At 32.9% G+C, this 57,438-nt stretch overlaps 4 protein-coding genes and 1 pseudogene across 10 annotated transcripts; 4 read left to right on the forward strand and 1 right to left on the reverse strand.

The window, feature by feature from the left end:
- The first annotated feature begins 3,964 nt into the window (after positions 1-3,964).
- LOC114401809 lies at positions 3,965-4,369 on the forward strand. The gene has a single exon (XM_028364393.1). It carries the CDS (start codon positions 3,965-3,967, stop codon positions 4,367-4,369), a length of 405 nt encoding a protein of 134 aa, XP_028220194.1.
- Positions 4,370-11,161: 6,792 nt separating this feature from the next.
- Positions 11,162-23,153, forward strand: LOC114402545. 7 transcript variants are annotated; one of them, XM_028365165.1, is made up of 13 exons: positions 11,162-11,212; positions 11,407-11,466; positions 13,816-13,901; positions 19,735-19,800; positions 19,915-20,056; positions 20,148-20,222; positions 20,391-20,623; positions 20,735-20,953; positions 21,049-21,141; positions 21,219-21,323; positions 21,495-21,788; positions 21,870-21,928; positions 22,072-22,458. In XM_028365165.1, exons 5-11 carry the CDS (start codon positions 19,921-19,923, stop codon positions 21,735-21,737), a joined length of 1,104 nt encoding a protein of 367 aa, XP_028220966.1. In that variant the 5' UTR covers positions 11,162-11,212; positions 11,407-11,466; positions 13,816-13,901; positions 19,735-19,800; positions 19,915-19,920; the 3' UTR covers positions 21,738-21,788; positions 21,870-21,928; positions 22,072-22,458. The 7 variants fall into 7 exon arrangements, with proteins under 7 accessions (XP_028220966.1, XP_028220968.1, XP_028220965.1 ...); XM_028365164.1 differs by lacking the exon at positions 22,072-22,458 and adding an exon at positions 22,752-23,153 and having other exon boundaries at positions 11,205-11,282; XM_028365162.1 differs by having other exon boundaries at positions 11,205-11,282.
- On the forward strand, positions 15,832-19,681 carry LOC114402544. The gene is made up of 4 exons (XM_028365161.1): positions 15,832-18,093; positions 18,185-18,523; positions 18,622-18,721; positions 18,800-19,681. Exons 1-4 carry the CDS (start codon positions 17,030-17,032, stop codon positions 19,514-19,516), a joined length of 2,220 nt encoding a protein of 739 aa, XP_028220962.1. The 5' UTR covers positions 15,832-17,029; the 3' UTR covers positions 19,517-19,681.
- Positions 23,154-38,605: 15,452 nt separating the features above from the next.
- Positions 38,606-39,190, forward strand: LOC114401810 (AT-hook motif nuclear-localized protein 19-like). Its single transcript, XM_028364394.1, has one exon. The coding sequence runs from the start codon at positions 38,606-38,608 to the stop codon at positions 39,188-39,190; it is 585 nt and encodes a 194-aa protein (XP_028220195.1).
- Positions 39,191-47,560: 8,370 nt separating this feature from the next.
- LOC114403443 lies at positions 47,561-54,410 on the reverse strand (annotated as a pseudogene).
- Between the last annotated feature and the right edge of the window lie 3,028 nt (positions 54,411-57,438).

A 57,438-nucleotide genomic window follows, 5' to 3' on the forward strand; every position in this document is an offset into this window, starting at 1 on the left:
CGATGTTAACCTAGCGATGTTACATGTATAATTTCTAGTAGTCTGTGTTTCTTTGATAAGAATAAAAAAGGTTCTAATCCAAGAGCCAAGAGGGAACTCTCGCACATAGCACAAAGTTTAATCTCAAACTTGATCCAAAATCTCCCTTGCAAAATGTTTAGAGTCCTATTTATACTACTAACTAACAGATCCCATTTGACAGAAAAGCCCAACAAGTTAAACACAAAATTACATAAAAATAAAAAGTCACACAAAGGGTCCACACAAAAATTACATAATTCTATAATCTACTATTTGACTCCAATGTAGCCTCAAGCCTCTTTTATTTAGACCTTTATCATTCCTTCCTTGAAAAAAATTCAACCTCGAATTCAGTGCCTAGATACCTACATCATAAATTAACACAAAAAACATGTACATTTTAAATTTGAGGGAATGAGGAAACCTCCTACTGAGTTACCTTGTACCCATCCTCCCAGGTCAAAGACAAACCTAAAGAAGTCATCACACACACACACACACACACGCACACACACACACACACACACACACACACACACACACACACACACATTATTTGCAATACAATCTATGACTCATGAAACAGTACCCTATTCCTAGCATTTTCAACTTTAATACCCCCACCACACATCTGATGTATATTTAGTTTCATGTTTAACATAACCAACAAAATTTTATCATGAGCTTCTCCATCTAAAGAACCATGTAATAACATCATAGGCAAACAAAATGTCTTATCCTTTAATATATGTGCTTCATGCCTATAGAGTTCATCACTCCCAATCTTGTTACAAACAAAAACACACATGGGAGAAGTCTCATAATGATCATACAAACCCAAATGATGTGCATTAATCTTAAAACTCAAGGACTTGTTACCATCACCTAAAACAATATCATATAAGCAAGCCAAAACTAACATTCAGTTAAACAAGCATTTTGATTTAACACATGGCACAATTGTAACACCTTTCTTCCTTGGAACACATACACTTAATATTTTTAAAATATGTTTACTGTTGAATTTAATTCAAAGGGATGTAATGACATTCCAAAAAAAAATTTCGGTAAAAAAGCATTACATGACTGTCTTCGTAAACTTAAGAAAACAGTTTAGTCGATATATAATTTATAGTTAAAGTAATCTTGGCATTCCAATGGCCATGCAATTCGTACAAAATAAAATATAAAGAAAACTACTAATGAATTCAAAACAAAATAAATTTATAAAATCCATACCTGATGTTACATTATTTTAGAGCACCCATAACCATAAAATTCAAAGATAATAAATTAGAGACCTAAGTCTTTCTTTCAGCACCATCATTTTAACTTTCTATAGAGACACACCTACAAGGGGTCAATTCATCCTAAACACAAACAAGTCAAACAGATGAGGAGTGAGATACATCTCAAATACATTTAAAGATTAAGGAATTCATAAAGAGATAAATGGCATATATTCATATTTACGTCTCATAAACACACCACTACCAAATTAAACGTCACTTACACATAAGCTCATGAAATATGATGCACATTAGACTCAAACTTGTATACATGTTGTACCATTTTTGAAAACATTATGAATGTAGTCTGGGAGGACATTTAGTCGATGAATTGTCACACAATGGGCAATTCGACACTATCACTCTCACTGAGATGACACCGCCGATGATACATTAGGGTGTTCCAACTTTGCAAGGATACTTCAACCCATGTGATCAACATGATCTTAAAAGAGATTCAAAATCATTACACCCCCAAGGTCTGAGTCATATGTCAACTCATTCATTAATTTCCAATTATGATCATAAACATCCTTCACTTTAAAACACATATGCACAACATGATGCATGGTTCACCAACAATATGTACATGGTTTATATCCAAAGTCTCGTGGAGATTCCTATCCCGCGAGGGCTAGGTTTTCCTCATAGACAACATGATGTTGTAAGAGTTGGAAACCTTAGTGATGTAACTAGGGTCCCACTCAGCATGCTAATTTTGTCTTGGTGTTAAATTCCTTTAGTCATTGTGATGACTAAATATCAAACGATGATTCCCTTTAGGCGATTAACTTAGGGAAGGGATTTTGTTCCTTAGTTGGGTTCTTGGTCCACTCCAAAGAGCTTTCCCGCAATTGATCGATAAACTGAAGTTTCTAAATTATGCTACTCCTATGTGGAATTGTAGTAAAGGAAACAATAAACGACTAAATGCAATAAAGAAACTTAAAGAAGCAGGCAAAATAAAGCAAATAAGTGAAATGTAGCAAATAATAATAGGCAGGAAAATGACTAGGTTTTGTGTATTGATGTCTTTGTCCCTTCCTGTGATAGGCCCTATTTATAATTATCTACTAATGGCTACATTAGTTGAAACACTATTAAGAATCCCTAAAATCTAAGAGATCATGGTTATCATCCCTTCAATCGCTTCCTTGTCTGTCATTTGGACTTCCACATTCTCTAAAATGGCCTACACATCATCCAAAGTATTATGTCTAAGTCATTTTACAATTTTACCAAAACTTAGCCACGTCAGCCACCTCAATCATTTTCTTTGTGCTAGTAGTATCCAATGGCTAAATTTTTAGGTGTAAACATTTATAAAATTATTCCCGAGTAGAGAACTTTAGTTATAAATTTTAATTATTAATTTTGTAGATAAATAAGATGAAAATAAATTAAAATTATATAAAAATTCTATTTAACGAGCTCAACTATTTTATCAGTATTTTTCTCACCACACCTTTTTCGTGATGCAATTAGAAAAATTTAATTAATATAATTTCTAACTATTTTTATTTACACATTTTAATTTATTATTGAATTAAATCCAAATAAAATTCGCATAACAACAATATTTCAATGAACTCAATTCTCATGACACATATTTTTAAATCTATTTTTTGTTGAATAAAATTCACATAATAGCATATGTCTCATTGAGCTTTATTTTTGAACTAATGAGTATAACATTTTGGGGCTTAGATATGTTTTTTTAGAGATCGCATGCTATCCTTCAGAGGAGATGCCTTACTTAAGTTATGTAGAATCACTATTAGTAACAAAGCTCTCTCTATGTATTTAACATAGTTGCATTTCCATAAATTGAACTCAAGACCATTGATTAAGATGAAAATATTTGAGACTAACTAATCTACATGCTTAAGTAATAATTAATATGTCTAACATGACTTTGACCTAACTAATATATTTCAATAAATGAATTTAAATCTTTGACTATAATCCTAACTTTAAATTATATTACCTTTTTATAAATAAATTTCTAGAGACTTTAAAAGCTTTTGTTGCATTGTGCATAAAAGAGCCCCTCGATTCTTGTTTATTGAAAAAAATTCATAGAAGTCATTGCCAATACCACACTATAAATTGCTTCACAAACAAAACTTCACACCATTAAAACCAAGGCTTTTGGATCTTGCCCCATCTAACTCTCACTCGCCCAAAACATTTTACCTCTTTTTTTTTCTCACTTCATACCTCTTGAAACATTCCAAACACCCATTACATTTTGTGCCACCTCTCTTTTCATTACCCTCTTTGTCATAATGACCAACAATTCCATGGTAATCTCCATCTTCCATAACTCCCTCTCCTTTGACTTAGACTTGACATCCTCTTGGGACAACAACACTAGCTCTTCCTTCCAACGCTCTCGTTGTCCACCATCACCTGCTACAAACCAACCCCTAGAGAATCTTGCTCTCCCAAACCCATCCACCAAGAAGCCATGTGGTAGGCCTGCGGGCTCCAAGAACAAGCCTAAGACCACCCCCTTCTCAAGGGCCCAACCCATGGAACCCTGCATGAAGGTCATCATTGTCAATGTGACCCCAAGCAGCGACATCATAGAGTCCATTCTTGATGTTGCTCATTGAGGCCACGTTAGCCTCACTATCCCCAATGTCTTTGGAATGATCACTGAAGCAACCCTCAACTCTTTGCATGGTGTTGATGCCCTCACACTTCGCGGGCCCTTCACATTGTTCTCCCTCAATGGCTCATACTTATACAACAACCACTATGCCCTTAACCCTGGAGCCACCCCTGCCCCTCCCTTATCCTTTAGGATCAGCTTTTCCACCTGTCAAGGGCAAGTCTTTGGTGGTGCCATTGGCGGTAGAGTCATTGCCAGCAATGATGCCAGCCAAACAATTTGCACCTTCAAGAACCCGATGATGTACGCTTCAAGAGACAAAGAAATGGATGAGGGTGACGATAATAAAAACAACAATTATAACAATAACTCTAAATATTTTAATGGGAGTGATGAGTTGTCGGGGTTCAACATGATTAGTTGTGGAGCCCGTGGGTGGTGAATGATATGAAAGTGACAACACGGGAGCAAGAAGGCAACAATTAAATGAAGTTGTATCTCTCAAAATGTGTCAATTTTTTTGTGTTTTTTTTTGTTTGTTTATGTTTTGGGTCTTGTTGGAAGTGCATGTGTTAGTTGTTACATTGTGTCATGGGGTAAAATAAGAGGATGGCTCTCTACAAAACTCTATCTGCTGACGCTTTTTGTTGGGTGAAAAAATATGTCCAACATATATACTTGATTCAACTTATCTATTTTAAATGAAACTCTTCAATCAATCAATGCCTCTTTCTTTTTTTCAAATCAATTTTATTTTTCCGTTCATGCGATTTGTTCAAGAGAATTGCAAGTTCATGAAAAACCAAATATCTTTTGTGGCAGTGCATGATGGTTTTTGGAATTCTTGTAGATGGAATAGATAGATTTAGTTGTGGAAATGAATATTGTATTGTTGATAATAAATTCTAATCAACACAATGAGAGATAAAAAAACAGAAGAGTGAGATATGATAATATGATAAGTCATATAATGTAACAAGAAGGATAGACAAAATGAGTTATTTATATTAAATGAGTTATTGTATTGTTGAGGTGTCTATTATCATGTGAAGTGGAAATTGTAGTTTCATTGTGTGTGTCTAATGTAGCCAATGATAATGTGTGTTAGTGGGTGGTTACGGAATTCCATAGCATATCAGGGTGCGTTACTCTCTTTTACTTCTTCATCTAGAGATGTTTTATTTTTGATCTCCAATGTTGAGCATGAAGACAAGGAAAGAGAAATTAAGAAGCTAAGTTAATGGTGCATGGTGCTTTGAAGGAACAGGCCACAAATGGCTCATTGGACTACACCATGTTCAATTCAAGTTGCTTTAATAATTCCATTATGAATAATGCACGAAAATTCTCCTTCTCTTTTTAGTTATTAAAGACCCTTACATCATTTCTGTTATAAATTGTCATGCATTTCATAAATCTCTAATTCTTTGTTACTTTTATGAATTCTTTAACTACATCCTTATTTATTACACATTCAATCTTTTTAAATAAAATAAATAAGACATTTATTACAGTCAATGACACCATTAAAATATATAAATATAAATTGTTTTATACTGTAAAATTTGATGTTTTGTTTGACCGTTTCGGCTTTGGACACACATCTTGCATTTGATATATATCTAGTATCTTCCAACTCATGGTCTAATTAGATATTCCATCTATCATAATGATTATCATGTAAAAAAAAATAAGTCTATAAATAATTATTATTTTTTATGTAACAAAAAAAATGTCGCTTATAATATTAATACTATAAACAAAAAAATCTATATATAAATTAAGGATAATAAGCTTAATTTTATAAAATTCTTACTCTCTTTTGTTTATGTATTAATTTTTTTTATCTTTCTAAAAAAACTTAAAATGACAAATATTATGTAAAAAATGGAGTACCTAAGATATTATCAAAGTTAATCAAAAAGTGTATATTAACAAAGTTTTGGAAACCCTTTACGACGCCATTTTGTATTCTTAGAGTACGCACTCAACTATAATGTTTATGTTTTGGCAACCAGGATGAGTGACTTAAACGTGTCTATTCTGACGCAGCAATTGTAAACCAGATGCTATTGCACCATTTGATTATAATACATTTAATTTTTATTTATTTTTAGTATGAAATATTTTTATTATTTATCAATGATATATTTATATAATGTGGGAGTTTGACTATAATAATATTTTTTTATATAAATTTGACCTGCAACAACTGAAATATTAAATTTGTATGAGATAGCTCTTAATGAAACTCTCTAAATATTTTCTATTATTTAATTACAAATATGGTCAACAGATTACTCATTTCTGATGTGGCATTGACAATATTTCTTTGCCTAGCGTTTTCAACCGTGTGTTGGCCACCATTAAAGTATGTCTCAAAACTGTTTGATACATGTTTTTAAAACAACCAGACAGTTTGGACTATGGTCAATCAACCTATAAACATATTTGATTGAAATGACTTTCCACATAGTCAAGCATGTTTTCTTATAAGTTAATTAATTAAATTAGTTTAAAATTTAATAAAACTAATGTTCATAGATTTAACACAAACTCATTCAATGTGATTCAAACTTGCATTTAAATTTATTTTAAATATAAATTTATATTAAATTATGTATTAAATTCAATTTTTCTTGCTCAATCTCATAATAGTCATTTACCCTTGCTGATTCATACGGGATTCTATGTGCCCTATGCTACTCGGGTCAGAGGATCAGCTAGTGATGCTTTTAGCTAGTTATTTCTTTCCATAATAATATAGAATGACTTTTCACTACTAAAAAAAACTTTTTATGACATGTATTTAAAGATGAATGTAAAAAATCCGTCTTAGAAAGAAATGCCTTAACATTTTTGTAAATAAATACAATCATTCTATGACGGTTTATTGAAAACTCTTTTAGAAGACTATCATTCTAAGATAGTTTTGTAAAACCATCTTAAAAGGTTGTCATTCTAAGTCTTAGAAGATTCTTTTTTAAAAAAATATTTGATCTCTCCCTCTAGTCTCTCACATTATTAGTAATCTCACTCTCTCTCTCTCACTCTCTAACTCCCCTTCTAAGGTTATGCAACCGTCACGAGAGGGACCAAGGACACCTCTCCGTCAACGCCTCCAAGACCAGATCTATGTCGTGCTTATCCCTCCCATCGTTGATGCCATGGAGAACACCATGTCCGCGATCATGGTCCCGAAGGAGCTCATCATGCAGCGATTGTTGGCCGGCATGAAGGGCTACTGGTGGCAAGTTTTTGCTGAAATTATTCAAAATGACAACGTGATAGGCCTCTATGCTGGCTACTGCACAACATTGCTTAGAAACTTACCCGCTGGAGTTCTGGGTTACTCTTCTTTCAAGTATTTGAAAGCCGCAAAACTTCAAAAGACAAAGCAAAGTTACCTCGAATGATGTAGAGTGCTTTGTGTGGGGCCCTCGTCGGGGCGATATCAGCATCGTGAGCGACGCTGTTGGATGACGTAGGCTGATGTTGGAGGTTCGGGGCGAGGGGGTAAGCACGGTTTTTGTAGTTATGTACGACGGGATTTCGACCACGGTGAAGTAGATTTTGAAGGAGGAGGGGTGGATAGGGTGATAACGATTGTCGAATCGCTTCAGAACAAATAAAATTTTAAATTAAATTCGGTAGCACAGGATTAACCTAGGTCGACTCAAATATGTTTCAATTTGATTTCTACGTTCATTCACTTAAAAACAGCAAGGGGGGATTTCAATACAAGATATTATTACAAGAAAAAGACTCCCATCCATACCAGAAATAGATGATCCATCATTTACTAAATTAATGAGAAACAGAGACATTCCATATGGGTATGATTTTTTGACTATTATGATCTTTCCTGTATTGTTGAACTACACATTGGTAGGTGGCTTACGTTCTTTTGTCTGAAGCACATGTAATGTTTTTTTTTTTTTTTATGTGATTGCTAATAGATCTAATTATTTAGCTGATTCTGAAAGATGAAAACCCAAGCATTACATTATGCATTGAATTTGCATCCTAGGGGATGAAAACCACATTCCTCATGAGCGTATCTTTGATCTCTTACAAAATGAATATGCAATTTCTGGTATGACTTACTGATAGAAAATCTTATGGACCATGCACATGTTCCGTATGCACACTAAGGACTAATGACTACTCCCAAACCCTTTGTAGGAATATACGGTATATGTATCTTTTTTTCAATTTGATGTGTCTATTGAAAAGTTAGATATCAATGGTTTTTCAGCAAGTCAGGGTGAGGGGAAAAAAAATTTATGGCACCATGCATTTTTTATGCATATGCTCTAAATCAACCTGGTGAAACTCAGGAAACATATTGAGTAAATGCTAATTTTTAGTTATGAAACAATATGCAAGCACATTTTTGTACTGGTGTTGCATAAAGTGTGTTAAACATAATGCAAAAATCATCGGCTCAGAAGAAAATGTGTTTAGTCTTTCTTTGTGTTCCGGCTAGTCCTAGTAAAACCAGATTCACATGGAGCTTCCCAAGAAAATTTGCATTGTGGATGGACAAAATTCTACCATGATGGATATCTCATATGGGAGTAAACCTGATTCTGGATTCAGATTTATATCTCCTCCATATTGAGGTAACTCCTATTATAATTTATAGACTATTTATCCTATCGACTAATTGGTTCCATCACTCTATTTTTTCCTCTTCAAATTATTGCATGTTATGATGAATAAAGCTACCATAAAGAGAAGGAGCACCATTTTTTTCCCACTAAGTGGTATTAGCTACATGAACTAAACGGTGCTATAATGTTTTCTTATAAATCAGGTTTATACACAAACAAACAAGCTATTCACTTTTAAATCCTTCTTGATTGATTTGCTAATAGTTTTTATTGGTCTTCCTCAACCTCTAACTACCCATCTGATTAACTCTCCTTATTGGGCTTCTATGGGTTCTTTCAATGGATGTTGTGACTACCTAAGATAATAAGGGTGCTACCCCAAGCCGCCTTGAGGACAAATAATGTTTTTGTAAGTAAGTATTGAATGTCGTTACGAATTTTTAAGATCATAACTCAATTGTGATTAGCTCCGAGTGTTTGACCTAACAACTCTAACAGTGCATTTTATTAATTGTGGTTTCACTGGTGCTATCCCAGTTATAGTTGGAAATTTAGAATGGCTTGCTTTCCTTTAAGGGTTGTTTGCTTCATTTAGTCTAACCAAGAAATTTTGTACTTCCCATTTGGACTATGTTTTGAGTATCATATGTTCATATCTTTTTGCAGTCACTATATTCTTAATGCTACTGATATCTTGTAAGATAATAAAGTTGGTTTCAATTGCAGATCTTTAAATTCTAATGGCTTCACTGGGCCAATTCCAGCTGCCATTGGTAATCTGTCAAATTCTAATAAACTTCTTAAATTGCAGTATTTTGTTCTTAAACTTGTTTGATAAATAGTACAATGTATTTGGTTAATTTAGTTAATTTTCTTAAAAGGATGCTATATAGTGTTTATTTGTATACTTCTGTTTGAAGTTCTTCATAGCTCAAACACTCGTATTTATACTTTATACTACGAAGTTTATATTATTTTATTCCTTACCTCCAGGAACTTGCAGGACTCATTAAACTGTCAACATACTCCAGCTTTAGTCTATTTGAAAGTCGTAAAGTTGTTACTGGCTCCAAAGCTCCTGATCTTGGGAATGGCATGTCTTTTTTCCTCTCCTAGTTTTTGTTATATTATAATCAACTTGTAGTTAATTGTCTGACAGCTCCTTTTATACATTGGGTTAGATGAAAACAAATATATAGGGGATCTCCTGGTGGAATTCAAAGCCAAAAAGGATTGGAGTAAAGAAGAAATCTTGCACTGTAAACTGATAATCAAGAAAAAGTTATTTCATGAGTCAGATGAAGCTGCAACTGAGCCTATGCTTGTGCAATTATCTTATGCACATGTATGCTTTTTCATTATGAAACCTTACATATGATGACAAGTATATCTAGTTAATGCACAAAGCTGCAATTACCTTCAATTTATAGATTTGTCTTATGAACCTTAGTGTAGGATTAAGTGGCAGGCCTAGACATGCAAGACTTCTTTTGACCTATAATGAAAGCAAGAAGTAGACTTGTCCTTGACAGAGCCCCTCCTAAACTAACAAATGTTTTAATGAGAGTGAGAATCAAACTCATCCTTGACAGAGCCCCTCCTATTAATTACTTCATAATAGTGTATAGTGCTATTTTAAATTTTATCCTAGAGAATGAACTTGTTAATTTCTATTTTCTATATCATTTGGCACTCATGGATATGTTGTATTTCCCAGTGACTGGAATTCACTTCTGGAACGTTTCTTGCCCAGACAAATTTTAATGACACGAGCAAAACAGGAATAGGAGTATGACATACTTTCTCACTATCGTTGATTGATATGAGAAGACTATCTATTTATTTATCTTTGACACTACAAGAAAAATGACCTATGCCTACGGACGCCTTTCCCTACAAACATGAATTAGTGTAGGTAAATCTCAAAAATATCTCTGCCTACACTTGACTGATGTAGGTAAAGCACAACCGTTTCTACCTACCATTATTTGGTGTAGGCAAATTCATTAAAATTAAAAAAAGACTTCTATCTACGACTACATTGTGTAGGTAAAACTCCAACAAAACTTGTGCCTACGATTAATTAGATTAATTAGTGTAGGTAGAACTCAAGGATTACTACCTACAAAATAAAAGTGTAGATAAAACTTCATAAAACTTATGCCTATAATTGATTGGTGTAGGTATAACCTGAAAAAGTCTTATACCTACCATTGATTGGTGTAGGTATAACTTCAAATGATAGTTTAAAAATTATAATAATATAAAAGTTATACATTTGGAACTTTAAACATAAGTTACCTGGAATAAAATTAACTTAAAAGTTAATTAAAACTAAAAAATTAATTTATTAAATTATAAAATCATAATTTATTAAATAAGAATAACTAATAAATTATTTAGAGTAAAAAAACATAAAAAGTTATAAGTTAACATTTTAAAAAATACTATTTCAAGTAATATTTTTAAAACACTCATTACAAAAAAAAAAAAAGTTTTCCTTATAAAAAATTAAGCAAATTTTTTAGTTAATAATTTTTTAAAAAAATTGAAATATTTTAATCAACCTAATCTTATTAAAATTGAAATATTTTTTTAAAAAGAAAAAAGTAAAGGAGCAGGGTTTGGGAGGAGAGGCACGCACATCACCGGCATTAGTATTCAATATCGTAAGTGTACATTTCATCTTAGTTAGGGTTCAATTCTCAATCTTCATTCCCCATTCTTACTACTGTGACCGTGAGTCTCTCTTCCCAATCTCCTGTTCACGAGCATCTTCTTCTACCATTCGTTTTTTTTTGCTTTCAATTTTATTTTGCTCTAACCTAACTGCGCTTTTTTCTTCTTCTTCCCGTTTTCCCAGTTAATTCTCGGGTTTCTTCTAAGCGAGCAGAAAGATTTCAGCATTGGAGACCGAATCGTTGTGAGTTTTAATTTTAATTCTTCAGTTGAAAATCCTGTTGTTAGGAATCACAATCACACTGAGTAGTGTTTGGTTGGAGTGAATTGAGGGAAAACTTGTTTGTGTTAAGCACCTTTATTTTTATGTTGGCTGGCAATTCCTGTTTATATTTATGGCATTGTGCTTTCCGGAAAGGACTGGTGTGGAATAGAACACCACGTGTGAAGCCATGGTTTCGTTTCACTTTTTTCGAAAGGGAGTTTTTGTGATTGTGTATGTATGGTAAACTAGTTTTCCCTTTTCTTGTTATTTCTAGTTTAGGGTTTTGGTATCCACTTTGCAACGCATTATTAAACTATTTCGGGTTAATTGAAGAGGAGAAAAGCATCCCATTGCAGTAGTATTATGCTCTGTTGAGTAAATCGCTCTGTATCTATGTGAGATTCTTAGAAGCGGTGAGGGAGAATGTGTGTAGGAAGGAATTTGACCTTAAGTGAATCAATGCTTAAGTGAATCAAGTTATGGATAGATCTCAATTCAGAGTGATATCTTTTAAATTCCAAGTACTAAACTATCAAGTCCAATGTTTAATTTGATAGTTCCACCTATAAGGGAAAAGAAAAGAATTATTTATGTTTAAGAAAGAAAAACTACAAAAAAATATAGTGGAATATTTAAAATAAAGAATAGTTCAGTGTAAATTAAACGTTTTTTAATTACTTCTCTCGTGTGAGAGATATATACATATCTCTGTGTTGAATATAGTTTCGGGTCAAGATATATTCGTGTGAGGGATATATTCCAAAAGAAAAAGATATAAAGTTTATAACCATTTTTTTTATTAATTTAAAGTTTATAGCCATTGATTGTCAAACAAAGGCATGGTCCGCTTGGATATATTTTTTTTTTAAAAAAAACTTCATATATTGTATACATATCTCCATGTTTAATATAGTTTCGGGTCTTTTTACTTTACCTTTTTTTCTTTTAAAATGGATTTTTAATAGAGTTTAGTTTATATACTCCATCAGCCTAATTTTTTTTTTTCACAAAAACATCCAATAAATTTTTTTTTTTTCACACAAACATCCAATAGAATATGTGAGATTCTATTATGCTCTCCTTAAGGCCAAGTCATGAACTTCCACTCATAGTTCAGCCCCTTTAGAGTTTAGACACTCAACTCAATTTTACAAAGTAGATATATGTAGACTTTCTCTTAGTCAAGCTCGCCCAATCGTAGAATAATTGTAGTTAATTCACAAGAATTGGCATTAATTCCAAAACTGGGCACTTTTGTTGGTTCTTGATGATCCAAACTTGTGGACAATTGATGCCTTTGTTTTGTTGGATTGTACATGATGGAAATATCTTTAATAAGATATATCTATATATATTTGATCCTATGCGCTTGTGATTTGTCTATGTATATCTGTGTATATGAGAACCTAGCCATGATGATAAAATATCGATCCGTACATTTATCAAGCTTTACATGTAAAGGAAAAGGGTACAGGGGAGGGATGAATAAAATAAAGGTGAAACTATATATAATTAAGCACGTGAAATAGTTTCTAATTCTTGCAGTAAGAAAAATGTAAATTATATATCTTACCAGATAAAAACACTTATTTTAAATACTGCGTTTAATGGTAGAACTATATATAATTAAGCACGTGAAATAGTTTCTAATTCTTGCAGTAAGACAAATGGTGGTGAAATGAATTTTCATTTCTGTTTAGTCTGATTAGCCTGTCTCTTTGTCTTGGCTAGTCCATGTGATTGATTAATAAGAATAATTCGGTGTGCCAAGCTGTAAGCCACATTCTACTTTCCCCACCCAGCCCAAATTAGGTGCTAAAACAGTCTACACATTCTACTTCTGAATAAAAAAACTTGTTTAGGTAGTATTTTTTACCTAAATGTATGTGGCAGGCAAGTTAATGCAGTGCAGGGGTATACATTTTCATCAAATCTTCTTGGAGGTTCTGGTAAATCTCTAAAAATTCAAGCACCATTTTGAATTTAATGCAGTGCAGTGATATGAAAATGGTAATATATAGGTAGTGTTTGAGTTAAGCTCATGAAAGCCAAATTAGAAGCCCTGCAACTGCAACTACAAGTCCCAATAATAGACATGGATTTATATACATTTGATGGTGTGGCTTATTCTGTTCATATATACTGAATAGTAGAGCAGAATTTTGATTTTCTCAATGTGTTAGTCTAAAAAGAATAAAATGTTTGTTGGGTTCATTGGCAACATTGTTTTACCTGATATTCCATTGATTGTTTCAGAACTGTCTTATTAGAAGTTTTGCCAACTATAATTAATGATAATATGATACTTAACAAATAACAACACTGCAGGCAGGATAATCCCAGAGAGTGTGATCTACAGTTATGGAACTGTTCTTCTGGATCTTCTAAGTGGCAAGCATATTCCTCCAAGCCATGTATGTTGCGTTCTAACAAAATCCAGTCTCTGCATTCATATAAGAATGTGCTTTATGCTTTATTTTGTTTCATAAGACATTATAAGCATTCTATGTTTTCTGGATTTCATTGGTGTTTGATGTGAATCATATGATTCAATCCAATTCATGTGAGTATTGCCTGGTTATGACTTTCTGGTTATGAGAATTTGCACTGAACATATGCTAGTAAAAAGTTGTTGTCACTCTAGACCCTCTTAATCATAGAATTTATTACCCTGCACAACAACATTAGTCAAATAACAACATATGTTAAAATTAAGTTAAGATATAAAAGTATAAAATTTTAGAACAATTCAACCTAAATATAAAAACGTAATTTTAAATAACTCTGCCCCTAAGTAAGTAAATAGATCCAGTAAACTAAATGATGTGTGTTCATCAAATTAGAAATTATAATTAAAAAACCTACAGGGAACACACTAAAACAGACCAAATCCGTGAATTTAAGTGTGATTGATTTGATAAACTTATTAATAATTATAAAGTTACCAATATTCAATTTATTTTTGTTAAATTTTTGGGTGAATCTGGAGTATTTTAGTTTAAGTTAAATAATAACCTGGTATTTGTTATTACAACTATGAGTTAGTCTCTTATTTATGAACTATAAAAAATTATTACATTAGCAACTTCAAGTTAGATTGTTTAAGAAAAAATATGATTTTACCTTTAAAATATTTATTGAGAAGTGACTTGGCAATAAAGGAATATCATTTGATGCAATATGAGCAATGAACATGATTCTAATCTTAAAAGGTGTTGTGCACGTGTAGATGGTCAAATTAGAGTAGTCCTAACACCTAAGGCGTACTTAGCGAAGAACATTTTCTTTAAACCATTTTAAAAAGAAAAAAAGAAAAAAGGAAGAGGGAAAAGACAGAAGTCTACGTCTCGTCCTGAAAGTGAAATAAATACATCCAAAATTTGTAGAAGAACAGAAAGTGAAAGAGTTATCATGCTATTGACTTAATTTTATATAATGAGTTAGTTTCACCATTTATTATTTTAATTAATAATAATAATAAGAAGAAGAAATACATTACTCTTCATTTTAATTTTCATATGTAAAAAAAAAAAGATGTAGGGGAGCTTTGAAGGACTGCAACAAAGCTTACCATTGAAATTGTAGGTAGTAACGTTCCGACACTGCTCAAGTGTAATGAAGCTTGGGGGGATGTGATTTGAATAACACTAAAATGAGTGGTTTATAATACCATGTCACAATTTGGCCCATTATAAGAATAAGGATAACAAGGATAGGCTCTACCCCACATAATCAGAGAATTTATAATACCATGTCACAACATAGCTCTACAATCGTGTAAGGGCCCATTATGGTTTTTATATCAAACACCCACCATTGGCTTTCCGATCACACTATATACGTTACAGACTTCAAGATTAATGGAAAAGCATCAATTTGACAATCATATTATTCCCTCTTAAGATGACACACGTTTCAGTCAAAATAAATTTTATATGTTAATATAAAACTTTGACTCCTATAATTGACACATTTGTGTTTTACTCTTTTCATTTAAAAAACTTTACATTTTGGTGCCTACATGAAAAATGTTTGCCCTGATAATGAATTTCAGTATTTCTTGATATTAGTTTCTGATTTTTGAGTTTTGATCGAGATATTAAGTTCACCAAAAATATGGAAACTTCAACGATTAAATAAATATATTGAATGAAATATGCAAATTTCAGTCTGCACCCCAACAATATAATTGTGAAATAATTGTGAGTAGTAGTTGATGTAGTTTTGCATAATTGAGTGATAGTAAAAAATGTCATTCTATTTTATAGTTGCTAACACGACTATGATTGACTTATACCTGGATATTTTAGTTATACTAAGCACTAATTTATTATGTCTATTTCATTCTACTTTTTCAGTTTATTTTATCAAATGGATAAGAGTTGGATAGACTACAATTCTCTTAATAAAGAGAAGTATATTAGAGGAGTTTTAAATTTTCTAGATTTTGCATTTGCGAAATCGTCAAAGGATGGAAAAATTTTATGCCCTTGTACCAAATGTGTCAATTGCAAGTGGCGCTCTCGGATGAATGTTTATGAACACATCATTAGTAATGGGTTTCTAAAAGGATATGTTACTTGGATCTTTCATGGTAAACAAGTTGGCCCATCTAGTTCTTTAGATACATCCCAAGTGGAAGGGGAGTTTGATCATGACATGGATACATTGGTTCATGATGCATTCACAATGCATGCAACCAATGAGAGTAATGACACAAATATAAATATGGAGGATGGAGATTCTAGAGAATTCATGAATGGACCTAGTGCTCAACAATCTGAAGACAATAATAATTCAGATAAGTTCTATCAGATGTTGAGGGAGGCAGAGCAAAGTCTTTATAAAGGTTGTAAGAAGTTTACAAAATTGTCATTCCTTGTACATTTGTATCACTTAAAGTGTCTAAATGGGTGGACTGATAAAAGTTTTTCGATGTTGTTAGAGTTGTTAAGTGATGCATTACCAGTGGAAAATACTTTGCCCAAATCATTTTACGATACAAAGAAGATTATTTCAGGGTTGGGTCTATCTTATGAAAAAATTCATGTTTGTCCCAATGAATGCATATTGTATAGGAAGGATTTGGCTGATGCTGAAATTTGCCCTAAATGCAATTTGTCAAGATTGAAATATAACTCTGATGATGTTGAATGTAGAAAAAAGATACCAGCAAAGATTCTTCGTTGGTTCCCTCTTATACCTAGATTGCAAAGACTTTTTGTATCACCAAAAACAGCTTGTTCTATGATATGGCATGAGGTTGGTCAAACTAAAGATGGACTCTTGAGGCATCCAGCTGATTCATTTGCTTGGAAGGATTTTGATTGTCAGTATCCTGGTTCTGCTTGTGACGCTCGTAATGTTCGACTAGGTTTGGCTACTGATGGCTTTAATCCTTTCAAAACTATGGCAATTTCCCATAGCACTTGGCCTGTTATCTTGATTCCGTACAATCTTCCTCCATGGATGTGTATGAAGCAACCTAATTTTATACTTTCATTGCTTATTCCTGGTCCAAAAGGTCCAGGTATATGTTTATATGCAGCCTCTTGTGGAAGAATTAAAGGAATTATGGGAAATTGGGGTAAAAACATTTGATGCATGTAAAAAAGAGTCATTCCAAATGCGTGCTGCAATTATGTGGACTATTAATGATTTTCCTGCTTATGCAAATTTGTCTGGTTGGAGCACTAGAGGCCAATATGCTTGTCCATGTTGTGGTTTTGAGATTGGCTCAAAGTGGTTGCGTTATGGTAGAAAGTTTTGCTATATGTGTCATCGTCGTTGGTTAGAGCCCGATCATAAGTGGAGATACAATAAAAGAGATTTTGATGGAACCCAGGAGTTTAGAGCTCCACCTGATCTACCTAGTGGAGCTTTTTCTTTGAGACAGATGGAATATCATGGAGTTGGGGATTGGTCACCATGGAAAAAGAGAAGTATTTTGTTCACATTGCCTTATTGGCAACATAGTGTGCTCCGTCATAATCTTGATGTTATGCACATAGAAAAGAATGTGTGTGATAACATTATTGGGATGTTGTTACAATTAGAAGGTAAGTCAAAGGACAATGATAAGGCACGCTATGATCTTGTTGATATGAATATTAGAAGCCAATTACATCCAAAGATGCACCCAAGTAAAGGCAAACAATATTTTCCTAGAGCTTGTTACCAAATGACTTCAAAAGAGAAAGAAACATTTTTGGAAGTTCTCAAAACAATAAAAGCTCCTGATGAATATTTGTCTAATATTTCAAGATGTGTGCAAGTGAAGGAACACAAAATATCCGGTCTCAAAAGTTATGATTGTCATCTTTTAATGCAAGAGTTTCTTCCTATAGCTATGAAAGGTTGTTTGCCAGACAAAGTGAGTTTAGCTATATCCGATCTTTGTTGTTTCTTCAAGGAGTTGTGTGGCAAGGTGCTTAATGAGAGTAATTTAGAGCACCTAGAGCATCAAGTAGCTCTAACATTATGCCAATTAGAACAGATTTTTCCTCCATCTTTTTTCACCGTAATGGTACATTTGGTAATCCATTTGGCACATGAAGCAAGAGTTGGAGGTCCTGTACATTACCGATGGATGTATCCTATTGAAAGGTATGAATACTTTTTAATCATTTTAAAACATTCTAGAGTTATAAAGTAAAATGATATTATCTTAATTTGTAACCTAAAATTTTCTTTTTAGGTTCCTTTTGACTCTAAAGTCATTTGTTCGTAATCGAGCACATCCAGAAGGATCTATTGCAGAAGAATATTTAGCTCATGAATGCTTGATATTTTGTTCAAGATATCTATCTAGGGTGGAGACTCATTTTAATCAATTTGCTCGAAATGATGACTCATGTTTTGTGGAAAATGTAAGTGTTTTAAATCCTAGAGGTAGACCATTGGGGAGAAAGAAGCAAGTTGGATTCAATGTGAAGAAGAGAAAAAGAGCTTCTCGGATTTCTCTTGATAAGAAAGCATTGGTTCAAGCACATAGAAATGTGCTTTTCAATAGCAACAATGTTGAGCACTTTCGAAAGTAATACAATTTTTTTCATGTTCATTTAGTTATTGAATATTTGTATAATATCTTTCTATCAATGATAATGCTTACTTTTTCTAACCTTTTTTACATAGAGCCCATACTGATCTTATCAAGAGACAAAATCGTCGATTATCTCCATATGAAGTTGACAAAATTCATAGTAAAGAATTTCCAGATTGGTTCCGTGAAAGAGTAAGTTTAAGAAGCATCAATAATATTAAATTTTGCATTCATTTAAAATTTTAACCATTTGAAATAAAATTGTGGTAGGTTGCTCGATTGGAAGAGCAAGACAGCACTCTAGTGACAAATGATATCAAGTGGTTAGCTCGTGGTCCACTAGAAATAGTGAGAAGATATAGTGGGTACATTGTTAATGGAGTTAGATTTCATACAAAGACACGTGAAAGGTGCTTGAAGACTCAAAACAGTGGCATTGTTGTAACTGTTAAGACATTAAGTTATGCCAGTTCAAGAGATAAAAACCCAAAGGAGGGAGAAATCCACTACTATGGTGCACTAACAGATATAATTCAATTGGATTATTCTGGAAAATATAAGGCTATACTTTTCAAGTGTGATTGGGTTGATATAAACAGGGGTTGCAAAATTGATAACTTCGGTATGACATTAGTGAATTTCAATTATTTGCAACATATAGGGAATGATATATGTGACGATCCATTTGTTTTTGCATCTCAAGCTAAGAAAGTATTTTATGTGGAGAATAAAACACAAAATGGTTGGCTTGTTGTTGTGCATGCTAAAATCAGAGATGTATATGATATGGGTGATGAGCAATCCAATGACACGGATCAAGGGAATGAACAAGTCTTACAAAAGATAAATCATAATGATTTGATCAGACCAAAAGCCGATGATAGTGATGATATCATTGAAGTTACAATACCTATGGAGAACATTTTACCACATAACAAGGATGATAATTATATAGATGATGATGAGAGCGATGCAGACTTCTTTTGATTTGTTTTTATTTGTTCTATTTGAACATTTGGTTATAGTTTGAGTATACATGTATTGAACATTTTGTCACATTTATATACTCTTATTCCTTTCTTTAGTTTTTTGTTCTTATTATTCATTACTCTTGTGTTTATTTTTTGTTATGTATAAAAATCACTCACAATATAATGATGTTATCCGTTTTTTTATCAAAATTTGTTTCGTTGTTTCGTCAATAGTTTGATTCTTTGTGATTGGAGATTGGTGAAAAAATAGCTTACAAGCAATCTAAATTTGCATTTTAGGTAATTACTTTATTCTTCTTTTATTTTTTGGCATGGTGTTTAAAAAAATCATAGTCAATAATGTAGTTATATCTAATTTTTATTTTATTTTATTTTTTGGATTGGTTTATTCAGCATACTATGGGAAAGCGTAGAAAGTTGAATATCATTCAGAATGATGGTCAATCACAAGCAAAAGAGCAATCAATTGAAAGCTCTACTGAAGTGAACCAAAATAACAACTCTATACTTGAAGAAAATGCACAATTTGAAGAAGGTATAAAGATTTTATTAACTTAATTTCTTTATTTTATATTAAATTATTTATAACACAATTGTTTATTAACTAAATCAACAATCACAAACAGAACAACACATACAAGAAGATAGTCATGTTCAGTCTCATACTTCTCTTGAAAGTGCAAGTGAAAGTTCAACTAAAGGTATTTATACACATATGCTTTTTTTGGTTAGAATTATATGTACAATTCTGTTTGAGTTGAATATCTTTTACAATATGATAAGATTAAATTTACTAGTGAGTTTCTTTTTTCCATATAGTTCAAATTTGTGTGTGTGTTTGATAAATGTTATATCCATGAATGATTTAGATAAAAAGAGAACTAGAGGTTATACACATATGCTAGATGTGTGGGACTTGCCAGATGGAGAATTCATACTTGTTGAAGTAGATCATTGGGGCAATCCTATGGGTTGGGAAGGGAAAACTCTACTGAATGCAATTGGGAGCTTGGTAAGGAGACACCAATGTGCTCCTATCAATTTTCTTAGCTGGAAAGACATGCCTAAGGACTATATTACTGACATGGTTAAATTAATTCAGGTCTGGTATAAAACTTTATAAGTGTTGTTTCATCTTGCTTCTTGTAAAATTTTATGTCTTCTAATGTCTAACAAAATGATCTTTTTTGTTTGTTAATGATACTCATAATAGAGTAAGTTTCGATTTGTTCCTGAATTAACTGAACAAACAAAGAAAATATTGATTGATGACATGAGTCTGAAATGGAGGCAATTTAAATATGAACTGAAATCAAAAGGATATGATGAGAGCAAAACTAAGGAGGAAATGATTGCTCACATCCCAGATCCAAGGGTTGATCCTTCTCAATATCGTGATTTAGTACATTATTGGTGTTCTGAGAAAGGACAGGTATACATGACAATGTCACAAACCTTTTGCTAACATAACAATTATATATTATATGTTTATTTTTATTATTGACTTTTTATATTTGTTGGTTATAGAAAATAAGCAACATCAACAAAAGGAGCCGCTCAAAATATGAGGACTTGCATTGCATGGGAACCAATAATCTTCCAAGACGGATTCATGAGATGGTTTGCCTTTTTTATATTTTTTTATTATTAAATTGCTTAATACAAATAGGATGATTGATTTTTTTAACTAATGTTAGACTACAAAGGCTAAGGGAGTGCAACCTTCTAGGGCAGAAATTTATATTGACACTCGAACTCGAAAAGATGGAAGCATTATTACTGAAAAGGCTGCTATTGTAATTGTAAGAATTTTAATTTTTATTTCAATACTTTTTCTTTGTTTTGCTCAATTTTCTAATAGAAGGTTATGGGGTGAGGGGGAGTAACTAATGTGGAGATGAGTTTTGTTTAGTGATATTGAAGTATTCAGGATATTGATGTATGATAATAATTTATAAGGTGTATTTATGTAGGATGAACTAAAAAATAAAATGGTTGAAGCAGAGAGTTCGCAAAATTTACAAAGCACCCAAGATTCTACTGATTGGACAAATGATATATATTCAAAAGTCAAAGGACCTGAAAAAAGAGGACGTGTGCGTTGTCTTGGCAAGCTTCCACATCAAGCAAGTTCATCTCAAAGCTCTTATACAAACAATAGAATTCAAAAGTTGGAGAATTTGCTTGGAAACCTTGTAGCTGTGCTTAAAGTATGATTTGCAGAAGATCCACAAATTAATCAAGTCTTAGAAGCTATAGATCAAGAGGTATGAATTTATAATTCTACTTATTCAATGATTTAACTATGATATGATACTTTACAAAGAAAAAACATTCTTTTAATTTAGGTACCTACAAATGATTCTACCAATAAAGATCATCAAACTACAAACAATCTTAGCTAGAGGTGAGTTGAAATATAGTACTATATTTTAACTATATATATATAGATATATAGAATATATCATCATTATGTTATTTTAATAGCAGTTGAATGTTATAATTTATGCTTCAATCTTGTTCCTTTTACTTGAATGACGATTTGGAAAGCCCTCGCGCAATTGGACCCTTCTTTAGGCTCTCACGGTCAAGGAAAAGATGATGGCAGCATCAACCACATGGTTATTCAGTTTGTGTCCCCACTATAAATAAATAATTGGGTCATCTAATTGATCTTTTCTGGATGGGATCACCTAAATGAATTATTGATTAACTGGACCAGCTTGTGATAATATATTGTTAAATTTACACGTCCCATTTTTCTTTTTTGAGGTTTGTTTTCTCGTATATGTTATTGGGTGATATATACTTGTTAAATACATACTTGAAAGACATATGCTAAAGCAAGAGTATTTTACAATTGGAATGAGGGTGGGAAAAATGTGAAGCAGAAAAGCAACCTTATTTTCATGTGAATGTTTGGCTATTATTGTTGCATACTCATTCTATTTGACCATTCCATGTCCTTCCCAGGTTTTAATTATTCTCATCTGCATATTAACTTCATAAAATGTAACCCTTCAGCAATTTCTAATTAATTATAAGTTGATGTAATTAATTAGTTATGAGAAGTATGCTAGATAAAGTAATCTTTTTGAACTTTCAACAGAAAACACAATCAATTTGGCTTTAGGGTCATCTTAATTACAGTTGTCACGTAGCCCTTTGAAGTATGCCATATCTAGTAAAACTAAAAGCTAAGAACAAATATCTTTCTTGCTGTGAAATAGGCTTCATGGAGTTGCTATAATTTGTTGCTTCTGAGAGAAAAAGGTAGGAGCATGCCAAGCTTATGATGGAAGAAACAACTAGTTAAAACAAGATTCCAAAATAATTGCTGCACATGCAACAAGCTTATGATGGAAGAAACAGCTATTTCAAGATGCCTTGTCCCTTTTTTGTTCCATGATATTACATATAGAAGAACCATGTTTTAAAAACATTCCCTTTTTTGTTCTTAAATCTTGCCACTGTAACCTTTTTCTAGGCAAAAGTGATGTTAATATGTTCTAGGCAAAAGTGATGTTAATATGTTAGTCATTAGTCATAACTCCACGTGATTAGCACACAACATATACATTTAATTTGAATTTCAAATTGAGAGCAAATAAATTCTAAGCTCAACCACTAAAGATATGTTTGGATTTCTTCCATTCAAAGCACACAATCTAGTTACAATAATCACAAATTAGGCTAACAAAAATTTAATTGTATGTAGCAGGTTGTTGTAACTTTTCAAATTTAATTAAGCTCATGTATATTTAATTAAAAATTATAATCAACAAAGAATCTAATTAGGAACTAGTTTTATTATTATTATATGACATTTACCTACAGAAGACCGTAGGTACAAGTAAATTGACTTTTACCTACAGTGAGAGATTATAGGTATAAATTAATATCTTTTACCTACACATTTGAAATAGTAGGTGTTACCTATAGTGATAGTTAAATTTGACTATAGGTAAAAATATATCCGTAGGTAAAGCCTATAGTGACAGACTATTAGTTGTCACTGTATACCCCCTCAAAGTTGACGCAAAAAACGTCTGTAGGACAAAGTCCTTTATACATCTACCTACGGATTTTGAACTTCTAGTGACAGATTTTGAGTGTAGGTATAAGTCATTTTTCTTGTAGTGTGACAATTATGAGAAATTTAATTTATAATTTGTATTTTTAATTGTACTTAATCTTTTTTGTACAGATAGCTTTAGTCTTTTTTTCACTTTTGTCTAAGTTTTAAATATAAAAATTGATATTTGCTTCTAGCATATACTTTATAGTAAATAAGATATACTGTTGGGTTTCTTTATATTTTTTTTCCTTCCCTTGCATAATATTTTTGTTATCTCTTTTATTAGGAGAATTTGACAAAAGATGATCCCCAACAATAATTTCTGTGTATATTGAGAGCACTTCCTTATGGAAATTCTGTATTCTTCAATGTTCGCAAGATTGATGATCTTACTGGACTCTTACATGGTCGAATAATTTTGGGAATTAATAAAAGAGGGGTATGGCTAAACAAAAATACTAGTTAAACTAAACATTATATAGTTTACTATTGCAATTATTAAAAAATGAATTGTGCTTTTAATTGTGCTTTTTTCTTTATCAAGCCATAGATTCATTTTAATCGTCCAATTCCTAAGGAATATTTGCACTCAGCTGAGTTGAGAGACATAATTCAATGTTCAACCTTGATGAAGGTAGCAATATGCATACACTTGCAACGCTCCTGGTTCAACATCTTGAACTCTTTTTTCCAACTTGTCATGCTTGCGATTTTTATCTCTCCCCATGGGGTGCAATACCGAATCAGTTTATGTTGTTTCTAACTTAAATCTCCCTTAGAAAAAAGTCCCGACTGTAGCTCGGCTCCTATTTTTATTAGGCCATCAACTTTCAAGATACCAGTTGATCATTCAATTCCTATTATTATGGTTGGACCTGCTACTAGTCTTCACTTTTACAAGTATGTGAATATGCTTTGGATGTGTGTATGTTTACAGTTTTCATAAAAGTTGGTTTGTTAGATAAATATAAAATGACGTAGAAGAGAAATATTGGAATCGAATAGATAGTTATATAACAATATGATAATATAATAATCAATTACAATTATGAACCAAAGCGCCTAATTTTGATTTTGTTACTATTAGAAAGCTCCAGTTTACTGTTTACTGAGCCTGTTTGTTGTGTTGTGAAGTCAACTAAAGCTACTTATAAGTGCTAGAACAATAACTTATTTTAGTTTTTCAAGATGCATGGCTAAAATTGCTTTCAAGTGACAGAAGGTTAAAATCTTGTGTTAACCATAGAATAATGAATGCTGAAATATACAATTATTAATTTATGGGTATATTAAAATTCATTGTTATAAGACATTTATGAATCACCCAAAGGTTGATTAGTTGTTCCTATAATTAATCAATATAATTGTAGACAATTTATGTGTATCATTAGTATTATTTATATACCCAAAGGTAGTAGGTGATTTTGATTGGTGCATATTTAACTGCCAGTAATGTTAAGATTTTATTAGCATCATTATGTTGTACGTTGCATGTTGGTCTATCACCCAAAGGAAATCATCAATATGATGTTTGAATATATATTATATGTGTAACATGTGTCTTTTGTCTCAAAATACTTATGTGAAATTTTATAGTTCCCAATTTACTAAGTTATCATGTATAGTCCATGCCAATTTAATGGGCTTAACTTCTCTGACTTGAATAAGTGAGTCAAATTTTACTTCAGTGTTTTGAATCTTGATCTTACTATATTGGAAGAAAAATTTGTTTCTATTATTGTTTCTAATAACAATGAAGAGAAAACTCATTATAAGGTTTGGAAAAGACTTAACAAACTTAGCCTAATGCTCGTGGGAATGACTATTGTAGACAACATAAGGACAACTCTCCCTAAGATAAAAAATGCTAAAGAATTTACGGGGTCAATAGGAGAGCTCTCCTAAACAACTGATAAGTCTCTTGTTGGGACATTAGTTAGTGCGTTGACCACCATGAAATTTGATGGTTCACCTACCATGAATTGCATAGTATGTTGATTAAGGAGAAAACAAGGCTTAAGAATCAAAGAGGTCACCTAGTCCATTACGTAAGTTACCAAGGCACTACTAGAAAAATTGTTTTCTTTGTCAATGAAATGACAAGGATTCCCCAACAACCGTCTTAAATCTGATTGTAGTGGTAATTTTGTAATATGGACCACTTCAACCACAATGGTTTTATAAAAACCGTGTTAGAAAGTTGTGTTCAACAATGGTTTTTTTGTAAAACCGTCGTTTTTTCATTTCTCTTCCAGCAAACCGAAATGGCTCGCATCTCTATCACTCACCCTCACACCAGTGTATAGACATTAGAGAGATAGAGCCTTAAACTAAAACCCCTAAAATTCTGCCTCCGCAATCGACATGCATCAACGAAGGACAGGAAGGAGAGGATGGCAAGCACGGAGTGCCTCCACCAATTTCTAGAAAACTTCCAAAAAAAGCCTATATCCTCTTCCAAGGTCACCTAACTCATCGACACGTTTATGGATCTCCTCAAGGAAAAAAACCTTCATGTCTCCTAGGGCGATCTAGGTTGTTGCCTCCGTAGTCTTCCTCGTCGGTGGACACTTCAAGCTCCACTTCAATGCCCCGCTCCCTGCCATCGTCGACCTCCTCGACAATGCCAAGCAGCCTGCCTGCAACGTCACACGCCGCCTCCTGCTCACTCTCATGGAGATAGTGCACCTTCCTCTAACTTGATAGTGACAATAATCGAGTGTTATGCTAACTAACTAGTATCAGTAGGGTGCTATTTAGGAATTATTATTAGGATAATAATTGTAAAATATACATATACTGATCTAAACATGCAAATCAATTTAAATGACATATTTAGATCAAACAGCGGAAATTAAAAAATATTACGAGCGTACCTCCAGCCATTGCAAATTGAACGGGAAGCGGAGCACACACGAACCTGAAAGATAGTTTTGTTCTTCCAGACCCTTACTCACTCTGAATAGATGGTGTATTTTTTCTAAATAGAGAAGTGGGTTTTGTGATACAAAACTGAGAGCATCCCATCCTATTTATAGAGTCTGTCCATCACAGAGCTCTCAACTTGTTATCAGAGTGTGAGATAGGAAGTTATCAGTATGTGAGATAAGAAGTTATCAGTACATGAGATAAAGGATGGGTACGTGATTTGTTACTGAAGGTGGTTGAATGTGGATGGAAAATGGACCAGATTCAGAAATAACTAAATTTTCCACAATAATAAAATGTAGAAAGAATGTGCAACGTGAACGTAACGTGCACTTCCAATATTCTCCCACTTGGTCCATTTAACCCAACATCAACCATAACAAGAAACATAATATATGGGTCATGGCGATAGGTCCTCTGATGATGAGTAGTATCTTCCATGTACCACAAATATGGTTAATGAATAAACCATATGTTTATTCTATATCTAAACTGAATGATTTTTCTCGAAATAAATAAATATGTGCATAAAACCATATGAGAAAATATCTAATTGAATAAGAGTTTCATTGAAAATAACAAATGTATGTACAATGAAATTACATCATGGAACCAAGTCCCATTCGTACTACATGATCCTTAAAATTCTTTGGTGGCATGCTTTTAGTTAAAGGATCAGCAATCATCAACTCAGTGTTGACGTGTTCAATGACCACTTTTTTTTCTTTAACACGTTCTCTTATGGCTAAGTACTTAATGTCGATGTGCTTACTTCGACTTCCAATTTTGTTATTTTTAGCCATAAACACCGCAACAAAGTTGTCACAATACAACTTTAATGGCCTAGAAATAGAGTCCACAACTCTAAGGTCAGATATGAAACTCTTCAACCATACACCATGCGAAGTAGCCTCAAAACAAGAAACAAACTCAGCCTCCATAGTGGAAGTAGCAGTCAAGGTTTGTTTGGCACTTCTCCAAGATACAACTCCACTGGCTAACATAAAAATATAACCAGATGTTGATCTTCGTGAATCAACGCAACCAGCAAAGTCTGAGTCGAAGTAGCCAATCACTTCCAGACAATCAGTTTGTCTGTACATGAGCATGTAATCCTTTGTTCCTTGAAGATATCTCATCACTTTCTTTGCAGCTTTCCAGTGGTCAATACCTGAATTACTTTGATATCTTCCCAAGACTCCAACAGTGAATGCAATATCAGGTCTAGTGCAAACCTGAGCATACATAAGGCTTCCAACTGCTGAAGCGTATGGAATATTTTTCATGTGTTCCCGCTCAAAATCATTTTTGGGGCATTGACTCAAAGCAAGTTTGTCACCCTTCACAATGGGAGCTACATTTGGTGAACAATCTTTCATATTAAATCTCTCTAAAACTTTGTTGATATAGGTTTCTTGAGACAAGCCTAAAATGCCTCGAGATCTTTCTCTATGGATCTTTATGCCTATGATATAAGATGCCTCTCCCATATCCTTCATATCAAAGTTCTTTGAGAGAAATTTTTTCACCTCATATAGCATACCCTTATCATTAGTCGCAAGCAGAATATCATCTACGTATAATACAAGGAAACAAATCTTACTCCCACTGACCTTCTGGTATATATAGTGATCCATGACATTCTCTTCAAAGCTAAATGAAGAAATGACCTCATGAAATTTTAAATACCATTGGCGGGAAGCTTGTTTCAATCCATAGATGGACTTATTAAGCTTGTAGACTAAGTGCTCACCAACACTAGATAAGAATCCCTCAGGTTGTTTCATGTAAACCTCTTCTTCTAGATCACCATTCAGGAACGCCGTTTTCACATCCATTTGATGCAACTCAAGATCAAGATGAGCTACTAATGCCAAAATTACTCGAAGAGAATCTTTCTTAGATACAGGGGAAAAGGTCTTTCTGTAATCGACTCCTTCTCTTTGAGTGAATCCTTTAGCAACAAGTCTTGCCTTATGTCTCTCAATGTTGCCTTCTGAGTCTTTCTTTGTTTTGAAGACCCATCTACATCCGATGGCTTTTACACCAACAGGCAACTCAACGAGATCCCAAACTTGGTTAGATGCCATATAATCCATCTCATCTCTCATAGCATTATACCACAAATTTGATTCCTTAGAACTCATGGCTTGTGAAAACGTCTCAGGATCATTTTCGGCTCCAATGTTGTAGTCTGATTCTTGTAGGTACACTACATAATCACTAGGAATTGCTACCTTTTTTACTCTAGTAGATCTTCTTAATGTTGTTTGGTCATCTTGCTGAGGAACTTGTTCAACTGGTTATTCACCAGTTTTTTCAATATCATCATGTTGTTCCTCACAAACAACTTGATCTACATGATCACTTTCAACAGCTTGTGGAACTTCAATCACTGGTTGTCTAACACCCATTTTAACTTGAGGGGTGGGAATGACTACCAACTTATTACTTGTCCCAGAAGGTTCAGCTTCATAGTGATTCCTTTTAGAAGAAATGTTCTGAAATTGATCACTCCCACTGATCAAGTCATTTTCAAGAAACTTTGCATTCCTTGATTCCACAATCCTAGTGTTGTGGGATGGACAATAGAACCTATACCCTTTAGACCTTTCAGCATATCCAATGAAATACCCAGTAATAGTCTTAGGGTCTAGTTTCTTCTCTTATGGATTATAAATTCTTACTTCAGACGGGCATCCCCAAACGTGTATATGTCGCAAACTTGGTTTCCAACCCTTGAATAACTCAAAAGGTGTCTTTGAGACAGCCTTGGTTGGAACTCGGTTTAATATATACGTAGCTGTCTTAAGAGCATCAACCCACAAAAATTGAGGAAGCTTTACATTACCCCTCATGCTTCTCACAATGTCTAATAATGTTCGATTTCTTCATTCTGCCACACCATTCTGATCCAGAGAACCAGGCATAGTGTATTGGGCAACAATCCCATGTTCTTGAAGAAATTTCGCAAATGAACCTGGTGCTTGTCCATCCTCTGTGTATCTACCATAGTACTCCCCACCTCTATCTGATCTCACGATCATAATTTGTTTTCCACATTGTTTCTCAACTTCAGCCTTAAAAACTTTAAAGGCATCTAAAGCTTCATTCTTAGAATGAAGTAAGTAGAGATACATATATCGTGAATAATCATCTATAAAGGTTATGAAGTGTTTCGAACTATTTGCATCCATGTCTAGACAACATATGTCTGTATGTATGATTTCTAATAAATTAGAACTCCTCTTTGCACCCTTTTTAGACTTGTTAGTTTGCTTACCCTTAATGCAATCTACACAAGTCTCAAAATCAGCGAAATCCAAAGTACTAAGTATTCCTTCATTTACTAATCGCTTGATTCTTTCAATAGAGATATGTCCTAATCTCCGGTGCCACAACATAGAGGATTCTTCATTCACGATACATCATTTTAATCCAACAGAAACGTGCATAGAAGTAGCGCCGTTTTTCAATTCAATCGAATAAAGACCATCAACCAATTGACCACAACCAATAATTTCAGATTTATTTAGTAAATTAAAACCAAAGTCTGTAAAATTAAAATAAAATCCCAAAGGTGCAAGTTTAGAAACAGAAATTAAGTTTTTACAGAAACTAGGAACATAAAAAACTTTCTGCAAATGTAATTTAAAGCCACTACTTAAAACTAAGACGCACGTTCCAATGGCCTCTACATGCGAGCTCATCCTACTCCCTGAGTAGATGCACTGCTCACTTCCCACTGGCTTCCTTAGGTTTTCCATACCCTGCAAGATATTAGAAACATGGATTGTAGAACCAGAGTCAATCCACCATGTATTATGATTCACATTAATCATATTAGATTCATAACAAACGAAGGTAAATGGTGCACCTTTCTTCTCAAACCAACTTTTAAATTTAGGGCAGTCCTTCTTCATGTGTCCTTTTTTTTTTACAGAAGAAACACTTTGACTCCTTTTTAATTGTTGGTTGAGTCGGAATCCTTCCTTTATTAGTGCCTACAGACTTCTTCCTATCCTTTCCAGAAATAGAAGTAGTCAAATTTACCTTCTCACCCTCTTCCATTATCAATCTCTCCTCTTCTTGAACACACATGGTCATCAATTCATTAATAGACCATTTATCCTTATGTGTGTGGTAGGAGATTTTGAAGGGTGTATACTGTTGAGGTAGGGTGCACAAAATGAAATGTACCAGGAAGGATTCAGACATGGTAACTTCCAGGGTTTTAAACTGAGCCACTATGTCCCTTAAGCGCATGATATGTTCACGCACACCCTTCGTTCTAGTAAGCTTAATGGAAGAGAATTGCATAATGAGTGTGCTAGCAAGCGACTTCTCAGAGGTCGTAAATTGTTCATCAATGGCTTTCAACAGATCTCTGACCTTATCATGCTGGTCAACTGAACCCCGAATACTAGCTGATATGTTGGTTTTATGAACATAACAGAGAGATGATTAGATCTCTCCCACTTTTCATAAAGATCAACAACATCAGGTTTGCTAGTTTCAGTAATAGCCGGTGGCTAATCCTTCCTTATAGCATAGTCAATATCCATCCAGCCCAAATGAATCCAAATCTTATAATTGTCACCTTTCAAAATGGGAAGGTCACAAGAAATATTCATAGATTGTGAAACTGCAAACAAACACACATGCTCATTAAGAAAATTTGAGACTAAACAAATGTCATGTTTTGCCAATGCAAATCATGTCTCAATATATGAATCTAGTGACACAAAACTTGTCTGTGGGCTAAAGTCCTACTCAATTAGATTCATCATGCAACTTTATGATAAAACTATTAAATCATGTTCTTTTCCTTAATTCCTGTGGGTAAATTAAGAAATATAATTTAATATTTTATCCTAATTAATCATACAAATATAACAAAATTCCTGTGGATAGATTTCATCACATTACATATGATTAATCACAATTAATATTTCTAATGTGATTATAAATTTAGCATATAATTTTACTCAATTAAAGATGTTGTGGCTATTCTCTAATTTAATAAAATTATATTAATCACTTAACATTCAAAAATAATCCTTGCATAAACATACTTAATAATGCAAATGTGCTCAATATTGAATCATAAAAATTACATGTATACCAATTCAAAATAACATTGCACGTATATTCATTCAACATGTAATAATCTTTAAAGGATTAAATCCAATGCATACCAGTATTTAACACAATATTGCATGCTCAGCATAACTTAAGAGACACACAATTTTAAATAGTTTGTGCATAAATGATTTATCCTTCAGAAGTTATAAATACACATGAACTGCAACTAATAAACAATTAAATTGCAATAGCTTAGCGGCAAAGAGAGTCCTTTCATGCTTGCAGGGCGAGGGTTCAAAACCAGCCCAAAATGTTTTCGCATTCCTTTTAATTAATTAAAAAACAAAAACAAGAAAGAAAAAGCTTCCACTAATGCAAAATATACATATACTCATCTAAACATGCAAATCAATTTAAATGACATATTTAGAGAAGTGGGTTTTGTGATACAAAATTGAGAGCACCCCATCCTATTTATAGAGTCTGTCCATCACAGAATCGTGTTTCCAAACACACAACTAGTAGGTTAGATGAACCTAACGCCTTTCAAATGTTGTGTTTTTAAATTGTGGTGCCTTCAACTCAAATGAATAGTTAACCTTTCACCGGTTAATTTTTTTAATTGACTTTAGACTCTAGAGGAGCATTAAGAAACTTGTGACATAATGTCTGCAAGTAGCTTCTGCAGAAGAAGCTCGAAGAATTTCTTTTTTCAGATAGTATTAGTATTAGTGAAAATAAAATTTATAATTTCTGATTGTCTCGTTTGTAAGCCAAACCAGATTTAAGTTTGTTAGCAGCAGTTAATTGTAACTTTATAAGTGAATGCTTCGAAGATAACTAATATAGCACTCTATTAAGTTGATAATTTTGTAGTCATAGATTGTTCTATGTGAATCATTATAAAATGGTCGGGGGATGGATGTAGATCTATGAACAGTTCAAGCAGGAAATTAATTAAGCAGAGTAATTTGCGTTGGGTTTCTTGCATGGCGTAAATGTTGGCATAAGCTTGTGATTTATCACTAAACAATTAAGTGGAATTTTTCATGGCTAATCTGTGATTGGATTTATTTATCTATATGACCTTATGATAGCTTGGGTGCTTCTTTTACACTTCCATCCTGTATCTTTACCTAGGCTATGTTTGGACTAATGGAAAGGGATGGAATGAAATAACATGATGGCATGATGCTAGGTTCCATTTATTGGATTGTTTGAGAATAATGGAATGGAACCTGATGGAGTGCATTGCTTTCCATCCAATAGCCCTCTTTTCTTCTCCTCCCTTGTTCTAGTAGTGAATAATATAGCTAACTTGGATCATTAATTATTTTTTAATCAAATTTGCATTTATCTTATCATCTTTTTTTTTTATAATTTCATGTATTTCGGCTTTGAAGATAGTAAGTTGAGCTTATTTTTCTGTTTAATTAATTTAGTGGGAAATGGCCGAAATGTTATATAGCACAAGCATGAATTCTTGTATATACATAGAGCTAGCTAGTGATAATGTGAATACATGTATCTCTAGAGAGCATAAACATTTGCGGGGCAGAGGTTTGGAATCAAGAGGTCACAATCTTATCCTAAAATCAAGATTATTTGATGCACACTGCACATGTTCCATCCTCCATGTCGCTATCCATGCATGGTTGTGGGGCTGCCGCTGCATCATTCATCAAAGATCAAAGATTAAATATAAACATATACCCATTTTCTCTAGTATCTATATTTTTCCACCTATTTTTTTCACATCACTTGTATATATTTTTTTTCTTTTCCTTTCATCCTGTATATCCCAAAATGGGTCTACTTTTATTCTTTTCCATTCATCAAACAAGGGAGGCGACTTGGCTAAGTAAAGTAAGAGTGCCCCATAGCCACCATCTATATGCTGACTGCCATTTCCATCTTCTTCTTTACAATAACTGTCTGCCTTATCCACCACTTCCACCATTCTTTCTCCCTCAACTGTCTCCCTCATATTATGTTTAAACAGGTTTTTAAAAACAAAATTTTTAAATTTAATTAAAACAGGTGGGCCTATACTTTCTACATTGAATTCTAAATAAATATTGTATCTTTACAACATAAAATTGGACTATATTTGTATTACTATTCCTAAAAATTTAGAATTACTCTAGTATATATCCATTATTATTATATGCTAATGTTATTGATACTTTAATAACTGGTCTAATATTTACATGCTTACATTAAATACATTTTAACCATATATTGTCAAGATCAATAACCGGTAAATAGTTTACAATTTATCAAAAAAAATTCCAACAAAAAATTTCAAAAATTAAAACTAGTTTTTAGATTGTAATTTTAGATTATTTTAATTTTTTTCAGTTTTAAATCTAAAAAACGTGAGAGTACTCTTTACATTAGACTGTGATTAAAGAATTTGGACCTTTGCCATTTTACATTTAATAGCATCTACTGTGAGAATTTCTTATGTCTTCTTGTTCATTGCATCATATGGTTTCAGGTGAAAGATATTAATGCCAGACTCCAGGGAATCCAACCAAAAGTTCGCTCTTCCGATGGTATTCCAGGTGGATATATTACCGGGGAAATTAAACATGTAAGTGTTAATCCCAAGAAAAGTAGTCCAAAGGCTAAAAGTTCCTCAAGGGAAATTGTGAAGTGTCTATTTTAGTTTTCTTTTAAGAACTTTAACATTTAGCTGCAAGCTAAGACTGCAAGAGAATGATGAAAAATATTGTTATATATGAAAGATTGATAAAAAAAAAAAAAAAAAAAAAAAAAAAAAAAAAAAACCCTTTAAAGCCATCAACCCACTTCAACTTGTTCATGTTCTTTGTATCAGTCAAGTCATCCTTTCCTTGTAAGACTAACTATTTCATTCTTTTGATTGGTGAATGTTTTTGTCTAGAAAGCCTTGTTTAAAATTTTTTAAAAGGAAGGATAGGGCTTTTGGAGTTTTTCAATAGTTCAAGACTTAAGTGGAAAAATAGAGAGGATTTTCCATCAAAGCTTTGAGGACAACAAAAAGGAGGAGAGTTCACTTTAATGAGATTTAACAAATTTTGAGACTAGTTATTTGTTATTTTCTCACTAGTTTCGTACTCTCCTTCTACCAAAAAAACACTTTGCAGCGCTAGATCTACATCAGTTATACAATCAATACATAAGGAAATGTGGCGGCATTTTTCAAATCATGTAAACATTTTAATATCATTCATACTTTTATAAAAACTGCATTTTACATTGGGTAAACTTTTAAGTGATGTAAGAACACCATTTTACATTGGTTAAATGTCCAACCGATATAAAAAGGTTTTAAACTAATTTTTTCACTAGTTGAACACATTCTCTTTGCTTCTTCTTCATGCTCCATTGGTGATAATGCTTTCCTCTTGATTTATCTATCTTCAACCAATGAAAGAACATTGTTAGTGATGGTACTATCATGATGGTATATGTAAAAAGACCTTCCTACTATTGATGGGAAATGTGGGTTTCTCGTGATGGGCAGCGAGTGACGTTAATGGAAGAAGAAAATCTTTGCAACTAACTACCCACAAGAATGAATGGGGACGATCAATTTCTATGGATGTCAAAGGTAGTAAAATGTTATCACTACCGATTCTTATCCAAATCTATGTTTAGGGATTTAAAAGGTTGAAGATAAATTTTTTCTTTTCACCTTCTTAAAAAACTAATATTTTAACCTTTTTTTCTAATGTTTCTTTGGATCATTTTTGAAGTTTTGTGTGCTTCCTCCAGATGTCGAAGAGTACTACCAAGAATGCAATGCAGGTTACTTCATTTTTTCAGTTTCTAATGTTTCTTTGGTTCATTAGTATATTATAGTTTGTTTCTAATGTATCAAACATTGAATTTAACTAATTACTGAAGAGAAAAGTGAAAATCTTATTGATCAATGTGTATTTTGGTGTTTCAATTAAAGAGGAACTTTAATTTAGTTTAGTATTGAGGTTGTGGGATTAATTTAGATCTTGAGGTTTGGAATTCTAGCAGATAAAACCAGTGAAATGCATGCTTGGAGTTTTTACATTAGCTCTAAATAGAACCGATGCAAAAAATAGATTTTATATCAGTTATAAAAAATTGATTAAAGAAGTCTTGACCTCTTTTGATGCCCAGATCAACATTGTTTTAGACACCGACTTAAAATACCTATTCTAGCTTACATAAAAGGTCTAAAGTGCAGTAATGTCCACAACAAAATGAAGTTGATAAATTTAAAAAATGGATCAATTCTCAACATGACAATAATGATGCTAAGGAGTTATTGGTTGAAACTTTCATAGGTGTTATACTTGTGCAACTAATCTCTTATAAGAAGTGTTTGTGGGACAATTTTTCAAAAATAATGGCGGGATAAAAAGCTTATCATCTTACATTTGTGAGTTTTGGAAAACATTAAATATATGCCCTTTGCAATAGATGACACAAGTGAGAAAAGTATACTTGCATTGGCCTGGTTCAAATTCTAAGGACTACAAGGTATTTAATCCTATCAATGAGAAAATAATAATTACCCGGTACGTCTCACAAAATGAAAATGTTTAATATACTTCCAGAATCTAACCATGAAGAAGATATTAATCCTTCATATTCTTCCAATGGGTGTTAGCCACTTTGGCTTACATGTATCATTAATTTTAGCATTGTATCAATGATCTTCATTATTTTCTTATAAATCATGCTACTCGGGCTAATGGGGTGAAATTGGCCAATGATATTGGGTTAGACAAACATTTTGATGAAAGGAATAAGAGTGTCATTTAAATTTCAAACACAAAATGGTTCATAAAAAATAAATAGAATTCCTTACCTTACATGTGTTTGTTAGGAAATACAATGTTAGATTTAGAAGCGTACAATTTTAGCTTTGATAAACTTTTTTTTAACCCATTCACAAGCTTCCCAGATGGTTCCTAACGAAGAATCTTTATGAGAATTATGAAAAAGAATTATTCAAGAAACATAGAAGGACTATGTATATCAAAGTATTAAAGCCACAACCAGAAATGATAAAAAAGGCAACAACATTGATTAAAAAACCTAACACAGTTGATTAGAAAGATAATTCTATTGAACTAAAAAGCTAATACACCTTATTAGAAAGAATAAATAATGATTAAATTGTAAGTATTTCAGAACCAAATATTTGCAAATTTATTCCCAAACAATGACAACAATGCATAATTATAACAATAATCCTAGTGATTTCAGTGGGGTGGCAACTCTCTGTTGTTCAACATGGATGGTTGCGATGTTCCTGGGTTATGAATGATGTGAAAGTGAGTACATAGGTGCAGGGAAACAACAAAAAACTGAATGCAACATAGATGCAATGTGTCATTTTTTAATTCTTTTCTTTTTTATCTTTTTTTTTTGTTTTATTTTATTTCAGGTCTGTTGTTGTAATAGTGTGTGATAGAGGCATAATAAGATGAGAGTTCTCTACAATGCATTTTATTTGCTGATGGTATTTTTTTGTAGGGTGAAGAGTTATGCATCGTCTTGCGTGCTTCGATTACCTGTATTAAATGAATATCTTCAACTAATCATTTCTTCTCTTTTTTTATCAATTTAATTTTCATTAATGTGATTCGTGTCTTCTTCATAATTGTTAGTTCATGGAAAATAAATATCTTCTAGGGCAGTGCATGATGGTTTTCAGAATTCTTATTGAAAATGAGAAAATCATAATTACCTGGTACGTCTCACAAAATGAAAATGTTTAATTTACTTCCACAATCTAACCATGAAGAAGATATTAATCCTTCATATTCTTGCAATGGGTGTGAGCCACTTTGGCTTACATGTATAACTAATTTTAGCCTTATATCAATAATCTTCATTTTTTTTTTCTTATAAATCATGCTACTCGGGCTAATGGGGTGAAATTGGCCAATGTTATTAGGTTAGACAAACTTTTTCATGAAAAGAATAAGAGTGTCATTTAAATTTCAAACACAAATTGGTTCATAAAAAATAAATAGAATTCCTTACCTTACATGTGTTTGTTAGGAAATACAATATTAGATTTAGAAACGTACAATTTTAGCTTTGATAAACTTTTTTTAACCCACTCACAAGCTTCCCAGATGGTTCCTAACCAAGAATCTTTATGAGAATTATGAAAAAGAATTGTTCAAGAAACTTACAAGGACTATGTATATCAAAGTATTAAAGCCACAACCAGAAATGATAAAAAAGGCAACAACATTGATTAAAAAACCTAACACAGGTTATTAGAAAGATAATTCTATTGAACAGAAAAGCTAATACACCATATTAGAAAGAATAAATAATGATTAAATTGTAAGTATTTCAGAAAAAGTTAGAATTATTTTGTGGAAGATCAAATCCTTGAATATTGAATCTCAACAAAACAAAAGTAATGAAGAGGTCCACTATATGAGATAAAGATTTACCTTCAATCAAGTAATTAACACAATTACATTGTTACATTAGTAGGATTCAAACTTGAAAGTTAGACTAATTAATCCCACATTAGTTGATTTGCATGCTCAATAATAATTAATGAGTCTAACCTAACTTTTGACATATTTAAATAATACAAGAAAAAGATAAATTACTAATATTATTTCTCATCATTTTATTATATTACTTGTTTTATAATAAAACTATATTAGTTTACTCATAAAGTTCAATAAATGATGTCAAAATATTTGACTTTACCAACCTTATTATATTGTATGTTTTATAATAAATATCTCTCACCATTAAAATTTTTTGTAGCATTATTGCAGAAAAGTGACTCCACCTTCAAAACCACACATAATGCCCCTCCATACATGAAACCTTCCTCACAACGCCCCTAGATTTCTCACACCCCAACCTCTTTAGAGATGTCACCCCGCTGTCACACTATAAATCCCCCACTGGCAAAGTTTCACAAATCACAACCAAATCTTTTGCATTTTAGTTTTGTACCCTTTGTCACTTTGGGATCACCTAATGGATTCCTCCTCCCAACGCTTTCCACCACCAACACTCGCCACTGCCAATCTGCCTCTCTTGGCCCCACCTACCAAGAATGCATGTGGTAGGCCCTGCGGCTCAAAGAACAAGCCTAAGTCTACCTCCCTCTCAGGTCAACCAGTTAAGCCCTCTGTGAAGCTTGTCACCATCAACATTGTTCCACGTATGGATGTCATGGAGACCATCCTTGACGTTGCTCGTCGTGACCATGTTAGCGTCGTCATTCTCAATGCATTTGGCACGATAAAAAATGCGACTGTTTGTGACTCACCACAAGGTGTCCCTACCTTGCTCATTGGACCCTTCTCCATGCTCTCCTTCACTGGCTACTACTTATACAATAACCAGTATGCCCTTCACCCAGGAGCCACCCCTCCCCCTCTGTTTTCCTTTGGGATCAAACTATGCATATCTCATGGGCAGGTCTTCAACGGACTTATTGGCGGCAGCGTCATTGCCGGTGATAATGTCAGCCTCATGGTCTCCACCTTCAGAGAACCAAATATTAGCAAATTTATTCCCGAAGGAAAAGAAGGGAACAACAATGACAACAATGCATAATTATAACAATAATCCTAGTGATTTTAGTGGGGTGGCAACTCTCTGTTGTTCAACATGGATGGTTGCGATGTTTGTGGGTTATGAATAATGTGAAAGTGACTAAATAGGTGCAGGGAAACAACAAATAACTGAATGCAACATAGATGCCTCTGAATGTGTCATTTTTTACTTCTTTTTTTTTATCTTTTTTTGTTTTATTTTATTTCAGGTCTGTTGTTGTAATAGTGTCATAGGGGCATAATAAGATGAGAGTTCTCTACAATGCATTTTATTTGTTGATGGTATTTTTTTTGTTGGGTGAAGAGTTATGTGTAGGCTTGCGTTCTTCGATTACCTGTATTAAATGAATATCTTCAACTAATCATTTCTTCTCTTTCTCATCAATTTAATTTTCATTAATGTGATTCGTGTCTTCTTGAGAATTGTTAGTTCATGGAAAATAAATATCTTCTATGGCAGTGCATGATGGTTTTCAGAATTCTTATTGAAAATGAGAAAATCATAATTACCAGCTACGTCTCACAAAATAAAATTTTTTAATATACTTCCAAAATCTAACCATGAAGAAGATATTAATCCTTCATATTCTTGCAATGGGTCTGAGCCACTTTGGCTTACATGTATAATTAATTTTAGCATTATATCAATAATCTTCATTTTTTTTGTTTCTTATAAATCATGCTACTCGGGCTAATGGGGTGAAATTGGCCAATGTTATTAGGTTAGACAAACTTTTTGATGAAAAGAATAAGAGTGTCATTTAAATTTCAAACACAAATTGGTTCATAAAAAATAAATAGAATTCCTTACCTTACATGTGTTTGTTAGGAAATACAATGTTAGATTTAGAAGCGTACAAGTTTAGCTATGATAAACTTTTTTTAACCCATTCACAAGCTTCCCAGATGGTTCCTAATGAAGAATCTTTATGAGAATTATGAAAAAGAATTATTCAAGAAACTTACATGAACTATCTCTGCAAAAGCGTTTTTCGACGTCACGGTATCTACGTCGATTATCAAAAACCGGTGCAGTACATAATGCTGTGGCATTTTTGTAATTAATGCCAATTATATTATGCTGTTAACGACGGTTTTTATAAAACCGCCTTTGATGTTAACCTTACAAAGGCAGTTTTATAAAAACCGTCTTCGATTCAAGTGATTTTTAATTATTTTATTCACTGGAAAATGATTTTTGAATGTGAAATCACACTTGTGTTGAATGTTGTTCCCATCTTTGTAAACCCTAAATCCCTTTTTTAGTGAGATCGAGATCGATCGAACATGGATGAGGAGTACAATGTGATCGTGTTGGGCATGGGTCTCAAGGAGTGCATCCACGTCGCATCGATTCAGGACGCCAAAGATCGCTTCTCGCAGATCGAGTACGTCTTCTACTCCCTGCTCTACCCTCACTTCAAATCTGACAACGAATGAAAATGCCGTTGCATCGAACAGCTCAAACGTGACGCCGACGAGAAGGCCAAGCTTCTACTACACGCCGAGGAGAGGCGAAACGCCGTGTTATTGAAATAGGAGAGCTGCGATAGTGACAAGGCAACGCTGCTAGCGAGAATCGGTGAGTTGGACGAGAAATTGAGATTGAAGATGCATGAGATTGAGGAGGCGGAGACAAAGCGGGTCGGCCCTAGATGCTTCCACTCTTTCTTTGGCGGCGGCGGTGTTTTTTCTCCGCTTTACCCATTCATTCATTCATGTTCTTTGTAAGTCTCCTTTACTCCTTCTATCATCATTGGTAAGTCTCTTTTGCTTTTGATTGTGATCGTTTGTGCCCGTGAGAGTTTTTTTTTTTTCATTTGGATATTTTGTTGAGCACCTGGTGCATGTAAAATCAAAAGGTGCGATGTGATGCACAATAGTAATTTAATGATGTAGTGTCTCTTAGAGAACTAGTGGAGTGTGTTGTGAAGCTGGTTAATCTTCTTTTTCTTCTCTAGTTAGACTTGCGCGTGCTAATATTTTATTACATACAATTTTTGTCTCTTTTTGTGTGTGTTAATTCTAGTTTTAACAAAAAAAAAATATGAAATTATATTATGTACTGTATTATTTGAATTATTTTGTCAGACATATTTACCTGGTGATACACTTGCTAGTCAAAATTTATAATTATATCAATAAATTTTGTAATAGTAGTCATCCCACTATCTGCTATCTTGTTGTGGCTATTTTGGGGTTGGTTGCTTTGTGCCATTATCTGGGATTGATAACTATGCTGCTAAGATTTTATTTTAGCACACTAGTTCAGTCTTGTCAGGGTATTGAGTGGTATAGTTTTTGTTTACACCTTTGGATGCTTTTTTGCACTAATTGTTGGTTTTAGTTGGTTTTTTGTTTTCTTATTGGTCCCTAATTAATGAGCCCACCTAACAGGTCAATGCTGAATCATTGGGTCGGTTGAATGAACTTGAGGAGATGCGTCAAAAATTGGAATCAAAGAAAATGGTGATGGAGAATATGTCTATATGTTTAAGGCTGGCTAAGGATGAAGCTAGCAAGTAGTAGGAGCAGCTTAGTGGTGCAGTGCAATCACTTCTAGGCTTCATAACACAGTGTAAGATTTTGAAATAACTTGTTCTGAGAATCCTACTTTTAAGTTAGAGATGCCATTTTTGGTTCTGAGTTATATAATGTCAGCAGAAGTTAAAGGATTTGGCTGGTTAGGAATTTTTTTATAATATTCATTTAAATAAACTATTCATTGTAAACTAGAAAGAAATATTTAAAATTCTTCTAAGAAAACCATAAGTTGGGCTCTTAATTTCTTACTGGCACCTTGGATATAGTTCTTCCGTAAGTTGGGCTCTTGTGTTGAAAGGGTGTCTTTCATTCTATACTTCATCTGTCTGATGTGTGTGCCTCATGTCTTGTTCTTTCTTTTGATGCTTTTGCACTAGTTTAGCTTATTGACAATGGCCTTAAATTATAATTTTATAATTTAGTTTGGTACGGTAGATTTTGGTATGGTTGATCCTTTGGATGCTCTAGATGACCATAGTTATTCATTGAATGTTTATAGTTTATCTTCTGCTAATTTAAATCATCACAATTTTTTTTTTGCTAATATTCACTGCATTTCTAAGGGATACTTTGTCTGAATTTTGTTGTAAAAGTTTAATTTATTTCATTACTCAAGGACTTCTGTTGTACTAAAACCAATTAATCAAGGATCCTTAACAATTCATGGTCTGCATTTAAATGTGCTATCTTTTCGGAAGATGAGCTTTTTCACTGGTAAAAAGGAAATTCAAAATTCTGCTACAGCCCTAGGATATCTTGCACATGTAAGTATTAGAATGGATTTAAAGCCTTCATATTTTGACATGTCTTGTATATGGCAAACTTAATTGCCAATGCTTTTTCATATCATATACCAAACTTCTGTGTTCCAGCTGCAGCATTTCTTATGTAGCTCATGTGGATGATCGTTGAGCTAATAATTATAAAAATGTCTCCCTTTTCAAAAATTTATTTATTTATTGAAATGTTCTTGACTAGACTGATTTTCTCGTAGGCTGTTTCACTTATAGCCTCATACTTGCAAGTTCCTTTGCGATATCCTTTACGGTTGGATGCTTCTCATTCATATATTATTGATAATGCACCTTCAACGGAGCTAACATCTTCTGAATCTTCATCAAATGCAAACATAAATGCCAAACATGTGGAATTTCCTCTTTTTTTAGAAGGTCAAGACACCACAAGAGCAGCTTATGTTGTTTTCTTACTAAATAAGGTATTTATTTCTATTTATTTTTGCTTTGTAGTTACTCTCAATCTTTGAGTTTAAGTGCTCTGTTTGAACTAAGGCAAAACATAATAGGGATAGTCTTATCTTGTTTATTATCTCCTTCAGAATTCCTGAGAAAACAATTTAGTGCAATTTAGGAGAGGGGAAGGTACATCAACATTGTATAAATTTTCTTGTTCTGCAAATTGAAAAAAAAAAAAAGTTAAGAGTTTATTTAGTCATACATGATATGATGAAGTAGGATATAGTATAAAATTTAATAATATTTAGACAATGTTTCTATTTCCATGTATAAAATACTATACTATGCATTATATAATATAATTAATATTATACTTTTTTAAAACCATACAATGCATAGGTTTATTTTATTCTTAACTTTTAATTGGTAGCTACCTTCCAAAGACCAACCAGAGTCCCTTGCTGGCATATCGCATTATTGATGATAATGTACATATTTTTCTAGAGAGGACACTTCCCGTCTATGTTTCACTTCCAAACCGAATTATATAATATTTATTTTAAAAGAAATTGTTAAATAGTTAAAAATAAATTTATATCAAAATATAAATTATTTATTATAAATTTAAAATATAATTTTTATATAGATATATATATAAATACTTATTGCTATAAAGTTTATTATAATATAATTTATATATTCGAAACTATTTATTCCAACACCAACGTCTCTCTTGAACAGCACCCAGACCAGCAGGGTGAGGAACGAGATGAGGGTCAACATGAGGAACCTTTCCAAAACAGGTAGTGCTTCTTACCCTCCACTATGTTCACCTACACCACCACCCCACCCCCCACAGAACCATTTCTTTATCATTAATTATATATTGTGGTGTAAAAAAATTAAATGTGTATCTATTCATTCATATGTTTTTGCAAAACCTATAGATCTGCTAATGTTAAATCGACTGAAAGAGACATATTGTGAAGTCAAGGTGAGTTCTACTATTTTATCTCATTTTGCTGAAACAATACTTTATTTTCCTTGCATGTTAATAGTGAGTTTGCAGACATGTCCCTGAGTAATTTAAAGCTCAAGCTTATTGAGTGCAAGCAGGATTATTTAATTTGTAAATTACTTGCTGCACATTTGTGCCCATGTAGATATGTTTATCTTGTTTTTAAATATCATGAATAATTTTTTTATATAGTACTATTTACAAATTTCATTCCTTTACAAATTACTCGTTTAATTGTTAAATTTGATTTTTTTTAATTAAGAAAACTCGTTTAATCAAGAAATACCTCTTTTTTGTTTAATTCTCACACTTTCCGTGATTTATTTATATATATGTGACTTAGTGGAGAGATCTAGGTGCAGGACCTAATTTCATTTCCTCTTTTCAGTTTTCACAATAATTCTGGTAGTGCCTCTTTCAACATGTCCTACTTCTTATGCTTTTCAAATATGCAAGTAAGGCTTGATTCTTAATGATTTGGAATAGTATAATTTACCGCCGTTATACACAAATGTATTTGTTTCAAAGTATCTGGTGTTACTTTTAAGTCATTAAATATATATATATATATATATATATATATATATATATATATATTCATATTATAATATGCATATTGTTATTGTCATTCATGAACAAAAAATAATATTTAAAAAAAATATTAATTCTAGATCGGTTATTAGAACAACCGATGTAGAATTACTTTATATTCAACGTCTGCTATACGTAAAACCAATGTAGAATGGTTGTAATTGGGGTGACATTTTACATCGGTAGTGGCCACAAACGATGTAGAATGGTGGTCATTCTACATCGGTTATTAGAAAAACCGATGTAGAATGCTTGTAAAAATATCACATTCTAAGACAGGTTAGAGACACGACCGATGTTGAATAAGCCTAATACTACATCGGTTCAGGCTCACAACCGATGTAGAATGATCAGGATTCAAAGACGGTTTATCAACTGATGTAGAAAGATAACGGAGTTTCAACATCGTCGGCTACAATGATGCGTGACAACCGATATAGAAAGGTCATTTTAACCGATGTAAAATGCGTAATTTGTAGTAGTGTATGTATATCAAAGTATTAAAGCCAACACCAGAAATGATAAAAAAAAAAAAAGGCAACATTAATTAAAAAACCTAACACAGTTGATTAGAAAGATAATTCTATTGAACAGAAAAGCTAATACACCTTATTAGAAAGAATAAATAATGATTAAATTGTAAGTATTTCAGAAAAGTTAGAATTATTTTGTGGAAAATCAAATCCTTGAAAATTGAATCTCAACAAAACAAAAGTAATGAAGAGGTCCACTATATGAGATAAAGATTTACCTTCAATCAAGTAATTAACACAATTACATTGTTATGTTAGTAGGATTCAAACTTGAAAGTTAGACTAATTAATCCCACATTAGTTGATTTGCATGCTCAATAATAATTAATGAGTCTAACCTAACTTTTGACATATTTAAATAATACATGAAAAAGATAAATTACTAATATTATTTCTCATTGTTTTATTATATTACTTGTTTTATAATAAAACTATATTAGTTTACTCATAAAGTTCAATAAATGATGTCAAAATATTTGACTTTACCAACCTTAAATTATATTATCTGTTTTATAATAAATATCTCTCACCATTAAAATCTTTTGTAGCATTATTGCATAAAAGTGACTCCACCTTCAAAACCACACATAATTCCCCTCCATACATGAAACCTTCCTCACAACGCCCCTAGATTTCTCACACCCCAACCTCATTAGAGATGTCACCCCGCTGTCACACTATAAATCCCCCGCAAGCAAAGTTTTACAAATCACAATCATGCCTTTTGCATTTTATTAGTTTTGTACCCTTTGTCACTTTAGGATCACCTAATGGATTCCTCCTCCCAACCCTTTCCACCACCAACACTCGCCATTGCCAATCAGCCTCTCATGGCCCCACCTACCAAGAATCCACGTTGTAGGCCTCGCGGCTCAAAGAACAAGCCTAAGTCTACCTCCCTCCCAGGCCAACCAATTGAGCCCTCTGTGAAGCTTGTCACCATCAATGTTGTTCCAGGTATGGATGTCATGGAGACCATCCTTGACGTTGCGCATCGTGACCATGTTAGCGTCCTCATTCTCAATGCATCTGGCACGATAAAAAATGCGACTGTTTGTGACTCACCACAAGGTGTCCCTACCTTGCTCATTGGACCCTTCTCCATGCTCTCCTTCACTGGCTACTACTTATACAATAACCAGTATGCCCTTCACCCAGGAGCCACCCCTCCCCCTCCTTTTTCCTTTGGGATCAAACTATGCACATCTCATGGGCAGGTCTTCAACGGACTTATTGGCGGCAGCGTCATTGCCGGTGATAATGTCAGCCTCATGGTCTCCACCTTCAGAGAACCAAATATTTGCAAATTTATTCCCGAAGGAAAAGAAGGGAACAACAATGACAACAATGCATAATTATAACAATAATCCTAGTGATTTTAGTGGGGTGCCAACTCTTTGTTGTTCAACATGGATGGTTGCGATGTCCGTGGGTTATGAATTATCTGAAAGTGAGTAAATAGGTGTAGGGAAACAACAAATAACTGAATGCAACATAGATGCCTCAGAATGTGTCATTTTTTACTTCTTTTTTTTTATCTTTTTTGTTTTATTTTATTTCAGGTCTGTTGTTGTAATAGTGTGTCATAGGGGCATAATAAGATGAGAGTTCTCTACAATGCATTTTATTTGCTGATGGTATTTTTTTTGTTGGGTGAAGAGTTATGTGTCGGCTTGTGTTCTTCAATTACCTGTATTAAATGAATCTCTTCAACTAATCATTTCTTCTCTTTCTAATCAATTTAATTTTCATTAATGTGATTCGTGTCTTCTTGAGAATTGTTAGTTCATGGAAAATAATACGGTAGTTCATGATGGTTTTCAGAATTCTTATTGAAAATGAGAAAATCATAATTACGAGGTATGTCTCACCAAATGAAAATGTTTAATATACTTCCAGAATCTAACCATGAAGAAGATATTGATCCTTCATATTCTTGCAATGGGTGTGAGCCACTTTGGCTTACATGTAAATTAATTATAGAATTATATCAATAATCTTCATTTTTTTTCTTATTATTCATGCTACTTGGGCTAATGGGGTGAAATTGGCCAATGTTATTAGGTTAGACAAACTTTTTTATTTAAAGAATAATAGTGTCATTTAAATTTCAAACACAAATTGGTTCATAAAAAATAAATAGAATTCCTTACCTTACATGTGTTTGTTAGGAAATACAATGTTAGATTTAGAAGCGTACAATTTTAGCTTTAATAAACTTTTTTTAACCCATTCACAAACTTCCCAGATGGTTCCTAAAGAAGAATCTTTATGAGAATTATGAAAACGAATTATTCAAGAAACTTACAAGGACTATGTATATCAAAGTATTAAAGCCACAACCAGAAATGATAAAAAAGGCAACAACATTGATTAAAAAACCTAACACAGTTGATTAGAAAGTTAATTCTATTGAACAGAAAAGATAATACACCTTATTAGAAAGAAGAAATAATGATTAAATTGTAAGTATTTCAGAAAAGATAGAATTATTTTGCAGAAGATCAAAGCCTTGAAAATTTAGTGTTATTTTGTGGAAGATCAAATCCTTGAAAATTGAATCTCAAGAAATCAAGAGTAATGAAGAGGTTCACTATATGAGATAACGTTCACTACTGGAAAAAAGACAATCTACATCGGTTATATGGGACCATCTACATCGGTTTACGACCGTCATCGTAGAGGAAGTTGTCAAAAGTGGTCGCCTATTCTACGACGGTTGCCAATGGCCGTCTTAGAATGCTCAGCATGCTACATTGATGAGTTGTGACCGCTATAGAAAATGCAACATTCTATGACGGTCACAACTACAGGACCGATGTAGAATGCTGAGCATTTTAAGACAGTCTTTCACATGCGACCGTCTTAGAATGGTTAGCATTTCTATAATAGTCATGTCAGAATCGATGTAGAAATGCTATTTTTTTTTTGTATTTGGAGCCTTTACATCCCCAAAAATGTAAAAGATGCATTTCATTTGTCTAGTGAGTACCTTCTCAAAATCTGTCCTCCTAATAGGGGCGAAAGGATCTGCAATAAGTTTTATGGTAAGCATTCCCCAGTTTAAGTTAGAGATATAACAACCTAGTCCAAAGACATCACAACACTACTTCTCCAATTATCTTTAAAAAAAATAATGACACTCGGTACAGTAGTACTACCATCAAAAACTACTAACACATTAAATACCTTAGAAGCAAGTCCTTTTGAAGCAAGCTCTTGCATTGAGGTTTGTATTTGCTTTGGTCCACATGGGATCCACATACTTATAGAATATATTAATTAAACATCATGGTATATTTATAGAATATATTAGTCATCCATAGTATGAAAATGGACAAGTGTGCAAACGAAAAAAGGGAAGTGTCGGGCCAACAAAGCATAAGATTTTGATTTCCAGATCACTACTCTTTCATAGTGAGCAAAAGACATCAATTTTATGGAATATATATACTCACAATGCCAGGCTACACTAGGCAAAAAATTGACACTAATATATTATTATCACAACAAGCAAGACAATTAAAAAAGAAAGGATACAAACCTTCTTTGCTTCATTTCCCAACCAGTAATGTATGTCATACTGAGGGCCAATTTTTGGAAAGATTACATGTTTCCACAAACATGTAAAAAGGTCTGGATCAATGTATGCCAAGAGAATTTACATGAAAATAAAGCTCATACTGATAGGATATTAATAAAATGTCATTATGATGAAGGTGGCCACAGAAGTAATGGATTCAATTTCAAAAATGGATAGCAAAATGAGGAAAAGATGATGAAGATAATCGTTGAAACTTTGGATTTTAATTGAGATATGGCCATCAAATTCTTCATGAAATTAAAAGGATCAATGGGGAAATAAAGTGAGCAATATCTTACATTAAAGACTAAGTATGCACTTCCAGTATACAATTTTCCATGGCTTGAATTTGACACTGAAACCAGCCGCTGGTTCTCAATACACCAAACTTCTAAGCCTCTAAGAACATTAAGTTAAGTACAAAACAGAAACTTGAAAAAAGAAATGTGATGCATTTAAAAATAAAATTTACAGATGAAACACAAATCTAGAAGAGCTAAGAGACATCTTTAAAAATAAAACTCAAGAAATAAGTCTCCACGTCAAGACTTTTATGTGCTTCCCAACTATTTTAAAATATATCATTATTAGAATACAAGAACCTATTTCCATATCATATCCTATCTTTCTTTTTTTTTCTCCATAACCAATGAGACATGGGCTAATGCTAGTTAACCAGCTATTCATTTTGGTGCCTTTGTCATTAGAAATTAAAACGAATTTTATTTTCTTTAGCATGAAATGTCTGAACTAAAAAATAACTACTACCTATTCAACAAACTAACACAAACTATAAAGCAATTTGAAAGAAAATGGTTGTAAGGATACGGGTTTGCTCCTGCAGTTTGGAATGCAGAATCCATATCTTCAGTGACAATAGGCATCGTCTCTATGGCCCTAATAATCCACCAAAATAACTCAACACTAGATTAGTCTGCAATCCAGGATTTAAACTATGTTAGTCCTCAGAAGCTGAGACCTATGTAACTAGAATTGCACTCTGCTGAGTATATTATTAAAACTTATCCAGTAAGGTTTAAGACATAACTATATGTTAAGCAAACATAGAAGGTAGAATGAAACTTGGGGGCACACACTAATTACTTGATGTTTTGCATGCCCATCTATACACCAAACTTGGGGGCTACCAATATGCGATTAATCTAAAACAGCCAAGATTGCACTTAAAGAATAATAATCAAATCCATTGTGTCCATAATCGATATGCAACTAAGCCAGTCACTGGACTATTAATTACTCAACAATAATGCTGTGCAACTAATTAAGAATTTAATTTTATCAAGCAAATCAATTCTTTTATGTAAATACAACAAAAAAGAAATCACAAAGTTCTAATTATTTTTGTTATGAAATGTTCCAAAAGAGAATGTACATCAGACATGAAAAGCAGGTATATTTTGTTTCTACAATACCTGTTAGGTTTAACCCATGTCATTTTGCTGCTGAATTAACTAGAATGAAAAATAAATAAAGTGTAATAAACAATTTTTTCCACCTACACCTCAAGAATTAAAAAAAATATATATATATCATTCAGCTAATCGGCTTGATAACTTTTCAAATGAATTGCTAGATGCTTAATTTTAAGATTTGAATCATTCTATAACCCTCACCCCTCTATATCATCCATGCTCTAAAATTAAAACATCTACATCTACTGGGAAGTGGGAAGACAGTCAACACTAGCAAGATATCTAAACTAATGACTGAAATAAAAATGCCTCAAATTTTCAGTAAATATTAGGAGAAACTAGCCCAACAAACACATAACTCCCAAAATCAACAAAACACTGAAGCTGACCACAAATGAATCTATAGTAGTCAATACCCACAATTGAGCCTACCCCAAAGTTCTCATTTTTTTAAGCCTCTGAAACAAACACATAAAAAAAAAAGCATCAACCACAAAAGGACATTCATTTTCTTGGGGAAAACAAAGTCAAAAGGCAATAACAATGCAAATCAAAAAGGATAGAAAAGAAGAAGAGCTAGTGCAAAAATAAATTCAAATAGGAAAGAAAACTCAGCTTGTGTTGTGTCTGTTTTACGTTTTGTACTTTGACCAGAGAGAAGATTAAAGCATGCTCATGGAAACCATAATGGACATAGAGATTTCCATACTCATGTAACTTTCAACGCTCTCTCTCTGTTCAGACATGCCTCCTAGGTACATAGATATAGTGTCTGTGTCTTTGTGTATGTACCAGTATCATTTTTTTTATATTTTTAATTATTAATTATTAATAGAGAGTTCTTATGAATTTTCATACGATAATTTTTTTGCAACAATAGTTAAATGAAGTTGGATATACTGTGATACTAAGAAAGAGAGTGGAGTGAGAGTTTATTAATAATACTAGTGTTGAAATTCTTAAATGTTTTGAAGTAGTACCATAAAATTGCTCTTATTATTATTAGGTTAAATTATTTTGAAGTTTTCAAATAATTGTTTATATTTATAAAAAAAATTACAGACAAGTTATTAAGCTTATGAATTAATGAATTTCTTGACATTATTTTTTTTTCAATAAATTGAAAAGTTGGAAATTTATTTGAAAAATCAAATAGGCTGAATTTTTAAGTTATTCCAATGACCCAAGTCTAGAAAAATCATTAATTGTGTGCTTAGAATTTGGAAGTATTTTTAAAAAAAGGGGAAACTAATCTTTAAGGGAATTTAAAATTATTTTGACTAAAATTTAGTTTTAGATATTTTATTAAATGAAATTTATAATTTAATAGTTTTAAAAGGAAATTTAAATTAATTAAAGTAAAAAAAAGTATAAAAAGAAATTAAAAGTCAATCATTCTAAAAAATTTAGAAAATCATAATTATTGTCTTCCCCCCTCCCCTTTTCTCTTCACTTTAAAATTTATAAACCATGGAAATTTAATTTTTTTATTTAAATACAAACTTTTAAATGGAAGAATTTTGTTTACTTTATCCAAAATAAAAAAATGAAAAAAATTATTACTCTATCCAAACACAATTTTTAACATGAAGAAATTTGAATATATACCTTAACCAAATTAACAAAAACAAATAAAAATGAAAGAATTTCGAAGAAATTCAAATTCTTAAAATTTTAAATTCTTCAAATTTATCCAAACACCCCTGAAGGATTTGCATTAGTTGTTTGATTAAAAATCTACCAAACTATCATCTAAAATTTCAAATAGTTCTTAGATGACATTATTGGTATCAAATATCAATTCTCATAACAACCACGGTACATGAAAGTGGTGAAAACTGCCCATTTGAAATGTAAAGAACTCCTCCATATATAAATCATAAAATCAGCTGGTCAAGTAGGAAAGAAAATTAAGAAGTTAAAAAAAATCTGAGAAAGAAGTAACTTTACATTCCATTGAAATTTCATGTCATTCCCATTTTTTAAGTCCAATTATAAGTTTTAAAATTTTTGTCCTCTTATATAAAAAAAATATTTTTTATCATTATATAATTAATGTAAAATATTTATCAATTTTGTTGATAATTAATATTTTAAAAAAAAATTAATTGATTATGTTCGGCTGTAACTCTCTCTAAGTCTCAACCACTTTTTTTAGAAATAATATTATATTGCTCCTACTATTTCTCAAGTATTGAGTAGTTTGGTGTGGGAGCATTCTCTTATTTGAATCAGGATACTACTTTTTACACAGAATAAATGCAAGTAATAATTACATGGAGTTCTCTATGACCAAATGTATGGAGCCAAGCCAATTAAGATATAGGATTCTGCGGCAATTCAAGAAAGTTAGCAATTGAAACATACCTATAAAAGTCTGAAGTTGCAACCCCACCCAACACTGAAAGCAGCAGCTATATAGTTTGCAGTTGACTTCATCAAGCCATTTCCACTAAAAAGGAATTATGTGATATGTATAACAATTTAGGCAGTTGAATTAAATTTAGAGCAGTACTCTAGAGAGTACTTCATGATAGGCTCATTAATTGACACCGTGAGAGTACATATACGACATTGTAGTTTTGAGTTTTAATGGATACACAGATTGTAGCAATACTTGAGAACCAATAAATTGTGATTTTTTTGGACCTTTAACAAGATTTACACCCTGAGACACATGATTACATAACTTCAAAAACTTATAGCCTTATACATTGTAAATCAAAATTGAATACAAGTATTAGAATCATGAGCCCAATAAAAATATTGTTGGCCATTAAAGCTGTGAAATTGTCAAATCTAAGTTTCAGGAATAAGAGCTGATATGAGATAATCAAGAAACACACCTTCGAAATAGTTAGCGCAGGGCTCCACTGCTCCTTCAATATGTCAAGGCAAATGCTTCCATTGCTATTTATATTTGGGTGAAATACATTTGTCCTGAATGCAACCTGAAAGGCATTTATAATCGATGAGTATACTCGAGATCATCTGAAGGAGCTCCAGTGTTCAAAGAAGCAACAGTCACTACTAAAAGGATCGTTAGAACATAACACCTCCAAATAAGCCAAATATGTGGGAAAAATGTATCATGACATTATTTTTTAAGAAACAATAACCGGTACAGAATTAAAGGAAATGTAGAAACATTACAGAAATAGACACCTCAATAAATAAAAACCTTGGTTGGCTTGAAGGGATAATCTGGAGGGAAATGAATAGTGACTAGGAAAACACCTCTAGCATAAGGACTGTCTGGAGGACCCATAATTGTTGTCGGCCAGTGAAACATGTCTTCAGCAACAGGACCTGCAATGTTTTTGAAAAAAAAAAAACAGACAAACTATGGGATAAGCACAAAGTCCTTCAACTACTAAATGACAGTGCCACATAACTATACTGGACAAATTCCTTTGTCCTAATAAAAAAAATAAGCACAGAATAAAGCTAGTGAGAACAGTTTTATCCAACTAGATTTATAACTTAAAGACTAGCAACACAACTAGGAAGCTACGAAATAATATACTTCTTCAAGATAAACCAATCCAAATACGCATAAGAATTAAAACATTAATTGTCTCTCTAGCAATAAAGATATAGGTCATACGAAAAACTTAAAAGAGATATTACGTAACTTAGCAGAGAAATAAGTTTCAATCACCCTCCAATCAGGTTACAGAATAGCATAAGCAGAGATCCAAAATGAGAAAGAAGAGTCATAATAGTGCAGAACATTAATGATCACACAGATTGTTGGATCACACTAAGACGGTAACAACTACATGTACAATTGCAACACTTTATCAGTCCAAAACTGCAGTAATTCCAAATTCTTTATTGCAAATTTGATCATGAAGCGCACAAGCAAGGCAGCACGTAACAGAGGCATGATCCTGGCAATAACATTATCATTTATCAAGCAACAAAAAATAAACCATATAAGCTTAAATAAAAAGGAAGAAAAGCACAGAAGTCCACAATAATTTGTTGAGAAATCCACATAGAACCACCCGATCATCATAAGTCCCTCATACAAGTACACAGATTTTAATTATTAACACAAAATCAGCACAATCGATTCACCTATAGCGTCACCAAGTCATGCTTAGATCATTGTTAACCTACACGGAACTATAACATATGAATGGCTAAAAAAATTTCCGAAAATTCCCAAAATATTACACACGATCATTCAGCGATAGAAGATCAGGGATTGTATAAATCGTCGCATAAAAAAATACCGGCGCTGCAAGAGGTAGGAGGATCCTTCTGGAGATCCTTGAGTTCCTACAAGATCTGTTTCGATGCCATCGCGAAAATCTAACCAAAATCCAAAATCAGATCAGAACCCAAACACAATGCAACGAAACACAAAACAGATGAATAGATCTCGGTTGATTGGTATGATTATTACCTTCTTCTTTTTTTTGTTTTGTATTATTGAGCGAGAGAGAAAGGTAAAAAAAAAAAAAGATTGGAAGAGTATGAGCGATTTCGGGGAAGGGAATGAGCTTTTATAAATGTCTGGTGCTGTTGAGGAATCGATCCACTCTCCTTCCTTGCCTTCCTTCCTTCCCCTTTCAACGATGTTGATTGCAGCGTTTCTAAAACTCGCCATTACCATTAGACAAGACTGCAGTGTGCTGTTTCGGGTTGCGGTAACACGCGACTTCCAATTGGTGAGAATAGACTAGGGTTTCATTATAAGTGAGGAACATAACAAAACAAAACACACAATGCCCAGCTTAAACAAAAGATTTTGATTTTAGGTTATTGGTACTTACTGCACAATGCCCAGAGGCAGTTGAGAGCAATAGAGGGAATGTCCATGGTAAGCTTGCGGAGGTCACGGTAGGGTGAAGGGCGAGAGGTGTAACATCCCAATTTTTGTAATCTATATTAAAAAGGATTATAGAGTTTTAGAAAAATGATGAGATTTTATAAATAAATAAATAAGGAGATATAATTATTAATTAAAATAATGATTTGAGAGAAAATAAAAAGGGTATTTCATTTATTTGTTTGATAGAAAATAAAATAGAGTTTGTTTTTATAAAATAAACAAATAAATAAATATAGAGCAAATAATAGGTTGAGTACCCTAGGTATAAATAGTTATGTTAAGTCAGTTGCCTCTTTTTGGTCTCATTTTCGTTTTTCCCCTTCTCTTCTCAAAACTCTTTCTTTTTCTCGCAGCCCAACAAACCTGTCTCAAAAAAACGACGATCTCAGACTCGTTCACAATTGGATCGTCATGAAATTTGAGTACCACGTTCGCAACCCAATTTCGAACATTCTCACCATTGGGAATTTCAAAATCATATCTGAGCTTAGAGGAAAACCCTTCGCATTGTAGCATTTTAATTTCCCGCGGAAACCCAAAACTGTCTCGGTAAAACTACGATCCCGATTTTGCTAACCGTTGAATTTTCATGAAATTTGGATATGTTGTTCGAAATTCAGTTGCGCACACTTCCACCGTTGGGATTTTCAAGATAATATTTGTGGAGGGAGAAAAAGGAATCGCATGAAGACAGTACAAGTGGAGGTTTCAATCTCTTCTCCGTCTCTCTGACGTTTGAGAATTCTATCGGAGCAGTCGGAGGAATAACTGAAGGAATCTCAGGGAACCGCTAGAGATGTTACTATCGCTGGCTGAAGACACGTGAGTCCGCTCAGAGGTAAGGGATGAGTTTATCGCAATTGGGGATTAGAATGAACATGTGTAGGGATCCTTAGAGAACTAAATTTGGGTTTATTTTGGAATGTTTATTGAATTATAATTTTTCCTTTATGATTATAAATACAATATTATTGTGTTCTATGTACCAATTGATGTCCCGATGAGAATTGATTGATAAACTTGAGTGCTCTTGATGTCTTTGTGTTAACCCATGATTTTGATTAATTGATTTTGATATAATTGTGAGGAACTATTTCAGAGGTTTTACATTCCATGTTGTGATAAAATCTTTTGTATAAATTGTTATGTTGAGGTTATGAAATGATGATTCAAACTGTGAGTATGTGATAAATTGAACATGTGACAGATGATGAAATACATGTGTATTGAGATGAGATGTGTGTATTGAGTTGTGAACTATGAACTGTGCAATCACACAATTGTAAAACCCTTTAAGGGCGACGAGTATTGTGATGGGATCCACTGCGGGAACCCGACGAGTTAAAATGATTTTGAAAACAATTGAGTAGATGTGTGTATTGCATAGTTCATGGGTAAAGTGTATATGATTCATGAGGTGTGATAACATGTTAAATTGAGATTATACCATTGTGATTGGGATTAAGTGTATGTGATAAATTGAGTATGTATATGATTGAGATATATATGTGCATTGAGTTGTGAACTATGAATTGTACAATCACACGATCATAAGTCCCTTCAAGGGCAACGAGTTAATGCTAAGTCCCTTTTAGGGCAACAAGTTGATGTTAAGTCCCTTTTAGGGCGACGAGTTGATGTTAAGTCCCTTTTAGGGCGACGAGTTGATGCTAAGTCCCTTTTTGGGCGACGAGTTAATGTTAAATTCCTTTAAGGGCGACGAGTTAATGATAAGACCCTTAAAGGGCGACGAGTTAAAATTATTTTGAGAACAATTAAGGAGTCGTGTGTTTTGTACAGTTCATAGATAGAGTGTGTGTGCTAAAATGTTTTCTGGGTTGGACCTGAATCAGGAGAGAGAGGCCCTGACGGACTCTTCGGAGTGTAGGCCTTGGGGGTCACACGGTTTGAGTGCTCCTTTAAGCCTATGTTGATCCCATATGGTTGGAGCATTCTCACAAAACACTGTGACCTTGACTGATCTCCCTATGATATTACCTAGTGAGAGTGACTTGACTTACTATTGTGTGGTTTGTCTTGTTATGTACTCCTAGGCGTCTGACGAGGTTTTTCACTGACATGGTACCACATTGCATATAGGCTTGAGTCTTAGCAAAACTGTTGCATATGCTTGCTAATTGTTTATTATGAAATTGATGTGTTATTATGTTTTGATCGGAGTGTGTGATTCTTGTGTATTGTGATTGATGATTGAAAGGTGTGATTGATGGATGAAAAGTGTGATTGATGAATGACAAAGTGATGAAATAATGTGAGATATGCTAAGTAAATTGTATTTGGCTACTATATGTTGTGTTGTTTCTCTCTAATAGTTAGAAATGTGATAACTCACTCCCGGTTTGCTGTTTGTGTTTAGATCTTGTGATGATCTTGAATTTTGTGTTCGGGGGAGCAGATGAATAGGTGGATGACTATGAAGAATCTCATGCTAGAGGACACGGGAACACCACGCTCTGATAGGATGTGACATTAGGATATAGGTTATATATT

This window comes from Glycine soja, chromosome 20, assembly GCF_004193775.1.
Source record: "Glycine soja cultivar W05 chromosome 20, ASM419377v2, whole genome shotgun sequence".
NCBI classification, from domain to species: domain Eukaryota; kingdom Viridiplantae; phylum Streptophyta; class Magnoliopsida; order Fabales; family Fabaceae; genus Glycine; species Glycine soja.

Excerpts from the sequence above, each read along its gene's own strand:
- LOC114401809 (XM_028364393.1), top strand. The coding sequence starts at position 3,965 with ATGATCACTGAAGCAACCCTCAACTCTTTGCATGGTGTTGATGCCCTC.
- LOC114402544 (XM_028365161.1), top strand. The coding sequence starts at position 17,030 with ATGCAGCCTCTTGTGGAAGAATTAAAGGAATTATGGGAAATTGGGGTA. Across the intron at positions 18,094-18,184 it reads TGGATGTATCCTATTGAAAG|GTTCCTTTTGACTCTAAAGT; the intron begins GTATGAATACTT and ends TTTTCTTTTTAG. Across the intron at positions 18,722-18,799 it reads CAGATTGGTTCCGTGAAAGA|GTTGCTCGATTGGAAGAGCA; the intron begins GTAAGTTTAAGA and ends AAATTGTGGTAG.
- LOC114402545 (XM_028365165.1), top strand. The coding sequence starts at position 19,921 with ATGGGAAAGCGTAGAAAGTTGAATATCATTCAGAATGATGGTCAATCA. Across the intron at positions 20,057-20,147 it reads AAATGCACAATTTGAAGAAG|AACAACACATACAAGAAGAT; the intron begins GTATAAAGATTT and ends AATCACAAACAG. Across the intron at positions 21,142-21,218 it reads CAAGACGGATTCATGAGATG|ACTACAAAGGCTAAGGGAGT; the intron begins GTTTGCCTTTTT and ends AACTAATGTTAG.
- LOC114401810 (XM_028364394.1), top strand. The coding sequence starts at position 38,606 with ATGGATTCCTCCTCCCAACGCTTTCCACCACCAACACTCGCCACTGCC.